General features: G+C 41.9%; 1 long non-coding RNA gene across 3 annotated transcripts; it reads right to left on the bottom strand.

Annotated features, from left to right (window-relative positions):
- Positions 1–20,271: 20,271 nt before the first annotated feature.
- On the bottom strand, positions 20,272–61,221 carry LOC141056971 (uncharacterized). 3 transcript variants are annotated; one of them, XR_012221964.1, is made up of 5 exons: positions 58,782–61,221; positions 56,515–56,802; positions 56,198–56,327; positions 44,246–44,395; positions 20,272–20,586 (listed from the first exon to the last, which is right to left on the bottom strand). It is a non-coding gene; the product is annotated as an uncharacterized lncRNA (long non-coding RNA). The 3 variants fall into 3 exon arrangements; XR_012221965.1 differs by lacking the exon at positions 56,515–56,802; XR_012221966.1 differs by lacking the exons at positions 56,198–56,327; positions 56,515–56,802.
- Between the last annotated feature and the right edge of the window lie 10,868 nt (positions 61,222–72,089).

The following is a 72,089-nucleotide window of genomic DNA, read 5'->3' as shown; positions in this document are numbered from 1 at the left end:
GCTCTATAAAAGAGTGTCAGGTGTGGTAATCACTGTTGATGATAGTCCTCAGTTACAAGCAAGCCTGGGTGAAGGATGGAGCTGAAGGAAAGTCCCGGGCAGCTCAGTGAGAGTCCTGGAGTGGCAGCTATGGTGTCTGCGAGGAGGGCTGGCATGGCTTGGTGGAGTTGCAGCTATGGCATCAGCAAGGAGTTCTTGCATGGCTTGGTGGAGTGGCACCTATGGTGTACAGCTGCACTCATGATGCTGGACTGGGTTGCTGGAAAGCTGGACTCTAGATGCTGGACTCTTTTGCTGGAAAGCTGGACTCATATGATGGACTCTGTTTCTGGAAAGCTGCACGCAGGTGGTGGACTCTGTTTGCTGCAAGGCTGCACTATGGTGTTAGATCCGGTGAGAGGAAAAGATGCACGCAGGTGGTGGGCTCTGTTGCTGGGAGCGTAAGCAACAGAGCAACGCTAAGTGGTGTTCCCCTGTTTTGTCTCTTTTCCTTATGTGTGTTTTAGTGCAGTGGTGGGATTAATTTCTGCACCATCCACTTCACTAGTGAGGGTTTAGGTGCAGGGCGAGTCAGGGTTTTTAGGTTCCTGATCGGCATCCCGTGCGGAATCAGCCTAGGGAGCGTTAGGCGTGTAGAGACACTGACTCAGGGGAGTGCAGGAGGTCTCCACTTCCCCGTTCCCTATCGCAGGGCCACCATTGTTATTGTTACCCAAGTTTTCCCTTTTATTGTTTAAATTCGCCTTACTGGAGGCGGGGTTTCCAGAAATACGTGTATTTCTGAAAATCACCTGTTGGAGGCGGCATATCCAGCTGCACGTTTTATTATTTAAATTCACCCAACTGGAGGCGGTGTATCCAGGGTCACGCGTGTCATCTAAATCCGCCCTGCTGGAGGCGCTGTGTCCAGCCATGCGTGACCATGCCAAAAGGAAGTTGAGCAACATGAAAAATGCCACCTGCAAATATGTCGCCCAAGAGACACCTCTGTGCATGGGCTATATAAAGAAGCTTAATATAGTGTAATCACTATTTTAGGTAACTATGGAATTCCCCTTCTACAGTTTCCTTCTGCCCACAATGTAGAGCAAAGAAGAACCACAACTTTCTGTGAGACGTAGAACAAATCTGCACACATTGACTCCAAAACATTGTGAGAACTCGGCCACTCCTTCTTGTATGGGAGCACAGCCGGAATCCCATTGATAAGCTGGATGTCCTGCTGCTGGGACCCTAGTGATTAACCGTATCCTAGAGGGGAACCTGATGTTCAATTCCTCTCCAGCACCACCTTAGGAGTAATGTTGTCATTTACAATTGTGGCGGCAGATTTTACATCCTCTTTGTAGCTGCTAAACGCTGGCTAAGATGTGGTGGTCCCAAGTGTTGAGCCCCTTACTAATTCAGAAGGTCTTCATTTTAATAAAGCTTCTGTAAACTAGGTAAACTCTTTAATATGCGTGCCTTCTCCACTGCATGTCTTCTCTGAATTATCAGTAGGATCACCCATCTTTTTTGGCTTGTATTGAAAAATTATTTTATATTTAAAAATTACTTGCTCAACTAGTTCACATTATTTCATTTCTCGTTTCTAAACAAGTCTTGTGTATCTATGAGAGCAAGTAAAAAGAGTGGTTACAAAAAAGTCCCTCTCTGCAGAGGACCAGGCATATCTGTTCAATATACAGTCAACACTAGGCAATTCTTCAGTTCTCCTGTGTATGCGCTGCAGAGAAATAGAATACTTGATGCCGGTACGTCTGCAGATTACAGGTCACCATTGAGGATCATGGCCATGGGGTCCAATACGAGTTTCTTATTTTCTTGGGACTTTTAAATAAAAAGGGGCTGCACAATTTACAGAACAGCATATAATACTTAAAGTGTTCGTACAATGGTTGAGAACATAAAGAAGACAGCAATTTCACGTTGTTGTATATACCCTTGTTTTATTATGATTTGATTGATAATTACCATATTTTTTGGACTATAAGACGCACTTTTTTCCCAAAAAATTTGAGGAGAAAATGGAGTTTTACGGCAAGAATGAAGGCTTATTGGATGGGTTGCGGCAGTGGTGGAGCACGGTCCCCTCCTCAAGGAGTCAGCAGCAGCAGAATGCGGCAATGCTGTGGCCTGGTGTCGACAGTGTGCAGAATGGGGTGCATCACAGCCATTTTCCTGAAGCTGTGGGCCACCCCCAGCGGCATGTGTAGAGATTGTGATTTAGTCCCAATCCAGGCTGTGGGGTTCCGAAAAATGGCCACCAAAGACTGCGTGTGCGCAGATGGACATCTCGGCTGCCTGAGATCCAATTCTGTGCATGCACTGCTGGAGGCGGCCCAGGGATTCAGGAAAAGGACCACAGAGAAACCAATGATGATCTCCGCTCACCTCCGACACCGGGCCACAGCATAGCCACATTTTTGCCGCTGCCAGATCCCTGAGGAAGGGAGACACTGCTCCATGCAACACACTGTCTGCTCTGCCTCACCACAGACACTGGGCCTGCAGTATTCACCACAGATACTGAGCCTGCAGTATCACAGCACAGGAACACCCCCTCTTTACACGCATGGCCTGCAGAATTGCCCCAATTCTGCCACCACTGGCTTCCTGACAAAGGGACCATGCTTTCTTTCACCCCACTCCATTGCCACCGCCTCTCTGGTAAGATACCTTAAATTCGGACAATAAGACGGACCCCTGTCTTATAAAAATCTTTTTTTTAAACCTATTTTCCATGTCAAAATTTGGAGTGCATCTAATGGTCCGATGTGTATTATAGTCCGAAAAGGAAGGTAATCATCTTGGAAATAACTCCAAAACACAATCAACAGCAATCACTGGAGAAGGGCATCAATATCGTAAGGGCAAAAGGAACAAGGTGAAGAGCAAGACGAGAAACTCGATGGTTTGATACTATCAAGATAATGGCAGAGAAGACCCTGGTGGACCTATCTAAGCTTCCACAAGATCAATATTCCTACAGATCGTTCATCCATCAAGTCGCCATGGCTCGAGATTGAGTCGGAGGATGTTAAATATATAATAGAGTTTTAATTCCATTCCCATCTCCTGGTTCTTCTCATTCAGATTGGCATTTTAGCATTAAGTAGGGCAACATCCTAACAATATGAGAATTATCCATGGGAATGAAAGATCTGGAGTAGAATTTCCATTATGTGCATCTCTCTTGGATAGAGTTGAGCGACTTTGGTCGGATCGGGTTTCATGAAACAAAATTTGAGTCGGATGAAACTGGTCCGACTAGGGCAAAAAAAGTCGGAGTTTTGTCCGAAACCCGACCCTAATGCAAGTCAATGGGGAATAAAAGTCAGCATTGAGTGGATGAATGTCATCCGCTCAATGCCAACTTTTATTCCCCATTGACTTGCATTGGAGTCGGGTTTCGGACGAAACTCCGACTTTTTTTGCCCTAGTTGGACCAGTTTCATCCGACTCAAATTTTGTTTCATGAAACCCGATCCGACCAAAGTCGCTCAACTCTACTCTTGGATTAAACTGTCTTAAAACGTACTATGCACAGGATATTTGTTTAAGATACTACTCAGTATTTTTGTAACTGTAGAAATCACAGACAAACGTGCTGTAAAAATAGAGGAGAAACTGGATATTGTGCTAGTGTAGAAAAATCACAGAGTTGATGATCACCAATGGTGTAATATGGAGGACAGATAAGACAAGTGGATGATGGGTGATGGAAGATCTTTGTGAAATCAGGCAGCAACAGACACATAATAGATTCCTTGTTAAAGAGACTTAAGGACAATGAAAACAGTTATCACCAAGATCTATACACAATATCCAGACTTTAAATAATTGTAATCAATTTGTTTTTAAAGAAGAGAAAATTTATCTTGTAGAAAATTGATGAAAATATTTCTATAAAGGCAAAATTTGCACATTCAACATAGTACAATGCTATCCTACATATTGGCAAAAAATCAGCTTTTTATCTTAGCCCTAACCAATATTTCCTGGTTCAATATAAAATATGTGAGTGATGTCATAACTACAGAGCGTATCCCCACTTCATCCAAAGAAAAGCCACTGAAGTGATTGGCTGCAGAGATGCTGATTTGACTTCACTGCTGCAGCCGGTAAGCACTGAACAGATTAGCGTTGGAGGTGCATCGCTAGACCTGGGAAGGTGAGCGCCGACTAATTTTACTATTTTTTAAACAGGCATGCCGATAATATGCAAAATGCTGAAAAGGGAAACCCACTTAAATAAAGGATTGTCTATGATACATGTTTTTTCCAGGACGATGTGAGTTAACGATCAGAGGAGCGCCAGGAATAAGAGAAGAGAGCAGTAGTTTCTTTAGCCCACAGCGCATTTCAACGGGAAACCGTCTTCATCAGGTGCCACCATTCGAGGTCTACGGCTAGAGCTGCATTGGACTACTAATTCAAAAATATCTTGTCGTCACTTCCCTGTGCTCCCCAGTGACCACTATAATTCCGGACTTCTATCACATGTTTTTTCCAGGCACAGTCCCACTCATTCCTATTGTTGTGTCCAGTGTTACAGCTCAGCCATATTTGAGTGAATACCAGACACAAACTATGAACACTCCATCAGTTTCTTCAAATACAAAAGCAGTTTTCTGATTTGAGGCTTTCAAATGGACAAGGCTGAAGGACTGGAAGGAGCTTTTGGAGCATTATACTGTGTATAAGGGAGCTGTGTGGAGGGGAGCTGTGGGTTCATCATACTGTGTATAGGTGAGTTGTAGGCCCCTCATACTGTGTATAAACGAGCTGTGAGGACATCATAATGTGTTAGAGGGAAGCTGTGGGGACCTCATACTGTGTATAGGCATCTGTGGGAACATCAAACTGTATCGAGGGGACCGGGGGGAAATCATACTGTATATACGAGAGCTGTGGGGACATATTAGTCTGCATAAGAGAGCTATGGTGACATCATACTGTGTATAGGGGAACTTTAGAGGCATCATAATGTATATAGTGGACTGTAGACCTATTCTAATGTGTATAAGGTAGCTGTGGGAGCATCATACTATGTATAGGGGAGCTGAAAGCCCATTATTCTGTGTATAAGGGAGCTGTGGAGACATCATACTGTAGATGGAAGCTGCAGGGGCAACATACTGTGTATAGAGGAGCTGTAGGGGCATCAAACTCAGAATAGGTGAGCTGTGGGCCCATCATACTGTATAGAGCAGGGCTGTGACCCCATCCTACTGTGTATAAGGGAGCTGTGAGGACATTATACTATTTATATGGGAGCAGTGGGCCCATCATACTGTATATAGGGGAGCTGTAAAGGGGTAGCTCAGAGAACATTATTATACTGCGTGTTGTGGAGACATCATATTGAGTATAGGAGAACTGTGGGGAAGTCATGTGTATAGGGGAGCTGTAGGGCTATCTTACTGAATACAGGGGAGCTATGGGCCCATTATACTGTGTATAGGGGAGCTGTGGGGACAACATACTGTGTGAAGGAGAGATGTGGGGGCATCATACTGGGTATACAAGAGCTATGGGCCCATCATAATGTGTATAGAAGAGCTGTGGGCCCATCATACTGTGTATATTGAAGCTGTGGGCTTATCATACTGTGTATAGGGGTGCTGTGTGGACATCATGCTGTGAATAAGGGAACTGTGGACCCATCATACTGTGTATTGGGCAGCTGTAGAGGGGTAACCAGGGGAACACTATTGAATGTTAAGTGGGCACTTAAGAAGCATTATTATTAAAGGGGAACTCATAATATTGTGACTGTCAAAGGAGCACATAGGGCATAATTACTTTCTAGGGGGAAAATAGGCCCTATTTTCTAGGGCACTTGCACAGGGCATTAACATTTCCTAGAGGGCAATTTAACATCTAGATGGCAAAAAGGGGGGATTTCAGTTTCCATTATTAGGTGGGGAACTAAAAGAAACACTCTTTCTGTGCCAAAAAGAAGAAGCACCACCAAGAACACATATGGCAGCAGCAGCTCAGTGTTAGGATGACAGCAAGATGAGGAGTTTGGGCCAATTGGAAATAGATGGCAACAGTACTGGAAATGTGAGAAATCAAATGCATGTTTGTTATAAATTCTGCAGACAAGTCATGGCTGGAATAAGATGTCATGATGGAAAAGGTGGAAAAAGTGAACGATTCCTTCAGAAAGAAGTCACCATTAGTGATGGGCAAACCCAAACAGTAAGGTTCGGTGTTCGTACCAAACACTTACTGTTCGAGCACGGACTGCTCCGGGAAGTCTGTGTTACTGTTTGGGTTCGGCATTTGCATGACATCGCAAGAAAGACTGGCGGCTCTGAACAGCAATGAGATCATAAAATATTTTTTTTTTTTAAAATGGCATGGGAACCCCCTCTATTCTTGATAACCAGCCATGATAAAGCTGACAGCTGAAGGTTGCAGCCTGTAGCTATCAGTTTTGCCATGCTGGTTATCAAAAAAGAAAGACTCAAAGTAATTTTAAAAAAAATGTATTTATTTATACTGCAGACACCGGCTGATGACTACTCCTATCAGCCTCGCCTTCTCTCGCTGTTATTAGCAGCAGCATGTGTAGGCTTAAGGGAGTAGTACTTTCTAATCAGCCGAGCCTCTATGACCAGAGGTAAACTTTTTACCACCGGTCACAGCTACTGGCTCACTCTGTCATATGATAGCTTCTGAATTGCAGCTCTTTGCCCCACGGTAATAATCTTACCACTGATCAGAGGCAGTGTTTGCCGGGCTGTTATGCAGATGACAGAGTGGCAAACAATGGATTTTCAGGCCCCCAAATTCATCTGAATGGGGTCCAGATTTGTGTACTGTTCTGGTACAAGAACCAAACTTTTTTTTTAAAAAAGACCTGAATATCCAGGGACTCGCCCATCACTATTCACCATCTATAACTGCATTGTAATTTTCTTATACTGTATGTTCTGCAGGACTGATATTTACCCCTATATGGTCATCATTTAGCAGTAATATCAGTGTTGGTCCTTGTATAGAGATTTATCTTCACTAACAGCCCAGTTATCTGCTAAGGTTCCTCTAAACCCTCTATTATGGTGAGAAACCGCGGTAGTAAACATGGTTACCTGGTGAGCAGCCCACTCAGTTTTGCCACACACCCCCAATCTGAATACCTAGCTACACCTCTGCTTTAATCTTTGCTGCCTTTTAGCCTGAATCTATAGTGTGCCCAAACTTTTTACTATGAAAAAGATAGTTTTATTAGATAATTTCCAAGTGACCCCAGGATGGAGTCTTCAGGTTCTTCTTGTTTTCATCGTGTATTATTTTTATGTTCTATATAAAGTCCATGGCAGGTATTAATGACAGATTTCTATTGTGACTAAGAAGTAAGAAGTAATCGTAGACTATCGAGGTCTCCACCCAACAGGGGTCCTCATACGTCTAGACCACTGACACATTACTAGAATACTGGTGGACAGAAAGAATACAGTATAAAGCTATTGGATTATTGTAACTGGGCATTAACATATAAAAATAAATGCCCTAAGCCCGTTGCTTACCAGGAGCATCTGTCTTGTGTTTGATGTGCATGTCTCAGAAATATTCCAACACCTAGTGCTGCTATATATGAGTAACCTTGCATCTCTGGGAGAGATCACATGTCAGGAGTTTTACAGTGTTGATGCTGTTGCTAAGTCCTTGTAGTGACTGAGGAGTAAGTTCCAGTTTAGTAAGGTTAAACCATGTTTCTCATACAGCGCCCGGTGAGAAGTCTCTGTAATGTCACGTAATCACATATATAATTTATTCTTAAATTCTAAAGATTACATAGGTACAGAACAGCTCACTTTTAATATTGGAATTAAAAGATCAAATGGAAGTTTACAAAAATTAACTCAATTTTTTATTTAATTTGCTACTGGCTTCCTGTTTTATTTTGAGCTTTTATCAATGACCTTATGGATGGTATTCTACATTTACAGGGTACTAAAATCTCAGCTTGATTGTAAAATATTAAGCTGGTAGAACAGGCAAGAAAGTCAAAGAATAAATAGAATTCTATGAATACTGGTTACAAGGAAACTCAAGGTCAAGCAGCAGCTGCAAAAGCAAGTGAAGCAACAATAGCGTAAGTTCCTTAGAAGACGAATGTAAATAAAATGGTATAGCTGAAAACGTCATCTTGTCCTGCAAAAGAAGCCACAATACAGATCAATCAGCGAGAAAATTAAAATTCAATAGCTCTCAGAGTATAATGATGCAAAAAATTATTTTTTCTACAAAAGTTTTTATTGTGTAAAAGTGCCAAAACATACAAAAGTGACATAAATGAGGTATCTCTGTTATCGTACAGACTCAAAGCATAAAGCTGTCTTATCAATTTACCACATGCAGAACTGCATAAAAAAATTTGCTGAATTGCTGGTTGTCACAATAGTTACTGACCAGGTACGAAACGACCCAACAGTAGGTCGGCCACCAATCTGCATCAGCTGACCCGTCAGTGTTAGAGGTCATTCTGCATTCAAGCCATCGCCGAGCAGGATACCTTAGCCCTCGCTTGCCCTGCACCTATCCCTAAGTAGGGAATTGGCACGTGCGGACACTGGTCCCACCGCTGCACTAGTACAACACCAAGGGAAGATATGACAAACAAGGTAAAGACAAAACAACACTTAGCTTTCTGCTATAAAGCACCGCACAGCAGGATCACGACACCTGATACACCATGAACAGCTGAGGCACCACCACTCCCAGCAAGCTTCTTCTCCCAGTGTGGTCGCTGCAGAATGACCTCTAACACCGATGGTCAGCTGATGCCTCAGGTGACCCTTTGAAGGCCGGTGGGAGTGGTCACTACCTGCATAAGCAAATTCAACAGCAATATAGTTACACCAGAGGCCACCAGGGGAAAAAACTGACATTAACCCCCGATGGCCTGAAAGGAAAAAAGTTTATATGTGAGAATTCAGATCTGTCACGGATCCAAGGATGGATCATGACACTGGTGTCTGTTCATTCTGCCTCCCAAAAATTGGAATAGAAAGATATCAAAAAATGTTATATGCACAAAAATACCAATAAAAATGTCAGCTTGTTCCGCAAAAAATCAAGCCCTCACATGACTCTTTTGGCAGAAATATGGAAAAATTATAGCTCTTAAAATATAGTGATGCGTGTTTGCAATAAAAAAGGGTCTTTTAGTGTGTGACAGCAGCCAAACAGAAAAAAATTATATAAATCTGGTATCGCTGTAATCGCACCGACCCGAAGAATAAAGTTGTCTAATCACTTATACCACACAAGGAACAGCATAAAAATAAATAAAACCAATTGTTCACCTGCTGTTGATTTGTTCATTCTGCCTCCCAAAGATTGCAGTAAGAGTCGGCTCACATGTATCCTGTGCTCTACGCTGAGAGCTTACACTGGGGTTTTTGTGTAAATCTCTGAAATACACGATTCAGATGGAGCCCCAGGCAGAAGGTTCCCTAAAATGAGGCTGATAGAGGCACTGTCACGCTGTCTGGCCTATGATCTGGTGGTGATGGTCTTTTAAGGCATGCACAGCCACAGTTTTGTGCACTTCTAAAAAGAAGGACAGTGTGCACAACAGGCAGATAAGTTGCAATTACCTGCCTGTTAGTGCTTAGGTACAGTTTTTGTTTTTTTTATAAAGTCTTGTATATAACCTTTAATAATTAGAGATTTCAGACACCTGATGAAACTAATGTACTTTATGTTGAAAAATCCACATAAGAATAACTGTATAAAAGCTTATTCTTGAAAGGTTATCTGTTTAATATTAAAATAAGTATTGTATGAGTCCAGTCCTAGCTTCAGATTCAGGATTATATAACCATTTTGTCAATTTTTTAAAACTGCAAATGCAACAATCTCATCAAGTCTAAGGGATTTATTTAAAAATTTATACAATTTGTAATGTAAAATCTAGTGACAGGTTCACTTTAAGTAATGCATGAAAGGGCTCAAAGAAAGAGGATTAGGTTACCATGGGATTGGAGGTTATTTTTTTTTTTTTTACTTTGTAGGTTACGGTATATTATTAGCATTTGTTCATATATGTGTAGTCGATGCAAAGATCTGATGCATGAACTACATGGTATCAAGTGACATAATTGTGAATGGAGTGAGTGAGACATCAATTAAGCATCGATTAGACATCAATTAAGGAATGACTTCTTTACTGTTAAAGGGGTTGTCCACTACTCGGACAAACCCTTCTCAATCACTATGCTGCACCTCCTAAAATATCACCACTTATAGTCAGCTCCGGTGTGAGTGCTGTTCCAGCAGTGTCTGCACTAGCTCTCCCAGGGATTGCATAACATTATGTCACACAAGCCCTTCAGCCAAAAAGTGGCCATTCACTGTCCCTTACTTCAGACAAACCAGACATCAGGAGAAAGTCAGAGCCACTCTCTTGGTTCCTCAAGATCTCAGTTACTTCTGAAGGAGGGGAGAGTTAAGCCAGCACTGATTTTCACCCAGGGTTCCCATGACATAACAATGGGAGAGCCAGTGCCAGCACGGCTGGAACAGCACCAGCACCAGAGGTGAGTATAGCTGTTATTATTTTATAAAGGGGAACATAGTAATTGATAAGGGGTTGTCTGAGTAGAAGGCAAACCCTTTGAGGCACCTTCATTCCTTCATAACAGTTGAATAAACACTTGTTCATTCTTATCAAATTTTCCATATCTGTGCAAAAAGGAAATGAATCATTGGTAGATGCCTCTAGAGGCTGTTTATCTTCCTGAGAACAAAAAGATCGGACAATAAAATGCAACACGCCTGAACTTTCTTCCTCCAATAGCATCTGTCGGGAGTGAGTCAAGAGGGCACTAAAATGAAGCAAGAAAAATGTGGGTTAACTGTGCTGCTGATTAACCCAGTAAAAAAAAGCAAAACAGGAGACCGAAAAATTTGCAATGCTGCTTATTTGTCAACGCGTTTCAAAGTCATCCAACTTCTTCATTGGGAGAAAACACATGTAAGGCTGGTTTCACACTTGCGTTTTTTTGCGCTGCGTTTTTGCGCATAAATGCGCATGCGTTTTTTCCCTATACTTAACATGGGTGCGCATAGTCATGCGTTTGTACGCGTTTATATGCGCATGTGTTTTTTTGTAGTGTGCGCCTGACCTGTCACAAAAAAATGCATGCGCACGAAATTCACCCAAAAGCACATTATAGTATATGGGTGCGCTGACGTGCGCATGGTCATGCGCGCGTTAGTGCAAAAAAAGCATGCTTTTTTTGTAAAAACCATGCGCAAAAAACAAGAAAACGCATTAAAAATGCATGATGCGTTTTTTACGCGCTTTTGCACTGCGCACGCAGCGCAGCGCAAAAAAAAACACAAGTGTGAAAGTAGCCTTAGAGGGCACTAAACACAGAAGATAGTCAGCTGTCCCCACTGAAATTTGCAAATTTGATCCACTTTTATAATATACATAGACTTTTAGGAGAAATAAAACTAACACAAAAAAAAACTGAAAAATTATATCATTTGCATAGTAAATTATTAAAAAAAAAGCACTGAAAAATTAAAAAAAAAAATCCCACATGAAACCACGTCAGTGATAAAAATTAAGAAATATTATGGCTGCGGAAATATGGAGGAGCAAAAAAAAAGAATGGCTTGTCATTAACGCCTTTTTAGGTTGCGATCAAATCCAAAACGATGTCATTAAATTTTTTCGAAGAAACAAAAATGCCACATTCATATAAAGGAGCAGATGAAGATTGATGAATACTTCTGGTTCTATCCCCGACAGCCAGAGAAAAACTGCCTGGATTTTTTAGATCTTTTCAAACTATGAACTCAGTTGTAAGAAGCCCATTATGAACCTGAAGTCACAACTTGACTTGGATTGAATTGCTCTGAGTCCGGTCTTCTGGCAATCTGCTCTGATACAGTAGAAGATTTATGATGTGAATCTGGGCAGTATGTTTCGGCCTGTGTTTCCTGTGCCCCATCACTACAGTAATGTCTGTCATTCAGCGCTATACAAGTTTAGCAGATGATTAACATTCCGCACATTCCTGCTGTTGATTCATTGTCTCATCAGAACATTGTGCGTTGTGTTTGGTGCACATATGTCTGTGAATGGCCATTTGTAACTCTACCTACAAAAATCAGCAGAGTTATCAATTCTCCTCCACTGATAATTTATTGGAACTATTTTCTGTTTTTGAGCATGCATTATAGGTTACAATGGAGATTATAATTTTACATTTCAAAATTGTCATTTTTTGACGCCTGTAAATGAGGAATAACACTATTTATGGGCAATATAATGACTTACATCCTGCATTTTTCACCATTTTCCCCTGTGCTAGTAGTATCTAGAATTTTTCACTGTTCTAGTGGAAGCTAGCTGCTGTGATGTCTCCCAAAAAAAATTCACAGACATGAGGGACTCCTGCTCACCTGTCTCTATGTATCACATGTTGAGAAGCAACTAAAACAACCTATATATTATATCAGTACTGAGCAGCGTTGCTGTGAATACAGTTTCGGGGGCGATAAGCACTTTTTAGAAAGAAAAAGAAATGTAGCCAACACCTGCTTTAAAACATAGTATCAGGGTAAAGTTCAAATTTGACATGGATTGTATATCATATACTAGGAGATAGTCCCACGAGAATTTTTGGCTTTCTAGAAAGCAGCAGTGTGTCTGCATCTCTCTCTGTTTTTTCTCTACTTCTTACTACTTCTCCTCTCTTAATAAAGGTCAATGGGCAACTGTAATGTGATCCCTCAGTGCGCTGGCAATCCACATTTGTTAAACCAATAGGAAAATGATCTAATCTTTTTACCTTGCCAGGATGTGTAGTACCTGGGGCATACCTAAAAAGTGTTGGGACAGGGGGCATACCAGTAGGGCACAGCTAATAACATACAAATCCCTAGGGCATACCCATACGGGGCATACCTAAAAATTGCTATACAAAGTCTTAAATAATAAGGCAGAAAAACACATTTGAAGAAGGGTCCTTTGAGTAAAGCAAAGTAGTTCTAATAATGAGCGGATATTAAAAAATGAATGTGAGTTATGACTTTATTTAGATGTGATATGGCCAGTAAGAAGTTAAAATTGATTATTGCAGAGGGTAAACGTGTATCTTTAGATGACACAATACAGAAATTGGATATAGCAAAGAATTGAAGGAACTAGGCAGAATGCTGTTAGATCCTAATTTCTTGGACATCACCAAGTTACCAGGACTTGTAACAAAGGCTTCTACCACATCACTGGGTAGATCTATTTTCAGATGGATGTCACAATAGCCTTTTCAGCCATCAGCTGGGGATTGAACACATTCATTTTTTTCTTAAAGTTTCCCCTTTAGGAACATTAAAGTTTACATTTCTGAGAATCTACAGACATGCATCAAAATATATTACATGGTATTAAAAACTTAAAAAAAACCTCTACAGTATTTTTGAGATGTCCAACCTTGGTTCCTCCAAACTTTTCCTTTCCAGTGCATTAGCTTTGCTTCGAACAACCTAGTCAAGATTACCTGGGAGCATCTGCTGGACTTTACTTAAAGGATTGATCCAGAACTGATTTTTTTTACTATGGACCTAACAACTAACAGGCAGATAGCTGTTAACTACCTGCCTGTTCTTACTGACACAGAGTGGTCATTGACCGCAATTGCCAGTGATGCAACTGCTCAACATCAACAGAGCAACTCTTTCTCCTCAAGGTTGCTCTGTCGATGTGACGTTACTCCCGAAGCCATGCTGAATGACAGACGGCTACCCACAGGTAGGATGCAGGGAGCCATCTATCAATCATCAGGACAACCTCAATCGCTGTGTCAACAGAGGAGAACAGAAGAGAAGCTGCTAGAAGCCACCGAATCACTGGCAGGAGCAGTCTTTAACCGCTCTGTGCTGGCAGAGATCTGCGTTGGGCACAACACACAAGTAAGTAGAATGTGAAAAAGAAAAACAGTCCAGAATAAACTCTTTAACCCTCTTTGCCATAGACGAAGTATCAATTATGAGAAGAAACCAACAGAGTATCTTCTGTCTTCCATCTATTATCTTCTGTCTACTAACATAACCATTTGCTAATGCTGCAATGTTCTGAAGTTGTAGGTCAATTGATTGATGTCGAGAAGGTTCCTCATACATAACTCTTAGTTGCACTGGGTGAAATTTTCAGATCATTTTGTCATTTCCTTTTACGATGTTGCCAAGACTTGTTTTGGTTGTGATTTCTTTTCGCTCGAACAGTAGCCTGGCCTCTACAATCATTAAAGATGCATACCTTACTCAAACCATCTCATGTCATTCACAGAACTGCCCTTGAGATGCAACCACCATCTACAAAGCATTGCTTCTCCTCCTTCATGCCAACCGCATTGTCTCGGTAAGGCTGCGGTGCCCGGATTACCAATTCCTTCCTTGACATGACCTAAATAAACCATTGAAATACACAATCTAACCAAATCAATCTTCACTTTAATGATTCTCTAACGTTTTATGATTCCTCAAAAGAATCTATTAGCAAGAATGAATGGTTCTCACCAACGGCGCCTTGTAGGGGAAGGGACAAACGAATAAAATGCCGCAGTTATCACCTCAATCGCTTACGAAGGGAAAGAAAAAAAAAAGTTATTCTTTGTGACATTTGCATTGTGAATTGCCAGATTCATCAAAGTCTCCATGGTTATTGAGTAGATCACAAGAGGACTGATTAAAATCTGATTAGTATTCAAGCCAGGAGCTATCTGCTTGTCTTTGCTTGTGGCAACTTCTTTCTGTGCCAGCAAAGCTATTATTAAAGGAAATTATTTCGAGTAAAGTGAAATGTCTTGTCGCTCTTCGCCTTGAATTAAAATTGCCTATTTTGTGCACATCAACGTACAGATCTTTGCGACGTATAGCGCATCATTGAACGTACCGTGACCCAGGGCCACATTTTACAAAAGGAGGAAGTGACTGTTTTCCTCCAATAATAGGATGAATCGAGTAGTCGGCCTCTTAGCCTTTAATAAGGAGGATTATATTTACAGTCAGATAGTGAAACAATCTGGACAGGTGTACTAAAAGGACAGTGCAAAACTCATTCGAGAACCATTGATGTTCTTCTGATTAATGGCTGAGCCAAAACTGATTTATAACCCTTTCTCCTTTTTTTTTGCCAATTAGCGCTTTAATTAAATGCCAAACTTCAGTTGTCTTGCTTTTCTAACTTTAAATGCTCGCTTATCATTCATCAGCAGCTGCGCCCGTACACAATGTGACATGAATCTGCACTCTCCGTTCATTCGTGAAACATATCGCTTTAAGTTAATACTGACTCTTATATATCAGATCAATTACATTCCCGGAGAAACTATTTAATTGCCGCTGGTTATTATGGCCGCCACTGAAACTTCTGGCTATGGTTCAAAAGGTTTAAAGCAACTACTTTGGCGTCCAAAATATTAATTTTTTTTTTGCATTTTTAAGATATTGTAACTTTATTTTTTTTTTAGCAATCCCCATGATAATATTTGTTGAAAACCTGTAATATGAAAAGCTAGATTTTGTTTTTCATTAAAGAAGTAGTCTTTTAATTTCTGTTTGAAGGGTTTTTCGATGATTATCTGCTGTCAGGATGTCCCAACCGATTCTGTACTGAAAAAAAGCAAAAGAACCAGCTGACTACAGATGGGCTTCTTTTCCTTTAAGAGCAGGTTCAGATTTTGCTTATATCTTTAAAGGGGTGTTCCCATCTCCAAAATCCTATCCGAATCTGTAGTAGGTGTAATTCTTCCTATTAGCTATGATGCTTACCCCATGTGTAAGGCATTGAAGTAGCTTGCCTCCATCTCAAAAATATTTCCAGAATCCGTCCCTTCCTCAACCTTCACTCTACTAAAATGCTTGTGCATGCCCTCATCATCTCTCGTCCCGACTATTGCAACATCCTATTCTGTGGCCTCCCTGCTAACACCCTTGCACCTCTCCAGTCCATCCTTAATTCTGCTGCCCGACTAATTCATCTCTCTCCTCGGTACTCCTCCGCTTCTCCCCTCTGCAGATCTCTTCACTGGCTCCCACTCCCTCAGCGTATCCAATTCAAATTACTAATACTGACCTACAAGGCCATCTATAACCTGTCTCCTCCATATATCTCTGAACTAATCTCCCGATACCTTCCCTCACGTAATCTCCAATCCTCCCAAGACCTCCTTCTCTTCTCCACACTTATTCGCTTCTCACCTAACCGCCTCCAAGACTTCTCCCGAATAGCCCCTATTCTCTGGAATTCTTTGCCCCAACATGTCCGACTATCAACCACACTTGGATCCTTCAGACGGAACCTGAAAACCCACCTCTTCAGGAAAGCCTACAGCCTGCAACGACCCCACTACCTCCTCACCACTACCGGAGATATTGCCTCAACCAACACCGGAACTGCTGCAACCCCCAAACCTACTGTCTCCTTCCCCACCATCCTGTAGCATGTAAGCCCGAAAGGGCAGGGTCCTCTCCCCTCTGTACCAGTCTGTCATTGTAAGTTTGTTTACTGTAAGTGATATCTGTAATGTGTATGTAACCCCTTCTCATGTACAACACCATGGAATCAATGGTGCTATATAAATAAATATTAATAATAATAAATAATAATAATATTCTGATACCTGTAACATTTTCATTTTTCAGGATATGTAGCTGGGTGAAGGCTTATTTTTTGCGCCAAAACTGACGTTTCTACTGATACCATTTTGGGGTAGATATGATGTTTTGTTCACCTCTTATTGCATTTTATTGCAATGTTGTTGGGGACAAAACATAATTCTGGTGTTTTGATTTTGTTTTCATTACACCATTTACTGATTGGTCAAATTTATTTTATATTTTGATAGATCAGACTTTTGCAAACGCAGCGATACCAAATGTGTGCATTTTTTATTTATTTTTTATTGTTTTATTTATATTGGGGCACTAAGTGGGGTGATTTGAGCTTTTGTGTTATTTTATTTTTTCATATTTTTATAATATCAAAGGCAGAGACGATACATATAACATAAGTTTGTGTCATGTGTAGTAAAGGGGTTGGCTATTTCACTTAATTAAAATCTGATCTACGCGTAAGTTGAAGGTCTCCACTTTCCTGACGCTTTGGTGGAATTTAATCTTTTAGGACTTAAGATGATCCATAATATAATTTTTGGGATCTGATTAGATCAAAATTATCTTGCTGGAAATTCTAATAAATTTCCTGATTTTTTTTAATTTTCAAAATAAGTAGCACAAAAAGGAAAAATAGAGACCCCCTTGTTAGTCGATAATGACAATTAAAGTGGGTTGCCCGGTTTAACTTCCCTTTCCGTAACCATTCTAATCAATTTCAATCAACAACAATGGCAACCGTCTAGCAATTGGGCAGTCTATCATTCATTTTGTAGACTATGTAATAGTAAATTTTTGCCGGTCTGATCTATATTTGTCATTGGCAAGCTGTATCTCATCATGATGAGAACAAGAAGGTCATTATACAGAGGGTCCACAAGCCAGAACAGCCGAACTACAACAGAGCAGCCATTCAAACTCTTGGCTAATTGTTAGAGATAATTAGTAAGCTTGGATAAAGTGAAACATCTGATCAGATCGTCATTTTCAAAGCAGCAATTAACAGTGCTATCCAGGATCGAATTTCCCATTAGATACCAGCAGGATGAACACGTAGTTAGTGCTGTGGGAAAATGTACCTGATCTCCGGTACAAGACAAGTCCTGTAGTATCACTGATCACTGGGGGTCTGATTGATAGGGAGTGGGGGGCTCTGAAACCTGGGAGCTGTGCTCTACAGAGCCCCTTCCTTAATAGAGAGGAGGTGCGCATGGTGGACCTCCACTAATTATCTATGGGACGGCTAGAAATAGCAAAGCACCCTACTTGACTTTTTCTAGCAATATGAGAAAGGAGAAAAAATGGCAACAACCACAAAAATAAGTAAATCAAAACATCACATTTATTATAGTACGTAAAAATCCAAAAGGGAGATTAAAAACACAATCAAAAGATAAGACACCGGGTCTACGCGTTTTGAGATGTCTATCTTGTTCAAGACTGAAGGCTTCAATGTCCCAGCGATCCCACCATGGATGGGATCACTGGGACATAGATAGCTGATCGCTGGTGAGCTGTCTCATAGGCAGACTCACCAGCGATCAGGACCAGCGAGCACGATGGTATCCAGGGTAAACAGCGGGTATCTAAGTGCCGCGCGCCTCTTAGTTACCCGCTGTCTACCCTGGATACCAGCTCCTAGCATCTGCTGTGTGGAGCTGTGAGCTTGCTGATCATTGGTCTCTCGCTGTCACACGCAGCGATGTGTGCTGCCCAGAGGGAGACCAACGATAGATTTATGGCCCAGACCAGCAGCCAACTGATCGTTGATCATTGCTACGTGTCACACACAATGACGTCATTCCGACATCGCTGCAACGTCACCAAACTTGTGACGTTGCAACGATATCGTTCACAATATCGTTGCGTGTAACAGGGCCTTAAGAGATAGTCATCTCAAAACGCGTAGATCCGGTGTCTTATCTGTTAAATGTATTTTTTATTTCCCCTTTGGATTTTTACGTACTATAATAAATGTGATGTTTTAATTTACTTATTTTTGCGGTTGCTAGCATTTTTTTCTTTTCTCATGCTTCATGCACTCAGGAACCGATCTGAGCTTGCCATGCACCGTACCTTACTTTGAGATATTATTGTACCGGATGAGCTGATGTTTCTGCTTTTCTTTCGTTTTTTTTCTAGCAGTCCCTATAGACAATGAATGGAGTGAATATAGTGCACGAACATCTCCTCTTCATTCCAGATGGGGTTCTGCAGATGCCGATTCCCAGGTTTCAGAGCCCCATTCCCAGGATTGCTGGAGAGAGGGGGTGGATGGGTGGACCCCAGCAGTCAGTAAGTTATACGATATACTAAAGAGTAGATTTCGAGCTTGGGAATAACCCTTCAAGTCCTGTAAGTGGCGTGATGCTGCCTCCATGGACTGGATTTGTTTTTCCTGCAAGTTCCGCACATGTTAGATCAGATTGAGATATGGGGAATTTGAACACAATTATCAACTTGCACTCAAGACATTTTTGTAATGTGAAGGGTCATTATCCCGATGAAGCAATGCCATCATTGTTAGTAAAAATCACAGCCATAAAGGGGGGGGTACTTGCTCTGTACAATATATAGGTAGCTGATGTCAAAGTAACATCCACATGAATGCCACAACTGAATGTTTTCCGCCACAAAACTGCAACCAATTTGCCATTTTCCCATAGTGCATCCTGGTGCTGTATCTTCAAGGTTTAGGAACATACACACACCCAACCATCCAGATGAAAAACATGATTCATCAGACAAGACCACCTTCATCTATTACTCCATGGTCCAGTTGTGCATTTGTGCTGCAGATTGTAGGCACGTTCAGTGGTAAACAAAGGCCGGCGTGGATCATCTGACCAGGGCGGTTTTAGACAAAGTGGGGTCCTGGGCCAAAGTTTAAAGAGGGGTCCCAAATTCTAACATATCTCACCATCACACAGAAACATTTCTGTTGTATTTACAAGCGCTAACTTCAGGCCGCTAAACGAACAAGCGAATGAAGTCGATAAGTTGAATGAGCGATGCAGGGAGGGGGCGGCACCAGGACCCTCTTACTCAGGAGCCCCATAGCGGCCACTGGCTGGGGGCCCCTGGAGGAGTGGGGACCCTAGGCGGCTGCCTGGTCTGCCTGCCCCTAACACCGGCCCTGCATCTGACCAGTCTCTGGCTACACAGCTCTATACACATCAAGCTGCAATGCTCTACGCTCTCTGATAGCTCTCTATGGTAGCCGACAGTTACATGTTCTGCTATATGAGATGGGGTAGCTTTCCTGGTGTTTCTAGCCAGACAAAGTAGCCTGAATTAGGGAAAAAGTAACTCAATGTACTATTAAACTAAGTAAGGACAGGGATACCCCAAAACTGAACACTAACTAGGTTGTTTATACTTCTGATCATTCATTGCTTCTTGTCTGCCCTGAACATAAAGCCCACCTCTGTGTTATGCTTGCAAACAGTTTGACAGACAGGAAAGCAGAGAAGAGAGACAAAGACCTGCTCTTAATTCCTGTAATCCATTTTAGGCTTTTTTTTTCCAGATACGGATTACACTTGACAATAGGCAGTGGACTGTAAGTTATATAGAAGAGAAATACCCAAGACAACATTATTTTTTAACAAAGCGATTTACAATTTTATTTTGTTTTGACATTGACATTTATATGAAACATATTTTACATTTAATTTTATGCTATTTGACATCAAGAATCCTTTTTAGTGGACTATATAGCATTGTTGCTTGAGACTCCAGAACCAAGACTCCATAGAACTCAAATTAAATTTAATGTATTTCCAAGAGGTATGTTATGTTGCCGTTGATGTTAATAGATTGCTGAGATTTTCAGGGGGCATCAGCCTGCCATGAACTTCTTATGTGAGGTTTGCGCTTCCTAAGGCACCAGGATCCTGTAGAGACTTCTCCGCACCCTCTATATCTTCAAACCTTGAAATACAGTGATAATATTTGGTATATACAGATTATTCTCAGGATGGCTGTAATTAAGAAAGGTGTGCTAATAATTTCTGCCCACATTGGCTCCAATTCATCAAGGAGCTTTCAACAGTTTTCTGGTGTAAAACTCATTGAAACATCGCAAAACTTTTGAACAACTTAAGGTTGCGCTAACAGTGTGAAAGTTTTGATGTTTTTACACAAATCCTGGCCAGCTCCATCACAGTGAGCAAAGCCGGAGCAGGATGGGACATGCTAAAACTCGGCAATCAAATTCAGCATACACTCTTCAACATTGCGACGCAAAGAAAGAAAAGTTGTGGAGTTATGGAAATCACAGGATGGATTGTCTTGTTAGTAACATGCAAATTATGAGAAAAAGGAAACAACATTTTGAAAACATTTCAATTTATTAAGTATGCAGTACGAGTGACACATGCAAAAATACTGGCACTTAAAGCCTCGGCTGCTATTAGTAAGGATATTAATGGTCATCTGAGGAATGTTCTGCCATGCTCAATGCCTTTAGGCAAATCATCAAGATCAGTTGATGGCAGCTCATTTTGCAATTGCTGACCAATTACGTCTTAGATGTGTTCGATGAGATATACTGCAGGCTAAGGTAGCATGGCTAGGCTAGGTCGCATGTTACTTGTGCTATGACTCTGCAAAAACTCTTACTTTTTCTCTTATTCATACTCGTCTGGACTATTGTAACTCTCTTCTAATCGGTCTCCCTCTTACCAAACTCTTCCCTCTCCAATCCGTCCTGAATGCTGCAGCCAGGATCATATTCCTCACCAATCTCTATACCGATGCCTCTACCTTGTGTCAGTCCTTACACTGGCTACCCATCCACTCCAGAATCCAGTACAAACTTATAACCCTCACCCACAAAGCCCCCCATGACTCAGAACCACCCTACATCTCTTCCCTAGTCTCAGCCTACCACCCTACACGCGCCCTCCGTTCTGCTCATGACCTGAGGTTAACATCCTCATTAATCAGAACCTCCCACTCCCGTCTCCAAGACTTTTCATGTACCACGCCGATTCTTTGGAATGCACTACCAAGGCTAATACAATTAATCCCCAATCCCCACAGTTTTAAGAATGCCTTAAAAATGCAATTGTTCAGACTGGCCTACCACCTCAACGCAGTAACCTAAATATTCCTGTGTGGCTCATTTCAAATTTTTTTTACCATAAGCATGTTCCTCGCATCATATTCTCACTTGCTTTTTGCATTTAATAGCCCTCTGTGTCTGTACTGTTACATACTTAGACTGTTAACTGGTTCATGCAGCAACAGGAACACCCGATTCTTACACTAGCGATGGTCCAAACAATAAAAACAATAAAAGCAATTGTTACCACCCACCTTTCGTGTCTCACCTTGTCCCTTATAGATTGTAAACTTGCGAGCAGGGCCCTCATTCCTCTTGGTATCTGTTTTAATCTATGTGTTTATTGCTAAGCTATACTGTAATGTCTATTGTCTGTAGAAGTCCCCTCTATAATGTAAAGTGCTGCGGAATATGTTGGCGCTAATAGAAATAAAATTACTATTATTATTATTATTATTATTCAATGATGAGGAATGTAATGTGCAACAAAAGAGTGGCGTAATTTATGCCAGGTATGCACGCCAGCCACTGGTTGCAGTAACATTTCTGGGGGAGGTGCACACCAATTGTAAGATATGCCAAATTGATTGACAAGCATGCATCTCAATTTGCCGCATCTTACGTTACAGGCAAAAGGAGAATTCAGTCATAAGGTCAAATAGCAGAATAAGAACAATTTTATTGATATAAGTAAAAAATTGTGCAGACAAACAGGCATACAATAGGGCTGTGAGATGTAACATAGCTATTACAACCACATATAGGAGGCCCAGGATGGGTCTGACAAAGGCAGGTATGTGTAAACAATATAATAGTAAAGGTACATCACATCGCTCCTCAAAGCATGCACAATGGCAGCTAAACCATATTCACACAGTAGGCTCATAATGCAAATAGCGCACCATAGTGATGAAATAGTATATAAGTACCTGATAAGGAGCAGAGCAACCTTGCCGGACAGTCCCACCCGCCCCGACGCGCGTTTCGGCATACCTTTATCAAGGGGCATAAGGTCCAAGTTGGTCTTTAAGTAGTCTATACCACAGAAATCCTCATTGCAGCAGCGAGGCCCCCCGATGACGTCATGTCCGCCGGATCGCACTCGCGCGGGCGGCTGAGAGTCAGAGCCACGTGGGGCCCCACGTAACCCGGAAGTTAGCGCACTGCTGAGCTGCGAGCCGGCCGGCGCAGCGGGAGCAGAGCGCAGGCACGCTGCAGTGGAAACAACGCATCATAGCAAGTGCTGGCAAGAAGATGGGCAATCATTCAGAGGCACCATAAGTGTACCATAAAGAGCATAGCACAATACATAGCTGCAAACCTATGTGCAGCTATGTATTGGGCTATGCTCTTTATGGTAACGTATCCTACAAAAAATTGATGTATAATCCCTTGAGTGCTTACTCTAATCAATTGGAAAACATCATAAAAAGGGCCACACAGGACAACATTATCACCAAGGAGCTGGCTTCGGCACTACTAGTTGGTGAGCCTACTGTGGCCACTTTCTATTTACTACCAAAAATCCATAAGGATCTGAGGGCACCACCTGGTCGTCCTATTGTGTCAGGAAGGGGTAACTTTTTGGAGCACGTCAATCGTTGGATTGACTTCCACCTACAGCCCCTTGTTACAGCTCTTCCTTCGCATTTGAAAGATACGGGGGAACTTTTGTGCAAGGTCGATGGCCTATGCCTTGAGGGTGAATCTCTGCTATTTTCGGCAGATGTGGAGTCCCTGTATACGAACATCAAACATAAAGATGGCATTGCTGCAGTTAAATTTTTTCTGCAAACCTCTAATCTATCTATTGGTTTGAGGGGACTCCTGTTGGAACTACTGGAGTTCACCCACACACACAATTTTTTTGTGTTTAAGGGGTCCTTCTTCCTGCAGCTTCAGGGGACAGCCATGGGCGTGGCCTTCACGCCGGGATATGCTAATCTGTTCCTGGGGCTGTGGGAGAGGGACCTCTTCCTTTCGGGCCGGGTGTTATAGAAAGACCGCGTCCCCTTTTGGACGCGGTATATCGATGACATCCTGTTCGTCTGGCAGGGCACGACCATCGACCTTGTACAATTCATTGAGTGCCTCAACAACAGTGATTTGAACATCACTGTGACCTGTGAATGGGACACAACTAGAATTAATTTTCTGGATGTCTCAATTTTCAAAGATTGTAGTGGTAATGTGAATACGGATATTTTCCGAAAGCCTACTTCAACCAACACACTGCTACATGCTTCCTCATGCCATCCGCGCCATATGATTGCCTCTATACCGGTGGGGCATTTTCTCCGCTTGCGACGTTTATGTTCCTCTGATGTGGACTTCGAGAGACGGGCGGAGGAACTAAAACTACGTTTTTGGAACGTGGGTATAGTAGGCAGAGTGTTAAGAAGGCCTACCATAGGGCGAAGCACTCTACACGTAATCATTTGTTATATAGAAAACAGGCTAGGGAACCTGATACTGTGAATCAATGTAGACTAATTACTACATTTCATCCATACTCGGATTGTGTCAGATCCGCGTTAACAAAGGCATGGCCCATTTTACAGGTAGAACCCATAATCGGGAAATTCCTACCCAAATGCCCATTAATTACGTTCAGACATGCTAGGAACCTGCTTGATCTCCTTACCAAGAGTCATCACGTAGCCCTGCAACCCCAGACGTTTTTGAATACGGTTCCGCTTGGGGGTGGTTGTACTCCTTGTGGCTGTTGTGTGGCATGCCCCAACGTGGATAGGTGTAATGATTTTTTCAATTCAGGTGGTACAAGGAATTATAAAATCAAAAAATGGATTACATGTACCACAAGGTATGTCATCTATTTTGCTACCTGCCCTTGTGGGCTAATCTATGTTGGGATGACCACCAGACAATTGAAAGTCCGTATTAGAGAACATGTCCTGGGCATTCAGGCGGCCAACGGACACGACGAGACAACCACCCTCAAGACTATCCCCAAACACTTTAAGTTGTTCCACCAATGTAATAGTACTCTTCTAAGAGTTCGGGGTATTGATGTTTTGGACATCAATATCAGGGGTGGTAATTTATCCAAACGACTTGGTCAATTAGAAAGTAGATGGATTTGGACCCTTAATACTGTTCAGCCACTGGGATTGAATGAAAACCTCATCTTCTCGCCATTTCTCTAGTTATCGGCCCACTGTGTTCTGCTGTTTTTCCGCATCCAGGACTTTTATTTGGTTTTAATTGTTATTTGTTTGTTTGTTTTATAGATATCTATTCTACTCATCATGGCTATTTGTACCCGGATATCTTCATGGACGTGCACCAATTCTTTGGCCTATTCTGCAATCGCCGCTGCGTCTGTTGCTTTTGCCATCATTCTCTGTCCCCTCAGGGTTATATATGCTTGTATTTATTTAAAGTCTCTACTATGTTACTCAATGTCTGTGTTCGGACACGCATGCATGTATGTGTGCGTGTTTTGTGATTTACATTGTTATACATGTATTGTAACCTCTCTGTGTTATCATGGTATAATGTGATTCTTGAGTACTATTGACATGCTTTTGATATACATACTTACTGATTTGCATCCATATATGGTTTATTATATGTAACGAAGCGACGCGCACGCTTAGTTACCCGCTATTTACCCTGGATACCAGCTCCCAGCGTCTGCTTACAGCGCTGGGAGCTCGCTGATCGCTGGTCTCCCGTTGCCACACTCAGCGATGCGTGCTGGCCAGCGGGAGACCAACGATCAAAAAATGGCCCACGACATTCCTGCACGATCAGCGATACCCGGCGTGCCACACACAGCGAGATTGCTGGTGAGATTGTAGATGCATCACAAAATCGGTGACGCATCAACGATCTCGCTAGCGATTTCACTTAGGCTACTTTCACACATCCGGCTTTTGTAATCTCTCTCTCTCTTGCGTGCTTTTCGCCACACAGCGCCGGAGTACAAAAGCCGGATGTGTGAAAGTAGCCTTAGTGTGAAGTACCCCTAAGCTGATTTTTGGATGACAGTTAGTGATGAGCAAATATGCTGGGATAAGTTGTTATCCGAACATGCTTGGGTGCAAACCGAGTGTTTTCAGCGTGCTCGAATAATAGGTTTGAGTGCCCGCTCCTGCATGTCTACCGTTTGTTCAACAGCCGCAACCCATGCAGGGATTACTCAACAAAAAGGCAATCCCTGCATGTGTTGTGAGCATCAAACAGCCGTGAGACATGCAGCCGCGGGGAATCGAACATATTATTCGAGCACGCCGAAGACACTCGGTTAGCACTGGAGCATGGCGGATAACACCTTATCCCAGCACGTTCTCTTATCATTAATGACAACTATATATACATTTCCTAAGTCTTTTGTTTCAAAGAGATTTTCCATCTAGACAACCCCACCTTACTCTGTATAACCCGAATTAAGACTTAGACCATGAAACAATATACTTTCGTGATGCACTTGCGATTACCAAAAATTTGGTAAAAACACGAGGAACATTGAAGCACAAAAACACAATGAGAACACAATGCATGAGCACGGGTCTATGGACATCACAGAAAAGTAAGACGGAATTTTTTTTAGTTTTATGGCACCAACATATGGCAAACAGTACACTTATAAAGCAACTATTAAATAGTTTTTAATGCATAAAAAAATGGAATTAAAGGAAATAATAAATACCGCCAGTGCTTACACTGCAGAGAGTAGGTGGCTCCAATATATGAAAAATAAACTTCCACATATTATAAACTTCCATTTTATATACTAAAAATTGATTAAATTCTTTTAAAAAGCCATACAATGACATGAAAGAGTGAGGATTACAAATAGCTGAATAATAGCAAGAATACACCCCCCTTCAATAATGCAAAGAACTGCAGCAAATAGAGGCTGGCTTCTAGGAAATGAATGGTATAAGTAAGAAGGGATCAGGCAATTATTCCCGTTTTCCTTGAAGTTGCTTTCTGGTGCATCACGGACATTGCATTCAATTCACAGAAATGGGATTAAAATCACCTTCAGCTCATGGAGCAGTAACAGCAAAGTGAGGATGAGCCTTAATGCCCCCAAATAGGATTCACTCTCCCACCTCCAGTATTTTTCACACAAGTCGTGGGCTCTAGACATCAGTACATTTGCTTATATCCTATGAAGACTTAACAAACTATTCAGGTTATTAGGTAATTAAAAAAGTCAAATTGTTGAGATGAGTTAAATATCGCCGGCATTTCGATTCTAACCATATGTCAAAGTACACATATTAAATATGGAGTTTAGGAGGTTTTTTTTATCTGTTAAAGATTTAAAAACTTGAATTTTGACATCATGTCATTTTTGGGTGCAAAATCTTGTGTTGATTAATTTCTCAATATAAGGCCTCTTTCACATATCTGTGTCTCCGGTACATGTGGTGACAGTTTTCACACATACCAGAGACATTTAAACGCGTAGATCCATTCAAGTGAATGGGTCTGTGCACATGTCAGTGTGTCCGTGGGCAAAATGCACTGACTTGCCCATATTTTAACAGCAGCACAGGCTGCAAAACGTTACACACACAGGGATGTCATCACTGTGACACGTACTGGCGCGTGAGAAGCAGTGGTACAGTAAGGGTACAGTAAGCGCTGTTCCTCGGCGCTGGGTGCTGAAGACGGCTCTTATCATTCTCCCCTGCTCTGCTGGTGATCAGCGTGACCAGGGGATAATGTTGAGAGTTGTATTCAACTGATAACAGCGAGAGCAGGCAGCGGATGATTGGACTATTACTCCCATCGGCCTACACCTGCTGCCGCTAATAACAGTATTCGTCAGCTGACGCCTGCGCTATAAATAAATACAGGTTCCCCTGTATTTTTGATAACCAGCCAGGTGAAACTGACCACTGCAGACTGCAAACCTCAGCTGTCAGCTTCAGCAAGGCTGGTTATCAAAAATAGAAGGGTCTCCACACTGTTTTTTTAAATGATTTAAATAAATATTTTTTAAAAAAATGACATTGAGTCTCTCCCATTTTTGACAACCAGCCTTGCTAAAGCAGACAGCTTAGGAACTGGTGTTCTCAGGCTTGTAAAGGGCCATGGATATTGACCCCCCCAACCTGTTCCCACTATGTCGGCACTCGCTCTCCCCAGGGCTGTGATGCAGTGTTGTGACACGAGACTCTGTTGCCCAATCAGTGCTGGCATCACTGTCTCCACTTTCATACAAACTGAACATGAAGAGGAAGCTAAGGCTGCAGCTGATTCCGGACTTCCTCTTTATGTTCAGTTTGTCAGAAGGTGGAGACAGTGATGCCAGTGTTGACTGGGCGCCGGGCAGCACGTGACATTTCACCACATCAGAGCCCTGGGACTACGAGTGCTGACACATCAGGAACGGCGCTGGCACAGGAGGTGAGTATAGGCTTCATTATTTTTCGGGGGCCGAAGATTTAGTTTAAGGAAGGGTTGTCCTAGTAGTGGACAATCACTTTAAGTTACAGTATGTGTAATAATGAGAAATTTGAACAGCACGGTGGCTCAGTGGTTACCACTGCAGCCTTTGCAGCGCTGGAGTCTTGGGTTCAAATCCTATCAAGGACAACATCTGCAAGGAGTTTGTATGTTCTCCTCATGTTTGCGTGAGTTTCCTCCAGGTTCTCTGGTTTCCTCCCATATTCCAAAGTCATACTAATAGAGAAATTAGATTTTGAGCCCCAGTGGGGACAGTGATGATAATGTACAGTATGTCAAGCGCTATGGAATATGATAGCGCTATATAAGCAAAGCATAATAAATAAATAATGACACAGGAAAAATAGTATTGAACATGAGTGCTGAAATGTAATACTTCGCACAAAAGCCTTTGTTTGTGATGACAGCCTCAAGACACCTCGTGTATGGAGATACTAGTCCCTTGCATTGCTCAAATGTGATTTTTGTCCCATTCTTCCACACAAACACTCTTCATATCCTGAAGGTTCCATGGGCTCCTTCTATGAACTCTGAGATTTAGTTCCTTCCATAAATTTTATATTGGGTTCAGGTCAGAAAATCGGCTGGACCATTCTAGAAGTTTTATTTTCTTTCTCTGAAACCAATTGAGAGTTTCCTTGGTTGTGTGTTTAGGATCATTGTCTTGCTGAAATGTACACCCTTGCTTCATCTTCATCATCTTGGTAGCTGGCAGCAGATTTTTCTCAAGAATGTCTTCATATATTTGTCCATTCATCCTTCCTTCTATTACATGAAGTTTGCCATTGTCCTATAAAGAAGAACAGCCTCACACCATAATGTTTCCAACTCAAGACTTCACTGTTGGTATGGTGTTTTAACATGGTTTGCATTATGGTATCCCAAGAATTTAACTTTGGTCTTACCTGAGCAGACTATATTCTCTCAGAATTTCACAGACTTGTTTGAATCTTGGTGAGCAAACTTTAAACACACTTGTGAGCATGCATACAGGCCATGGATATTGAGTACGTTACTTATTGCTTTCTTTGAAACAATTGTACCTGCTGATTCCAGGTCTTTCTGTAACTCTCCACAGGTGGTCCGTAGCTCTTGGAAACTCTTTTCATAATTCTTTTCACTCCTCTGTCTGAAATCTTTTCGAGAGCACCTGGTGTTGGCCGGTTTATGGTGAATTGATGTTCTTTCCACTTCTGGGTTATTGCCCCAATAGTGCTCACTGGAACCTTCAGTAGTTTAGAAATTCTTCTGTCAATGCTATCAGTATGTTTTGCAACAATAAGGTTGGAAAAGTCTTGAGACAGCTGACTGGTTTTACCCATCATGAGATGTTTCTTGTGTGGCACCTTAGTAATGAGACAAATTTTAATCGGCCATTAGTTGAACCAGTTGATATTATTTTTCCCTAAGTGGCAGGATTGCTTTCTAAATACTGATAGATTTCAGCTGGTGTCTTGACTTTCCATGGCTGTTTTAACTCTCCTTCTTCATGTGTTCAATACATTTTCCCCGTTTCCATTCTCATTATTACACATAACTTAGTTTATGAATAGCTATGATTTGACTTCTTTACCTGCGTGGATTGGATAGGATGTTACTGACAACTTGTGAAAAATTCATGTCAATAGCACCTTTAGAAATATAATTACTTAGGAAATTTGTGACACATGCAATGCTTATTTCACCCGAAATGATTAGTAGGGGGTGGGGATCTGTCACTCTAGTTCCCTCACAAATCGATGGGTTCTCTTGGCACTAAGGGGCTGTTAGGTGTCGGGTTCCTGTTGCTGCACAGCGGGAATCCTGAGCCTTGCTTCCGGCGGTCCCCCATTCCTCTCCAGCTGCAGAGGAGGCTGCTCAGCAGACTCGTCGGTCCCGGCGCTCTGCCAAGACTAGCTCCGTGGGTTTGGTTGCTGCTGCCACCTCTGGTCCAGCTATAGCAACGCATGCTGGTCAGCAGCAAGCTACTCTAGGGAATAAGTCCTCCTTTTGGTCCACTGAGCATGCCAGTGGGACGATCTCTCATTGGAGATCGGAGGTCACATGCTCAGGTCCTTCTCCAGCTCTGATTGGACCATCAGAAAGGTCAGGAAGGTCCCGGAAAGATATAAAAGGTTTGCATGCGCTAGTAAAGACTGCATTACCAAACTATGAGGAGTGAGTGCCGTATGCATGTATGAATGTTTCTGTTGACTGACTCATTTGAAACCCCTACCCTTGGTACGCATGTGTTGTGCAGCCTAGCCTGTTAAGCGCCCAGGCTTAGGTGTAGGTAGAGGCAGAGTCTAAAACTCACATCAGTGTCCATCAGTGGCTCTGCATGCCACGGTGCACGTGCTCGACACTCCACCATAGTCATAGTCCGCAGGTGCGACGCCGCACGCTCAGTAGGTCTAGAGGGACTCAGACCTCGTGTCCTTGGGGCTGAGTTCTGTGACCGCATACTGTGCGCTCTCTTGCTGAGTGCTGTGATTTTAACAGGCTCTGGCATTTATGTTCAGCGGTGGCGCGGCTCTGTGCCATAACAGAGTTCGCTTCTGTTCACACCGGGTGACGTTAACACACGTGTGACCTCTTGTACAGTATACGGCTTTATACTTCCACCATTAGTAAGCAGCAGTTTACCACCCCTGCACGGTGGACCCCAGGCTGCGAACACACCTTACTATAATTTTATTATTTAGTGCGTTCCACCAGCCCTAACAGGGGCTTAATGCAGGTCCTGCTATGTAGGTCTGCTACAGGGCTTATTGACAAATTTTCAGGTCCCTTATGTAAGAAAATGTAAAAAAAAAGGAATACAAAATAAATGTAACATTCAAATCACCCTATGAAAAATATGAAAATATTTAGTATCACCAAATTCTTAAAAGTTTAAATGTTGAAAATATAATGTACAGTAGAAAATATATAATATAGTACAATACTTTTTAATCTACAAAAAAAAGACAGAATTGCTGATTTTGGGTCACCCGAAAAAATGTTCAGAGTAAAAGTTGCATATACGATAAAATGTAAACAACAAAATTAAAAGTATCATTTTTTGCGTCTTTACACGCTTTTTTTTTGCAGTGGCGCTTTTTTTTGTTTATGCATACAATATTGAGCAGCTACCACGTGCAAACCACATGAAATAGAGTGAGGATAATTCTTTTAACCAATTTGCGTCTTTACAAACGTGAAGATGTTAGAAGGAGTTCAAAACACTAATTATATGAATAGCAAGTTTACATTGCAGGGCATAAGTTCATTCTTTTTACCCCTTTTTTAAAATCAAATGTGCTGTCTTTGCCTTTATGAGCCCGCAACTTTCCCGGCAGATGATGGCTTATTTAATCAGCCATCATGTGCCTTTAACAGTTATGGGTGGAGTTCAATCTCTGATATCAGCATTTTACATACACCATCTTGGGGGTACGTCATTCCACGCACCCTTTGATGGGTTTCCATGACAGCCGGAGGTCTGCTGAAGACCTCCGTGCTTGTCATGATGAGTCTCCTGTGAAAGCCAGCCTGATTGGAGATTGTGATTTTCTCTATATATGGTAGTGAAACGGCACCAAATGGATGAGGTACCCAGGATAAACTAAAAAATCCATAGAAAGGTTTCAACAGAGAACCTGGAAGTCTGCAGTTCTATTGATCTAAACTTTCTGTTAAATTTGGATAAATAGAGACATAAGTTTTTGGCTGATATATCTGGCATATGGACAATTACCTTAGGAAATGAGGCCTTTTACCATACTTTGTGACCGGATGCTTTAAAGGGAATCGGTCACCAGGTTTTTGCCACCTAATTGGAGAACAGCATAATGTAGGAAAAGAGACCTTGATTCCAGTGATGCATCACTTACTGGTCTTCTAAGTGTAATTTTCATAAATCATTGATTTATCAGAAGACAATTATCGCTAGAGAACTAGTAAACCTGCTGCCAGTTGGTCAAACCACACCCTCACCCTCTGATTGGAACTTTGCACACTGTACACAGAAAGCTGCCAATCACTGGTGAGGGCGGGGTTACACAGGGAACTGCTAGATTTGTAGCAGCTAGCAGCCCAGTAAGTGACACATCACTGTAATCAGTGTCTCCGCCCCTACATCATGCTTCTTTCATATGTAGACAGATTCCCTCTAAGTGGGTTGGTTTTGTGGTATTTTATTTAAATAGATTTAAAAAAAATGAACATGAAAAAACAGGCAAATATTTTGTACGCACGTCAGTAGAAGTATTTCGCGTAACTGTTGTTTTGGTATAAATAAATGCCCCCTGTGTGAACAAGACCTAAAGGATATTAAAATCCCTTGACCCATAAAAAAAAAATTTAAAAAAATCTTTAACCATCAATTTTTCACAGCGGTTGCAGCACAAACCATTCAGCTGATATATAAGTGAAAAATAAGGCTGGGTATTAACCCCGTTCCATTTCCGATTGTTCCTCTTAATGTTTTCCAGATCTGCATTTCGGACAGCTGAATGGAAGCTGGGAGACTGTTTACAATATTTTTCACATGATCATTGTGGCAGGGTTTTTTTTTTTTGTGCTGTGTGAAAGGCCTTCTGTTTTCAGATGGCATTGAAAAGTTTACCGTCTTCCCCAGACAAAAGGAAGAGAGCTTCTTGCCAGGGGATGAGTAATGGACATGGCTGATGCACAATAAGTTTAGTCCAGCCTTAAATCTACTCGGTGTTCCAAGTCTTTCGGGTCTTTCTGCAAAAGCGACCATTGTCTACACCCTCTGCTCCGAGAGCGCATCAGATGAGCCATGAAGAATGCCAAGTGGGGAGGCTCAGTCCCAAACAGTTGCTCAGAGCGCCCAACTCTGGCATTTGCCCGTCTTAGGTTGGTAATAATACTTTGGAAGAGCATCAATAATTGGTTTATGCCTCAACTCCGACATACTGCAGGCCATCTGTACCGCATTCAGTTCCAGAAGAATCTCGCGAAGATTTAATATATTCCTCTGCATTCAATTAGCCTGATGAGTGTTATTATATGAGTAATTGATGGGAAATCAAGATAATGTTTATTGCTGCAAGTTGTATTTATTTTGCCACACACAGAAAGCCGAGACTCTCTTTAAAGTTTGGATCCTCCTTCCCCTTTTTGGAACAAAAAAAAAAAAAAAGCTGAAAAACATCTGCATCTGTTTTATGGCTTCGAGACTTTTTTCTTTTTTTTTTTTTTGCTCTTCGTAAACTCAAAAGAAAAAACCTTTGTTCCTTTTCTTAAAATACTGACTGTGATTCTAGATGGTCCTTAATCAGATCTTTTTAAACTCAAAATGAGATTGTTTTCATTAGGGCTCAACGTGAAGAAATATGTTTATTTTCTTAAAAACAGGATACAAAAATAAAAAGTGTCTATTTTTTTTCTTCTCTCCCTCTTAGGTTTGTTTTCCACTAGGGTATTGTTCGGTCTGTGTAAATTAGCTCATTACCATGATAATGATCTTTGAGTACTCAGTATATGTCCCTGCATAATTAATGGTAATTAATGAATGAAGCTTCCTAGATTGTATATTTCTTTTCTCTATTCGGATCCTTAAAGTTAATGCCCCCCCATTTCAGCAATGATTTTGTTCTTTCACTATAAAGAGTTACAATTTTTTTTTTAAATGGAATAATCTATATTTAAAGTTAGTAAAGTGCCTGCTTTTTGATTTAGCATTTAAAGTCCTTAGTAAAGTCTTAGGGTACCGTTACACTAAGCGATGCACCAGCGATCCCGACAACGATATGTCCCGGTCAGGATCGCTGGTGCATCGCTAAGTGGTCGCTAATGAGCTGCCACACAGGCAGATCTCACCAGCGACATAGCAGCGGTCGGGGGTCGCTACTTACCTGTCAGACGCAGCGATCCTGACGTCCTCCCACCCGCGTCCACGCGTCACTCATCTCCACAGCAGGAAGCCCAGCAGGAAGCTGACGACGAGAAATGGTCCAGGACGTTCTGGCACGATCAGTGATAATCAGCGGGGAAGCCGGTCGGAGGTGAGACTCAGACATAGCGATATCGCTAGCAATATCGCTGCTGCGTCACAAAACAAGTGACGTTTCAGCGATATTGCTAGCGATCTCGCTGTGTGTAATGGGGGCTTTAGTTAAAGGGAACCTGTCACCCCCCAGGGCGTTTTTAAATAAAAGAGCCACCTTCATCAGCACTACGGCTGCACTCTGTGAAGGTGGCTCTTACGTTTCTGACCCCCAGTAACGCTGAAATATTAGCTTTTATAAATAGGTCCTCATACCTGTAATGTGTCCCATAGGCATGGTGTGTCCCCCTGAAGCAGCCGCCTCCCCGCCGTCAATCATGTCTCTGCAGCATCTGGGCCCCGCCTCCCATAGTCGTCCATCATGCCCCTGTGCTGCCGTCTGAGCCCCGCCTCCCATAGACGTCCATCATGCCCCTGCTCTGCCATCTGTGCCCCGCCTCCTTCTGTCTCCTATGGCGGCGCCTGCTCTGTGAAAACAGTTCTCGGGCATGCGCAGTGTGCGCTGCCCATCAACTGACATCAGGCGATTATGCCTGTGTGTTGTGGAGGCCCCAGATCCTGCCCTGCAGTGTGTGTTATGATGTATTCACACTGCAGGGCAGGATCTGGGGCTTCCACAACACGCAGGCGTGATCGCCTGATGTCAGTTCACGGGCAGCGCGCACTGCGCATGCCCGAGAACTGTTTTCACACAGCAGGTGCTGGCATAGGAGATAGAAGGAGGCAGGGCACAGACGGCAGAGCAGGGGCATGATGGACGTCTATGGGAGGAGGTGCCCAGACGGCAGCACAGGGGCATGATGGACGTCTATGGGAGGCGGGGCCCAGACAGCAGCACAGGGGCATGATGGACAGCTATGGGAGGTGGGGCCCAGATGCTGCAGAGACATGATTGAGGCGGCTGCTTCAGGGGGACACACCATACCTATGGGACGCATAACAGGTATGAGGACCTATTCATAAAAGTTACTATTTTGGCATTACTGGGGGTCAGAAACGGAAGAGCCACCTTCACAGAGTGCAGCCTTAGTGCTGCTGAAGGTGGCTTTTTTGCTTAAAAATGCCCAGGGGGGGGTGACAGGTTCCTTTTAAGGGGGTTAGCAAAACTGAAATGATGACATGAGGGGGGATTACAAAAAAGTAAAAGCTTCTTTATTTTCTCCATTTGCGTGTACAGATAGCCACCTTGTGGCCTTTATCAAGCTGAAAAGATCATAAGGTCAAAACGTTGCTATCCGTACACAACTACGACTTCTGTGGACTGGGCGATGATGTGATTATGGCTTAATTTAGAATTATTAAAGGACTCTGTGCCATTCTTTCAATTAAATGACTTTATTCTGGGTGTGTGTTTATTTACAATATTACTATAGGATTAGTAATGGATAGGTGACTTATAGATATGAACTCCACTTGCCACCGCCACAGGGCAAGTGGGAAGAGACAGGCAACGCGCCTTTTCTGGGGTGGCTGCAGGCTGCTATTTGTAGGCTGGGGGAGACAATATCTATGACCCCTAACCAGCCTGAGACTACCAGTCCACCAGGTGTCTCCTTTACCTTGGCTGGCTGTCAAAAATGGGGAAAACTCATGCCGTTTTTTAAAATTATTTATTAAATTAATTTCAAAATATGGCGCGGGAACCCCTCTATTCTTGATAACCAGCCTTGCTGAAGCTCACAGCTGAGGGTTGCAGCCCGCAGCTGTCAGTTTTTCCTGGCTGGTTATCAAAAATACAGGGGAACCCACATCATTTTTTTATTTAATTATTTATTTATAGCACAGGCAACGGCTGATGAATACACCCATCATCCGCCGCCTGATCTCACTGATAACAGTTGAATACAACTCCAAACATTGTTGTCTGCTAGGGCTGATCGCAGCGCAAGCGGGGCACAGTAATGTGAGCTGTCTTCTCTCTCCTAACAGCACTGCTGATTTCCAGGCGCCGATACATGTCACTGATGACACACGGATGTCATCTGTGTGTTCATCAGTGTGCACGTGTCCGGGATGTTTTGTGGCCCGCACAGCTACCGGAAACACTGACGTCTGAAAGAGGCTATAGAGAACTCAATAATTTACCGAACTTTTACCTATTTTTAGAGAAAAAGCTCGGGAATCTGAACACGAGCCCGAATGTGCAATGTTCGTGCCGAATTTGAGATTGACGAACGTTTTCCAAACAAGTTCACTCATCTCTAATGTTGACATTTAGTTTCTTTCTACTTTTAGTTAAAGAGGTTGTCCAGCCATAAACATTAAAAAAGAAAAAACAGCTAGACATGATATAAAATAAAAAAAAGAAGTTGTAACCCTCCTGCTCTGGTTTCTATGTGAACGGTCTCTGTAATTGCTACCTACTTATCACTTGACGTCTAACCACTCCTATAATCATTCATGTAGTTGGAACATGTGTTACTTCCCTTCTGTATCGCCTTGCAGATGAATACCTGCTGTCTAATCACGTATCCACTGTAGCCAAGCAGCAATAGATGGTACATTATCTACTTGGGAAAATGAATTACCAGAAACAGGGCAGTGGGCCGGCAGAGAGATCGGAAAGATGAGTATTGAGTAGGATTTCCTTTACATATCAATAAAGAGGAAACACTTCTCTCTGTCTTCAGTGAAGGTGGGTTCACTATATGATGTTCATATGTTGAACTTAAATGGGTTATCTGGGACTTTTTTCCTTTAATGGCTAATCACTTATTGGTAGGTAGCAGCTAACTACCTTCATGTTCTGCTGTGCAACAATCTCTGCCTGCTCAGAATGGTTACTGACTGCTCTGGGCGGCATTTCTCCTGCTTCTTGTGACATCACATCTACTGAGAAATGCCTTCTCCTAGGGTGCCGTTACACATAGCGACGCTCCAGCGATCCCGACAACGATACAACCTGGTAAGCTACCGCGGCGGTCGTTGGGAACTTGTCACACAGCAGCTATTCTGACGATTCACGCCAGTGTAGGGTCGGTGTGCTGGGCTGGGGGGTGTCCCTCTGGATACCGCGCAGTAACGTACAGACACAAGCAGGAGGCAAGTTTCGGGTGCAGCAGGTCCAAGTTTATTCTTTCCCTCGCCATCCTCCAGACGGCCTCACAGCACACCGCACTTTCCTTCACAGTTCTCCGGTTACAGAACACAGGGTGACACACTTTCTCCAGGGACGTATATTTACGTACCGTCCCCTTTTACACTCAGTGACGCTCTGACAGCTCCGTCACTGTGGCTGCCTTAGGCCTATACACCAACAGTAATGTTACTGGTCAAGCGTCGTTCCAATACGGTGTCCCACACCCGGAGCCTCGTCTATACTGCGGTACTTCGTGTCAGGACCACCCCCCTGACTTCCTTTCTCCTCAGTCCCCCTGGTTGGGTTTTCCTCACAGGGCAGCAACTGTCACAGTCTCCTCATCACTTGAGCTCCCCATGGGGACTGGAACTTTCTGGAACCCTCCTGTCAAATTTATAGCTTTCCCGGTTCCCTTTAACTCTGCCCCATGACCAACGGTTTCTTAGCCCTAAGCTGATGTCAAGTCCTATGCTCACACTCCTCCCTGCCCTCTAATGTCAGTTCAAGGTACTGCACGTCACCTACACTTTCCTAGCTGTTTTCCCTTTTGAAATCTGACCAGTCAATCCGTCCGTCAGGTCACCTTCCCTACACCTGCGTCCCTGAGTTCTGCATCACCAACGAGGTCGCTCATCAGCGTCAAACACAGTGATGCATGCTGGCCAGTGGGGCGCCAACAATCAGCACGATCAGCGATATCCAGCGGGGGGGTGGTCACCGCTATGTGTCACACGTAGCGAGATCGCTGGTGAGGTCGCTGTTACGTCACAAAACCTGTGATGTTTCAGCGATCTCGCTAACAATCTCGTTATGTGAGATGGTGCCTTAACTCTCCACTCTATGACAATCTCTCCCGACTCAGAGTGGTCATGGACCGCTAATAGTGACAATTCTAATGCTTCCTGAGACGTCACATTGAAAGAGCAGTTCCTACTCTTTTGCTCTTCTATGTTAGGCAGTGGAAAACTGTCTATCAACGTCAATCAACACGACGATGACACAGATGCCCCATTGACAGGGCACAGTGAAAGAGATGGAATTGTGCTGTCAATTTGATTTTACGGGAAGCAGGAGAATTGCAGTCTGGAGTGATCTTTGAGCATTCTGAGTCAGGAGAGATTGTTGCAAAGCAGAATAGGCATGTAGTTAGAAAATGCTTACCAGTAAGTGCTAGTGTTTACCACCTTTAAAAAAAATGTCAAGGATAACCCCTTAAAATATAAAACAGTAGGAAACAAGGTGTTAAATTCCCTTTAGTGGATTTGAAGCTCAGGCCACTATACTATAAACACACAGATCTAGCTTTGGTTACCTTGACTGAGATAGCACATCTAATTTAACATCGGTCAATGACTTGAGCTGATCACAGCTATTCAACGACAGCCAATAAGATATGCATAGGGCTGACCTGAATTCTAGACACACAGAACAACTGCTATTGCAATCGTTTTTAAAGGAGTTGTCTGGGATGTTAACATTGATGGCCTATCCTTAGGAGAGGTCATCAATGTCTGTTTGGAGAGGGTGCGACACCTAGCACCCCTGCCAATCAGCTGCTTCCTGTGTCAGCTGCGGACGAAACTGCTCATTCAGAGACCTGCACAGCTCCATCAACTGTATAGTGGCTACGGCCCGGTACTGCACATCCGCCATCTATTCAAATCAACAGGGGTGGATGTGCAGTACCTGGCCATGGCCACTATTCCATCGACAGAGCTGTGTAGCTCCGTAAGTGAGCAGTTACGGTTGACGCCAACATGACTGATCAGCGGGGGTGCAAAGTATCACACCCCATCAATGTTAAAGTCTCAGACAACCACTTTAATGAAGGGTTTTGCTAGTTCATCAGGTAATTGCTGGCCTGTTTAGATGAGCTGATAGTCAGGACTTAGCATTTCTTCACTCCCCACTGAAATGGGCCTTAAGTTATCTTAATCCTTTAAGATGGTGCATTTTGACTCATGATACCTTTACTTCATCTGTATATTAAGAAATTAATTAGAATAAGATGTTGGACCTAAAAACAACATCGCGTTACAAAAAAAATGTATATTCATTGCAAGATGGCCATGGACATTTAATAAAGTAGATCCTGTAGATTTTATTAAGCTGCCATTGTTTGAACATTTATGGGGCTAATCCCACTAAACACATCAAGGAACCAGGTAGTGGATGGGTTATATTTTAATTTGACCAATACTATTACCTTGTGGCATCCTCATTGTGCTACTTACTTAACTTTATTTTGAAGTACGATGTTATAAATGCCATGATAGAATTAGATGCTGTGTCATATAAACATTAATTGAATGATACTTGTGGTCAGTAAGGTGCCTTAGAGGCCAAAGAGAGCAAATATGTGTTTTCCCAAATGTTTCACATTTTTTAAAATAAGGCATCAAAGTTATTGGATTTATAAATCAGAACATGTAATTACAATACAAATATTTCTGCTCACTCTGAACTGTACTTTTTTATTATTTTGTGTTTATTGCCCATTTTTACTTTGAAAAGAAGATCACATATGATCATTTGTTTTGCTTATTTAATTCTTTCAAATGTAGGAAATAAGTCGAGAGAGAAAGAGAACGATGGCGTCAAGACACCAACCTTTATCTCTGTAAAGTAGAGACCCTTTAGTAAAATGATGACAATTAATGAGGGTAGTTTTAGATCTCTGGTTTACTATTATGTTAGGGAAACATCATTTTCTTATGATGGCAATATGTAATAATTTGGAGCAAACTCTTAGATTAGAAAATAATACATTCTATTTAATAATTTATCTGTGAGATGAGTAAGTCTTTTGAAACTCCAATTCACAAACTTTGACAACATTTTCCCCAAAAGTATGTTTTGCAGTGAATCACAATTACTCCAATTACCCTGAAAAGACATGCCTAAAACTCTGATGTCTCATAGAACTGTATCCAACCCCTTTCAAACTCTTTAACGCAACCACAGCCTCTGTAATATCTAAAGCTGACCATAAACATTAGATAGCTCTCGGTCAAACGATGCTTTGGCCGAATGCCATCTCAACCGACATTCCCATACACAGGAGCACTCACTGGGATGAGAAAGCTGACACGTCGGCGGGTGGCTTATCTTAGGGAGAAAAATGCGATGGTAATCTGAAATTCTACATACACCTTCGACATCTCCCCTGGCTATCAGTTGGCTGAATCCATTTATATTGGCAGGTTCAGGCGACATTAATCTACTGTGTATGAGGGCCATAAGTGGCCTCTTCACATATTGCTATGGGAAACAAAAAGCCCAGTCACATGTTGTATGCAGAAACGAGTGTACAACTGTACACCTAAAGTGCAACCACTCTTATAAAAAAAAAGCCAACTCCAAGGAAAACTAAGACATAGGAGGAAATGGAGTATAGAGGTTTAAAATGGTAATTTTCATTATTAAACAAGGAGCGGGTGAGTCACTGTGACCTCCGGTGTGCGCGCAGATAAGATGCTTTCCCCACTTCCTCCTTGCACAGTCATCGCTAGGAACCATAACAATGACTATGCAGGGACGAAGTGGGGAGAGCATCTTATCGCCGTGCACACCAGAGGTCATTGGAGTGGAAGTCGCCAGCGTTTGCGCAGAAGATCCCTGAATGCAGTGCCTACAGAAGGGAGGATGATGTATGTATTTTTGAGCGAGTGCAGGGTGCAAGCGCAGGATTCTGGGGCCATAATTGATGCTGATGGGAGGGGGTAAATATTACAATGAGGGGATTTCTTCCATGCACCTCACGCCTGGAAGAAATCATTATCATAAAGAATATAACACTTCACAGAAACAAGATCATTAATATGATCCATACAGGTAGAGCAAGTGTAACATTTCTATTACCTGTATGCCCATATTAGTAGGTCATATATGTCCCAGGGGGTGCAGATTCCCTTTAACCTTCACCCTCTCATTATCTGCACTGACAACATATTTTCTATGGTTCCCACCTTGACTTCAAACATTATTCTTCTCATCTCATGAGGGGATGGCTTTTATGCTTTCTTGATCAAGGATTCTCCAGGAGTGGGCAGTCATGTGCCAGCTAGACATTTGTATGAGTTAGGCTGGACACGTCTAGTCAGAATGTGGTTGGAAGTATGCAAATCATATGCTTGCAGTCATATGGCTGCTCCTGGCACCGACACAAGATAATCCTGACGACCTGAACAACTCATTTAAAACTGGTAAAAAACAATATTGAGAGGTATCCCAGAACTTAAAAGGAACCTGTCACCAAGTATGACCGATATGAGATACGGCCACCACCTTTCAGGGCTGATATATAGCATTCTCTTTAAACTGCAATATATTTCTCTGCCCTCAACAGTGCACAGAAATACACCTTTGCTGGAGCGTGATGCCGAGGAGACTGCAAGAAGGAGGATGGCATTGCAAGAAGATGGGAAGCGGGGACCAAGACCAGAGTCAGACTGGACCGCCCTGCAGGGAGTATAAGAAAAGTTATTTTTCTTTTCTTACAGGTCCGGTTGGGGGCAAATATACAGCATTATAGAATGCTGTATAACAACCCTGAAAGTGTCTCATATCAGCGAAATCTGGTGACAGGTTGACTTTAAGGGAGAATTCAGCAAACAATTTTCACTAGAAGATTGGCATAGAAAAGTCACATTTTTTTTAGCATGGTTGTGCAAACATTTTGCTACTTTTGATGAAGTATGAAGAGGACCATAATGGGAAGGTGTGGCTTAGATTGGCCCAACAGATTCACTACATTTTATGCCACAAATGTGCCATAAATTATAGCAGAAATGGATTCCTGTAAGTGACATTTTCTGAATCTAGTCCACAGGCAGGCAAAAGAGGGGTCAAATTAATTTAGAGGTGCACAACTTGTAATGAACTTGGAACAATCATGAACTTCAGCAAACTCTTAATCAAGGCTAGCGCACAAAAAAGTGAGTCTTGATGAATTGTTCCTTAATCTTCTGCTTAAAAACTGACATGATTTTGTGCTTGAGTTAAGGGCCTGTCACACTAAGCGATATGGCTAGCAATATCGCTATGACGTCACTGGTTTTTGTGATGTAGCAGCGATATTGCTAGCGATATCACTATGTCTGATACTTACCTCCGACCGGCTCCCCTGCTGGTTATCGCTGATCGCACGAGAACGTCCTGGACCGTTTCTCGTCGTCAGCTTCCAGCTGGGCTTCCTGTGGCGCCGACGAGCTGCGCGTGTACGCAGGCGGGAGGACATCTTCATCGCCTCGTCTGACAGGTAAGTAGCGACCCCCGACCCCTGCGATGTCGCTGGTGAGATCTGCCTGTGTGGCAGCTCACTAGCGACCACTTAGCGATGAACCAGCGATCCTGACCGCGTCATATCGCTGGTCGGGATCGCTGGTGCATCACTAACTGTGACAGTACCTTTACACTTTTTTCCAAACTTTTATAAATTTATCTTCTCCAAATCCATTCACACTGTTTACATCTTGCCGCTGCCTGAACTGATAACAGCTTATCAGTGGGGGTGCCGGATGTCAGTTATCTATATTGGTGTAGTAACATAGTAACATAGTAACATAGTTATTAAGGTTGAAGGGAGACTTTAAGTCCATCTAGTTCAACCCATATCCTATCCTAACTTGCCCTAACATGTTGATCCAGAGGAAGGCAAAAAAAACCCATGTGGCAACAGTAAGCTTCACATTGGGGAAAAAAATTCCTTCCCGACTCCACATACGGCAATCAGACTAGCTCCCTGGATCAACGCAATATTAAGGAGACTAGTGTATATACCCTGTAATATTATACTTTTCAAGAAAGGCATCCAGTCCCTTCTTAAATTTTAGTAGTGAATCACTCATTACAACATCATATGGCAGAGAGTTCCATAGTCTCACTGCTCTTACAGTAAAGAATCCGCGTCTGTGAGTATGCTTAAACCTTCTTTCCTCCAGACGTAGAGGATGCCCCCTTGTCCCTGTCACAGGTCTAAGAGTAAAAAGATCATTAGAAAGGTCTTTGTATTGTCCCCACATATATTTATACATTGTAATAAAATCACCCCTAAGCCTTCGATTCTCCAAACTAAATAACCCCAAGTGTAATTCAAAGGGACCACTGATAGTGTAAACTATTTGTTTTTATAAAGATGAGTGAATTGACTTGATGTGAATTTAAAAAAAATAATCGTATTTACCTGAATCTGAATTTTTGATATTAGCTTCAAGGAAACCCAGCAAAATAGCAACCACCCACCATTTAGGTCTATCAGAGCAGGATAAAAATCAAAATCTAATACTCACCTCTCCTTTGCATTTCCCATACCCAGTGGTGTAACTAGAGTATGATGGGTCCCGGTGTAAAAATTGGACCTGGGCCCCCTCTGCATGTTGGTCAGGTGTATGGGCCCTTGGAGTGTTTTAAATCCTATAAAAACATACATATTCAGCCTCCATGTACGAATGTCCCCATCCTGCCACTTTCCTGTAATAATGTCTCCCATCCTAGCCCCTTTTTGTAATAAATTGCCCCCATCCTGGTCTCCATCGTGTAATGATGTCCCCATCCTGTGTCCCTACCTTTTATAATGTCTCCCATCCTGAGCCCCTTCTTCCCTTTCAGGCCCCAAAACTGGTATAATGTCCGCTCTGCTGCTCTTTTCTAACACATCACGAAAAAAAACAAAACAATTCTTCTTACCTTCCTCCACTTACACAAAGTGCTGAGTCCTATTCTATAGCTTCTGAGATTCTGTAGCTGAGTTCAGCGTGCCAGTCATAGGTGACACATGACATCAATACAATGTGTTCCCCCCTTGACATCAGCTTCCGGCCTCTAGTTGACCGGCGGCATGTATTGCAGTGCAGGGAGCTTATGAGTCTCTGCCCCAAAATACACTTCAGCTGAATGTGAATACTTGGATGCACATTAAGCTGAAGTAGGCGCCCTTCCTTCATTGGCCCGGTCACGGTCGCACAATCTATGACCACAATCGCCACACCCCTGCCCATACCTGTGATGCCACCGCTGATCCTCTGATCAGGGCCTCTGTATTCCGCTTGGTTTCTTCTATCTTCCTTCCAGTTGAGCATAATGCAAATTAAAGATATGCTGTACACCACACATGACCGCATGTGATTCACTCCACATGATGACGTGGGGCCTAGCGAATGAAGACCGAGATGGAAGAGAAATTAGACATAGTAGAAATAATATAGAAGAAAAACATGCAGGAGGAACAAGGAGAGGAGAGTATCTAAATCTAATTTCCTCCCTGACTTGAGCAAATCTGTCCATATTGGATTTAGGAAGATTCGCTCAACTCCATTTTTTATTGCTATTGAATATTGAATCTACTTAAAAATGGCTACCTTCACTACTTAAAGGGAATCTGTCATCATGTTTTTGCTATGTAATCTTAGAACAATATGATGTAAGAACAGAAACCCTAAATATTTAGCTCTGTATTACTATAACCCCAACCACACCACTGATTGACAGCTTTCTGTGTACATTGTCCATTCGCAGAAAGCTGCGAGGTTACACAAAGCAGTTGACTAGGAGGCACAAGACAACTAGTCCTGTAGTGATAATCGCCTGCTGATAAAACACTTATTTTATTGAAACTACAATAAGCAGCCCAGTAATTGACACATCGTTGGAATCAGGGTCTCTGTCCATACATCATGCTGCTCTAAAGAGCAAAAAAAAAAAAACTGCAGACAGGTTCCCTTTAAAAATAATATTATAATTATTATAATAAAAGTAACTGTGAAAAGAAGCAAAAATTCTCATTATGTTTCATTTACATGGAGGAGAAATTGTTGGATTTGTTATAGTTAGATTTTTATTATTTTTTTGTCTATTTTGAATTTGCATTTTTTTTGTGTTTTTGTAATGTATATCAGACATTTCTAGCTCAGACTGGACCCATTTGCTAAATGCACAATACTTGGTTGTTATTTTTACAGTTCTTTTCAATTAAGGAGTATTTGTGGTTCCCTAAGGAAACATATGGAATTGGCTGATATACCTTTCAACCTACTAAACCCCTTTCAGACGCTGTGGGAATAGAATCAGATTTCACAGTGTCAAGCAATGCATTATTTTTCAACAACACTGCCAAATGGGCTAGATAGAGCCACTTAGAGAGCCATTTTCCAACAAAACTGCGTTCATATATTTGCACACATTTAAATCTATCTTTGACCTCTGCGCGAAGCAGTTACTGGGATATTTTAATGAAAGCTACGAGAAAAATAATAAAATCACTGTTTACGTGATATACGATTTATAAAGACACGATTAAACTAAGAATGCCTTCTTTATGTTCCTCTTTTTTTTCAGTGCATGAATAGATGCCCTCGGGGTTAAAAAGTATCATTTACATTTAAATACGCCCATTGGAAACATGTCAACACTCGCATAAAACAATGGCATCCATTACAGAGTTAATTTCCAAACTAGACTAGCTTACTTTATTATTCAAGACAAACAATAAATCCAGGATTAGGAAAAAAAAAAGAACTCGCTCTTGTTAATATTAGAGTATTTTTTTTCGAAATGTTTTCCATTTTTCTGATTAAGCATCAGAACATTGGTTTACTGGAAGTTAGAATTTTAAATGAACAACGTGGTATAACAACCACTTAAGAAAATGCAAAAATTTATTTCTCATTTTTGTTGTACTTTGTTTTTATTGTAATCTTTTCCAATTGTTCCATTCATCTTGATTTTATTTTTTGCCCAGCTTAAAAAAAAGACTAAAAATAGAATTGAAAATTGTATTTACTGTATTGTAAATGGTTCGATCGCATCAGATAATTTGTTATGTTTCATTTTGGATGGAAAATAAGTTTAGAGACAATAACACTTGGGTCAAGTCATCGATCCTTGAACCCTATAAAATTGAGATACTTTAGTAAAAATTAACTGAGGTGTTCTGAGTTCCACAATGGGAGGCAATGCTGACTGTTATAGATTTCTAACTTACTTGTAAAAAGGGAAAGATGCTTTTTATTGATAGTGATGGTGTATATAATAATATTGCATGTAGCAAAATATTGGATGTGAAAATAAATCGTCCTTTTCTTTTGTGAACTGACATTTGATTGCTGACTATCTTAAAGTGGTTGTCCAAGACTTTAACATTGATAAGTTAGCAACGTTACAATACAGTAAATACAATTTTCAATTCTATTTTTAGTCTTTTTTTTAAGCTGGGCAAAAAAAAAATCAAGATGAATGGATGAGCGGGGTTAAGACACCCGGCACTTCCACCTATCAGCTGTTCCTGCTGTCGGTGGCGTAAGAAACTCACATGGACGCATCACGCATGCGAATTTCATACTTACATTCACGTGACAACAAACTCAATAATCTTTATTTTTATATAGCACTAACAAATTCCGCAGCGCTTTCCAGTTTGCACACATTATCATCGGTGTTTCCAATGGGGCTCACAATCTAAATTCCCTATCAGTATGTCGTTGGAATGTGGGAGGAAACCGGAGTGCCCTGAGGAAACCTAAGCAAACTCCTAGGATGTATTAACAGAAGCATACAGTCTAGATCACGTGAAGTCATTATTTCCCTCTACTCCTCTTTGGTCAGACCTCATCTGGAATACTGTGTCCAGTTTTGGGTGCCACATTTTAACCCCTTAATGACCAGGGGTATTTTTGGTTTTACATTTTCATTTTTCCCTCCCCTTCTTTCCAGAGCCATAACTTTTTTAATTTTCTGTTTATATGGCCATGTGAGGGCTTATTTTTTGCGGGACGAGTTGTACTTTTAAATGACATCATTGGTTTTACCATATCGTGTACTCGAAAATGGGAAAAAAATTCCAAGTGCGGTGAGATTGCAAAAAAAGTGCAATCCCACACTTGTTTTTTGCTTGGCTTTTTTGTTAGGTTCACTAGATGCTAAGTCTGACCTGCCATTATGATTCTCCAGGTCATTACGAGTTCATAGACACCAAACATGTCTGTGTCCTCTTTTATCTATGTGGTGAAAAAAAATTCCAAAGTTTTCTAAAAAACAAAAAAAAAAAATTTGCGCAATTTTCCGAGACCCGTAGCGTCTCCATTTTTCATGATCTGGGGTCGGGTGAGGGCTTATTTTTTCCGTGCCGGACTGACGTTTTTAATGACACCACATTTGTGCAGATACGTTCTTTTGATCGCCCGTTATTGCATTTTAATGCAATGTCTTGGTGACCAAAAAAACGTAATTCTGGCGTTTTGAATTTTTTTCTCGCTACGCCATTTAGCGATCGGGTTAATGCTTTTTTTTCATTGATAGATCTGGCGATTCTGAACGCGGCGATACCTAATATGTGTATGTGGGATTTTTTTTTTACTGTTTTATTTTGATTGGGGCGAAAGGGGGGTGATTTGAACTTTTAGGTTTTTTTAATTTTTTTTATTTTTAAACATTTTTTTTTTTTTACTTTTGGCATGCTTCAATAGCCTCCATAGGAGGCTAGAAGCATGCACAACCCGATTGGCTCTGCTACATATGGGCGATGAGCAGATCGCCCATATGTAGCAGATTTACTGCTGTGCTTTCAGCGCCGACCACCGGGTGGCGCTGAAAGCCTTATGCCTGGAACAACCATAGAGGTCTCATAGAGACCTCTGGTTGTCCAGGCAACGTGACACCGACCCCCGATCACGTGACGGGGGTCGGCGATGACGTCATTTCCGGCCCGGCGGCCGGAAATTCTATTTAAATGCCCGCTGTCAGCTTTGACAGCGGCATTTAACTAGTTAATAGGCACGGGCGGACGGCGATTCCGCTCGCGCCTATTGCGGGCACATGTCAGCTGTTCATAACAGCTGACATGTCCCGGCTTTGATGCGGGCTCAGCGCCGGAGCCCTCATCAAAGCAGGGGAAATGTCTGATGACGGACTGTGTCCGTCATTGGACATTAAGGGGTTAAAAAAGACATCAACAAACTGGAGCAAGTTCAGAAAAGAGCGACCAGAATGGTAACCGGTCTGCAAACCCTGTCTTATGAGGAAAGGTTGCAGGATTTGGGAATGTTTAGCCTGCAAAAGAGAAGCCTGAGAAGAGACTTAATAACTGTCTACAAATATCTCAAGGGCTGTCACATTGCAGAAGGATCATCTTTATTCTCATTTGCACAAGGAAAGACTAGAAGCAATGGGATGAAACTGAATGGGAGGAGACACAGATTAGATATCAGAAAAAACTTTTTGACAGTTAGAGTGATCAATGAGTGGAACCGGCTGCCACGAGAGGTGGTGAGTTCTCCTTCAATAGAAGTCTTCAAACAGAGGCTGGACAGATATCTGTCTGGGATGATTTAGCGAATCCTGCTTTGAGCAGGGGGTTGGACCAGATGGCCCAGGAGGTCCCTTCCAACTCTATGATTCTATGATTCCTTGCAGATATTGTCCTTGGTGGGATTTGAATCCAAGAACCACTGAGCCACCGTACCACCTATAACTTCTCTGTTTTCCCACTGAACATTGAATTAGGGAGAGTAGCTAGGCTGGCACGTGACTAAGTGCACACATCCCATCTGTGCTTGGGTGTTGGGGTGCGCCGAACTGAGTTCTTGCCCCCGGTACCAGAAAACCTAGATACACCTCTGATGTCATGCACCAGCATGTAGATGTCAGTTTCTGGCCTCTGGTTGACCATCGGTTTGCATTGGTATTACTGTTCAGAGTCTATGAGCAGCAATCCATTTCAATTGAACGTGAGTCGAAGGGCAGACATTCTACTAAAATAAAGTGCTGCAGGCGCAAAAATGTCACTTTGTCCTTCAAAAAATGCGGCCCCCCAAATGCAAAGTTTTTCTATATGCGGCCCATTTACCCAGTTGAGTTGGAGAACCCTGCCTTAGAGGATCTCCAATTCCAAAGAGCTAGGAATAAAAGGTGCTTTGCTCGAATAGGATAACATATTTTGGAGAAAAGACAAGTTTTGTTTTTTGTTTTTAAATCCAGTTTGGTTTCTGTGTACTGTCGCCCACTTTCACTAATAGAGTTATATAGTTGGACACCGCACACATGCACTTTCCACCCAGCCTTTCTCAAAAGCCTTTCTTGATCCCACATGCTCTGCCCTCTTTGGCTTAAGATTTTCGCAATACTCACTACAGATGTCTTTAGCTTAAATTTCCGTGGGAAATTTATTTGACCCACCGAGAACACCTGCTAAGACTTTAACCTGTTGAGTATTTTGCCTTGCAGTGTCTTCGAGATAACTTTCTCCTTTAATTTTTTAATGTGACGCCTAATAAAAATCCGAAAAAAGCAACGTTCGTTCATTTCATTCTACCAATTCAAAAATCATTTCAGTAAGAATTTCAGGATAGTTCAATGCACGTGTTATGTCACTTGTAAAATACCTTTCGAGCAACGTGTTACAATGCCCCCAAGCATGACAGCAATGCTCTGCTCCAGAAATGGCAACATATGTTGTTTGTAGCTACATCTGCAACCCAATTTACAACTGTTTCCATTACTATGAAAGTAAAGGGGGCAATTACCCAACAAAGAATTTATTTTACTTTTCACTGAATATACGTATAGGTATATAGCTATACCTACAGTCATTTTATCTACATGGAATTGTGTTTTCAAATCAATTTCATTCAGTTTAACCATAAAAATATTTATTCCTGTGTTGACATACCTAATTTACGGCATTTGTGCAGCTGTTTTGGCATGACACAACAGGATTTTGAGTAGTTATGGATATGCAAGAGTCAATACAATACAATATTAGAAAAAGACACTGCAGCACGTATAGCCAATTTTAATGGAGACAACCAAACACAATCAGTCTGCCATTTGGAAAATGTAAATGTTGAGGTCCAGCAATTAGAACGTCGATGCATCATGAGAACGAGAAGATCCGATACCTGATCCCTATGGAATCTTAAGACCTCATACACATTCCACTAATATCTGATTTTAGTCTAATGTGTATCTGGTTCATTAGCCAAGCTGTCATGGTCAAAAACATGAAAAAAAAAGTCATACAATTTGACTTTTAGTCATCTTAAAATTGACATTTCAGTCCCAATTTCATGCATTTCAGTGAAAAGATTTTCTAACATATATGTAACATATATGATCACTTTCCCTCAGATGTCTTAAGGGCCTGTCACACTAAGCGATATCGCTAGCAATATCGCTATAACGTCACTGGTTTTTGTGATGTAGCAGCTATATTGCTAGCGATATCGCTATGTCTGATACTTACCTCCGACCGCTCCCCCGCTGGACCGTTTCTCGTCATCAGCTTCCTGCTGGGCTTCCTGCTGTGACAACGAGCGACGCGTGGACGCGGGCGGGAGGGCGTCTTCATCGCCTCATCTGACATGTAAGTAGCGACCCCCGACCCCTGCCATGTCGCTGGTGAGATCTGCCTGTGTGGCAGCTCACTAGTGACCACTTAGCGATGTACCAGCGATCCTGACCGCGTCATAGCACTGGTCGGGATCGCTGGTACATCGCTAAGTGTGACAGTACCTTTAGGCAATGTGATTGGTTTAAGATCATAAGAAAAGAAAAGGTCAGCTCACCCATTAAACATCCAGGATCCAGAGCACGAGAAGTCTGCGGTGCAGCAGGATTAGTAATCGATCAAAAAAGAAGGCTCCTTTTGTCAGATAAAATCCACAGTTTATTGAAATAAATTCTTTAAAATAACAGCATAATAGCAAACAGCATATATGTCACTAGCCTCCAAGGGGTTAGCTTGTACGGGCAGACGCATTTTGAGCCTTGTGATTCTTAGTCATTGCAATCCACTCAGGTTTGTCATCTGTCAATGGAAATATAGTGGACTTCCACGTAACTGTTAGTACAAAAGCTCTGGAAAAGCAAAATGGCTCTTCATATCCCAAAAGAAATCCAGTGAATTCTGCGCCACCAAATCCAAATGCTCCCTCCCTTTGGAGCCCCTCAGTGTAACTAAACCACATTTAGCACCCACATGTTTGGCATTTCTATAGTGATGAGAGCCCACCTAATTTACAGTTGCATGCCCCCAGAGCCATGAGCTGGGTACACAATGTACTGGTTGCTATAATGAATCGGTCACTACAACGGTAGTTTGCAATTTTCACTCAGCAATATGCACTACTGCTTGCTTGAGGAAACACCAATGAAGTTAAAATCATCACTACACCTGTAGATAAATTCCCAAAGAGGTATAATTTAAAAAATGAGGTCACTTGAAGGGGAATTCTGTCTTCTAGCACTTAGGGGCTCTGAATATGGAGTCAACAAATTGTTCTAGGAAAATATGCTCTCTAGGTGGCAAATAGCGCTCTGTCTCTTCCATCTCTTGCTGTGTGGCTAAGCAGTACTGTACAGCCAGATATGGGGTATTTCCACATTCAGTAGAAATTGTGGGACAAATTTTAGTTCCATTATTACTCATTTCCCAGTTTGAAAATGTAAAATCTGGGGCTAAAGCAAAATTTTGGTGGTAAAAATGTAATTATTTTTTCTTCACAACTCAATGGTATAAAATTCTGTGACCCAGCTGTGGAGTCAATATGATCACTGCAGCCCTAGATAAATTCATTGAGAGGTGTAGTTTGCAAAATGGGGTCTCTTATGAGGGTGTTCTGCTGTTCTGGCACCTTAGGGGCTCTGACAATGTGACATGGCACCTTCAAACCAGTCCAGCAAAATCTGAACTCCAATATGGCGTTTCTTTCCTTCTGAGCTGTGCACTGTGCCTCAAAAGTAGTTTACAACCACATATGTGTTATTGACATACTCAGGAGAAATCGCAACAGATTTTGGGTCCATTTTTTCCTAATATCCTTGAGAAAATGAAAAAAATTGGGGGCTAAAACAACATTTTTGGGTGAAAAACATTTTTTATTCATTTCCACAGATCAACGTTGTAAAATTCTGTGACGCATCTGTGGATTCAAGATGCTCATCACACAATTGAATAGATTACTTGAGGGCTCTAGCTTGCAAAATGGGGTCACTTGTGGGGATTTTCCACTGTTTAGGCACATAAGGGGCTCTCCAAACACAACATGACACAATTCCATCAAAGTTTGCATTCCAAAATGTTACTCCTTCTTTTTGGAGCCCTGTTGGGCACCCAAACAGTAGTTTACGCCCACATATGGGGTATTTGCATACTGAGGAAAAATTGCACAATTGTGGGATCAATTTTCCCCTGTTACCTTGTGAAAATAACACATTTGGGACTAAAAGAAAATTCTTGTGGAAAAATGTAATTTTTTTTATTTTCATGGCTCTACGTTATAAACTTCTGTGGAGCATTTGTGGATTCAAGGTGCTCAGCACACATCTAGTAAACTTCCATGAGGGGTCTAGTTTCAAAAATTGTGTGACTTGTGGGGGTTTCCACTGTTTAGGCCCATCAGAGGCTCTCTACATGCGACATGGCATCGGCTAATTATTCCAGCATATTTTGCATTCAAAAAGTCATATGGCACTCCATTACTTCAAAGCTCTGACGTGCGCCAAAACAGTAGTTTTCCTCCACATATTGGGTGTCAGTATACTCAGGAAAAAATTGACAACAAACTGCATCATGCAATTTCTCCTGTTACCCTTGTGAAAATGAAAAATTTGGGGCTAAAAAAAGGTGCTCCTTCCATTCCGAGCTCTACTGGCTGTGTGCCAAACAGTGGCTTTCCCCTACATATGGGGTATCGGCATGCTTAGGAGAAATTTCACAATACATTTTGGGATCCATTTTTCCATGTTACCCTTGAGAAAATAAATACATTTGTGTCTAAATTAAAATCTTGGGACAAAAAGTTAAATGTTAATTTTTTCCTTCCACATTTCAAAAACTCCTGTGAAGCACCTGAAGGGTTAATAAACTTCTTGAATGTGGATTTGAGCACCTGAGGGGTGCTGTTTTTAGAGTGGTGTCACTTTTGGGTAATTTCTGTCATTTAGGCCCATCAAGTCACTTCAAATGTGACGTGGTCCTAAAAAAATGGTTTTGTTGTCAAAATGAAAAATTGCTGGTTAATTTTTAACTCTTATAATTTCCCAACAAAACAAAATTATGTTTAAAAAATTATGCTGATGTAAAGTCCTCATGTGGGAAATTTTATTTATTAACTATGTTGTGTGATATATCTCTTTGATTAAAGGTTATAAAAATACAAATTTTGAAGATTGCAAAATTTTCCACATTTAAGCCAAATTTCATTTTTTCACAAATAAATGCAAGTCATATCAAAGAAATTTTACCACTAACATAAAGTACAATATTTCATAAAAAATCTCATAATCAGTGGAATCGGTTTAAGTGTTCTAGAGTTATTACCTCATAAATTGACAATGGTCTGAATTGTAAAATTTGGCCTGGTCAGGAAGATGAAAACAGGCTTGGGGGCTGGAGGGGTTAGTAATGTTCTGAACTGGCCCATGAGGAACCAGTGAAGGATTAACAGAGAGAAGAGGCAAAAGAGTAACAATAGAGAAGTGGAATAATTGTGCAACAGAGTTTAGTGTAGATTGAAGTGAATGAGTATTTGTTACACCGCTCTGTCATACTGTTCCAGTCCTGCTGTCCTACTCCAGTCCTGCCTCCGGTGTTCCTGTTCCATCCTGTTCCAGTCCTGACGTCCTACTCCAGTCCTGTCTCCGGTGTTCCTGTTCCATCCTGTTCCAGTCCTGCCTCCGGTGTTCCAGTTCCATCCTTCTCCAGTCCTTCCGTCCTCCTTTATTCCTGTCTCCTGTGTTCCAACTCTGTCCTGTCATCTACACTTCAGCTCCTCCACGTTCCAGTGTGTAGCCTTACTCCATTCCTGTCTCCTGTGTTCAAGCCCTGTTCTGTCATCTACACTTCAGTCCCACTGTCCTACTCCAGTCCATCCTGAGCCGCCCCTCACAGTACCGGCTATCGTGGTACCCGAACCCCTGGGCCTGCTCCTAACAGTCCCTGTATAGGGGTCGGTTCCACCTGGCAGCTTGCCCGGGGCCCCTCGGTGCCACGGTCCAGAGGGTCCACTCCTGGAGATTCCGGCTCCTGACCACCCATGCTAATAGTATTAAAAGGGAAGCCACAGAGAAGAAAGTTGTATTAATCTAAGTGGGAGATGATAAGGCCATGTACTAATATTTTTGTTGACCACGGCTTAAAAACAATGTGGATTTGAGAAATATTTTTTAGTTGGAGATGTCAAGAGGTGGTAAGGGCTTAAAATCATGCTCCCTTGGATATTTTAAAAGACTTGTTTAGTATATGTTTTGTAAGAAACTGTAAAAGGTCTGTCATCTGCATCCATAAGACTTTTAGTATACCTTTGTATGCCTCAGACTTCATATAGAGGCAGATTGCCTCATGTGAGAAGATCAGGACTAGAACTTTATAGCGCCACCTCTTGGAAGCAGCAAATCCTACAAATCAATATCAACCCTTTAATAAGTCTTGTAATATTCCTTTTTGGTCAGACCTCATCTGGAATACTACGTCCAGTTTTGAGCGCCACATTTTAAAAAAGACATCAACAAACTGGAGCAAGTTCAGAAAAGAGCGATCAGAATGGTGACCGGTCTGCAAACCCTGTCTTATGAGGAAAGGTTGTAGGATTTGGGAATGTTTAGCTTGCAGAAGAGAAGACTGAGAGGAGACTTAATAGCTGTCTACAAATATCTCAAGGGCTGTCACATTGTAGAAGGATCATCTTTATTCTCATTTGCACAAGGAAGGACTGGAAGCAATGGGATGAAACTGAATGGGAGGAGACACAGATTAGATATCTTTTTGACAGTTAGAGTGATCAATGAGTGGAACAGGCTGCCACAGGAGGTGGTGAGTTCTCCTTCAATGGAAGTCTTCAAACAGAGGCTGGACAGACATCTGTCTGGGATGACTTAGTGAATCCTGCTTTGAGCAGGGGGTTGGACCAGATGACCCAGGAGGTCCCTTCCAACTCTACGATTCTATGATTCTATGACTTAGGGAAAAAGCAAAATTAGAATCTCAATTTGCAGACAAGGTGTTTCAGGACATTGCCCCTCATCAGTGCAAAGCATAAGATCTGATTTGGCTAGGTGAGAGGCTCTGGACTGAGGTCTAAGGGATAACATTTCATCTTGCGGAGAGTAGCATACTTGCCCTGGAATGCCAATGTAAGAAGGCTTATTCGCAGTGCAAGTGGTGCTATAGAGTTCTAGGCCTCTTCCTCTCTAAAGAGGCAGCAGTAGGCCAGAGGAGCAGTAGGCCGCTTTCACACTTCAGGCCTTCGGTATCCGGCATGGTGCGGTGTAAAACCGGACTGCCGGATCCGGCGCCTGTTACGACCCGTGCTGTTTCATTGCTGCTGCATTGCACCGGATGGAAATGCGGCGCGTCCGTTTTTTTCCGGATCCGGAGAAAATAGCCGGTCCAGCGTCTGGAAAAAATGTTGCATGCAACGTTTTTTCCCAACGCCGGACCGGTTTTTCGCACTGCGCATGCCCAGAAACCTTCTCTGCCAGGAATATATCCGACAGAAAGAAGGATCCGGTGTCTGCGTATGCGGCCGGATCCGGTAGTCCGTTTTTTTGACGCCCCATGCCGGATACCGAAAGACTGAAGTGTGAAAGCAGCCTTACACGGTGAATAAGCCTCTTTTCATTGGCATGCCAGAGTCGGTATATCACTCTCCGCAAGGAAAAATGTTACCCCTTAGACCTACAGAGGGAGAGGCGGTTCCTACAAATGCATTACAAATCTGACCTCTCCCAAAAATGAAGCATGCTACAGTGACCCATTGATTCTAATAGAGAATATCTTTGCAAAATTTCATGGTTCTTTTCAAAGGAGTTATACAGTACCCAGGGCTCTGACATATTGAACCCTGAGTTTCAGTGAAGTGGAAGTAAAACATGCATAATCATAGTTCATCATACAAAATTTGGTTGGTGGTCTCTGTATCTAGAGCCATTCTTAAAACTGAGAATGACAGGTCACACTCACCGATTTCGGTAGAAAGATGTCTAGGCATACATCAGGGCTATAAAAAAACTGCATCCACCGTTTTATAATATTTATGGTTAAAACTGATCATTAAAAATATTCACATTTTCTCTTAATATTGCACTTCGCCCTGTGAAAACATCAAAAAAGAGCATCTTACACCAATCTACGTGCTTGGCAATTGTATCTATGTAGCACATTATGCGTTGTCAGCGTCTTCTCTAACTCATCACTGACCCGATTGTCTCGGTTCATAAGGAAACCACTTGATACTGGTTTTGTCTGTATGACAAGTGGAAACGATGTATTACACGTACCCTGGTACAGGATGGTCAGGACTGCAAGTTGGTCCAGCTGTTCCAGCTGTTGCTAACCTTTACTTTTCCTGTTACAGACAGCCATCTAGTGACTAAGCAAGGTCTTGAAAACGTCAGGTTGCTAAACAGCTGAGACGCCTCAGGTTTTAGAGTTGAATTCTAGATATAGATCTTCTGGAATGTATTTATATACCTCCCACACATTTTTACCAAGAGGCAGGGTGGAGATACTGGCTGCCTTTAATCAAGTTCTTTGTCTTGATTCAGCCCTTAAAGCAAAATTCAAATCTGTACAGAAAAAAATAGAAATAAGAATCTGGGAAATAAAAAGTTGTTTTCTGTTCCTTAAATACTTGACATGTGCAGTCAATCGTAGGTCACAATCGACCTTTTAGAAAATGTGAAAATAAATATATCACGCTGAGCTATTAATATTGTTGTCTCAGATTGGAAAAAAATTGACATATGACATAATAGTACATTGTATGTCGGCTTCCTTAACTTTGATGTGGGCTCAGGAACTTAGTCCATATCTTTCCCCACAAATGATTGCTGTATTATTCAACCATCATCTGCCTCTAACAGCCACGAATGGAGAGCAGCTCCATCTGCTACTGTTAATCTGCTAAATGTCGTTCTCAGTTTGTAACAGTGGCATTTACAGCGCACTGCCCAGGGGGTGTTCAGTTCTAACCATCCATTGGTGCACTCGCAATCACAGGGTGCTGGTGGTTTGCTGTTATGCCCAGAGGTCTCCTAAAGACCACCGCGGCTGGCGTTCATAGAAAGCATGATTTTAGATATACACAGCAATGCTATGGTGCTAGGTTCCTAAGGTTCAAGTCCCCAAAAAGTACTAAAAAATGCAGCAAAAAGTTAAAAAATTCAAACATTTGAAAAAAACAAAACACAAAAGTACGAATTCTTAACCTTTTCCCACATTAAAAAGAGAAATCAAAAATAAACATATGTAGAGTTAAATTGAAGGGATGTTCTCTAAACTTCTATACATTTTAATTCTAAATGCCTATTTATTTAATATCATAATCTAATCTTTTTTCTAATACACTTAAAAATTCCCTATCCTCCCTTCACTACACTAAGTGATTTGTTATTTTTTTACTACATCCTCCTTGTTGACATTTTGTTTGAGAATCCCAGTGATTGTTGGGATGCTCAAACAAAGCGTCATCATTGGGCAGAGGCTGGGGTTACTGCCGCAACCTCTACCCTCTCCATGAACTGAAGCGTCATCAATGACCTCTGTTTTAAGGGCTGGGCTAGTCCCTGTTCTACTGAGCATGTGTCGATTGTCAATTCCGGCATATGTTTAGAAGACAGTGACAGTGCGCTCTCTCAACGGCTCAGATGAGAAGTAACGAGCCAGTAAGAATATGCAAAGACCAGTGCTGCACTGCAAATAACATCACTTACTGGATGGTGCTGGCCTCTGCTTTTCCTGATATTCTTACAGCCTGCACTGATAGAGCATTCTCTTGCCAACTCGGTACTTCTAATCTGAGTCAGTGAGAAAGCGCACTGTCACTGTGCATATTGACATCCAAATAGAAAATGAAGACAGCGTCTCAAAAGTTGGTGAAAAATTCTTTCAGTTTCTTTATTCTGCCCTCTGTGGCGACGTTTTCGATCTTACCTGATCTTTTTCAAGCATGCGAAGGACTCTCTGGAATTGACGTGTGCCTCTATTGTGGGTAAAGTTGACCCCCTATTGATATGAGGTGCTGTGGATATTTTATTCTTTGATTGTGCATATTGACAGTGACTAAAATCTACTGAGCATATGTTGACAGTAGAGCAGGGACTAACTCAGTCCATGAAACAGAGGCCACTGATAACACTTTGTTTCAGAGGGTTGGGGGAGACACTTCAGCAGTGACAGCAGTCTCTGCCCCCTGACAATGTTATACTTGAGTATCCCAGCAGGCACTGGGATTCTCAAATGAAGCGTCACCAAAGATGAAGTAGTAAAAAAAATAAATAAGTTAGTGCAGTGAGAGGAGGATGGAGAATTTTTTATTAAAGTGCTTAAAAAAAATTAGATTTTCACACAAAATAGATACCATTTAGGATTAAAATTAATTAATTTTTCAGACCATCCCTTTAATTAAAGGGAAACTGTCAGCAGTTTTGGCTGATGTAAGATATATGGCCACTGCTTTTCAGGGCTTAGCTACAGCATTCTATAATGCTACATAAGCCTCTGATCCGACCTATAAGATAAGAAAAATGAGTTTTATTATACTCACATGCAGGGCGGTCCGGTCCGATGGGTGTCGCAGGTCGGGTCCGGCACCTTCCATCTTTTTGCAATGCCACCCTCTTGCTTGCTTCATGGCTCCCCGACGGTGGGATGGCTTTTATGCTATTTTTGATCAAAAACAGTATTACTACGAACCCTGTGTTATTGCACTTTTGCATTTTACGTATTTAGTTAAAGCAGGGTTTAGTTTTATTTTCTTTTTGTAAGTTTTGTATGCTTTATGTGAACATGCGTTTATACCAGCCTAAACCCAAGCTCAATTTTTGTTTTTTTCCCTTAAAGCCTTTGTTCAAGGAGCAAATTTTTCAAACATTTAAAACAATGTATCTGTTACATAAGCTAACTAATAAAAGGTTAACTTTTTTACTGGAGGGTTCAACCATAACTCCCAAGCAGCATGCCCGCTGTCTTGGGGTCATATTCGACACCGAACTTTCCTTTACAACCTATATCTGATCACTCACTCGCTCTTGTCACCTGCATCTTAAAAACATCTCCAGAATCTGACCTTTTCTCACCTTTGAAACTGCTAAGACTCTTACTGTCGCTCTTATTCATTCTCGTCTGGACTACTGCAACTCTCTTCTGATCGGTCTCCCTTTTGCCAAACTTTCTCCTCTCCAATCCATCTTGAATGCGGCAGCCAGGGTCATATTTCTGTCCAGCCGCTTCACCGATGCCTCCATCTTGTGCCAGTCATTACACTGGCTACCTATTCGCTACAGGGTCAAGTATAAATTCATCTCTCTCACCCACAAACATCTCCACAGTTCTGCTCCGCCTTATATCTCCTCACTCATCTCTGTCTATCGCCCTACACGTGCCCTCCGTTCTACAAATGACCTAAGACTAACATCCCCCATAATCCGAACCTCGCACCTCCGTCTCCAAGACTTCTCTCGTGCTGCGCCAGCTCTCTAGAATGCACTTCCCCAGATGATCAGACTGATGCCTAGCCCTGACCTATTCAAGCGCGCTTTAAAAACCCATCTCTTCAAACAAGCCTACCACATCAACTACTCAGTAAACTAACTTTGCCCTGTTCCCTCCTTCCAAATATTATTCTGAATCTGCACCCTGTTATTCATCTGTCTCCACACCCTCCATGCACACGATAACTGCACTTGATACTTGACTATTGCACTTAAACACACGGGCTGATGACCGGATCATGCAGCTTTATATGAAAATCCCTATTTATTATAATTGCCAGACCTGAAATAGCAAGCACTTCTCACCTACTGTGTCCCCCCATTTCCTTGTAGATTGTAAGCTTGCGAGCAGGGACCTCACTCCTAATGTCGCTGTTTAAATTGTCTTAACTTGTATTGTACATGTTCCCGCTTAATTGTAAAGTGCTGCAGAATATGTTGGCGCTATATAAATAAAAATTATTATTATTACTATTATTAATCACACATACAGTGGATTAATTTTTCTATATGTTCAGTTTTTACTTTGGTGTCATGTCAACTTAGCTTGCTCCGTGTTGACTGTAGATGTAGAGATAAAGTCCTCCTTTCTCCTTAAGAGAGTACCACCAAGGGATATGATACGGTCTAGTTCTAAATCCAGCTAATTAAAATCCGCATGTGCTGTGTAACTGAGAATCAGCCATCACCCACCACTTTCCCACAGGCAGAAAGAAAAGGGCTTCAGTACAGCAAAGTCAAAAATGCTTCCATCAGTGAGAACAGAGACCACAATTCATCTCTGCTTCTCCTTATCAACAGCTCTCGCTTCTCTGTGTCTCCGAGGAATCATTTATAAGAATGAGATTGATCAACACAATGTCACCTTTGGAATGCCGGCGCTCTTAATAATGTGCCATGTCTTATTTAGAAAGTGCCAGGCACAGATTTATTCTTTTTTTCCGTGTTAAAAGGATAAATTACATGGTGGATAGGTTCCAGTAATAAAGTTAGGAGGGCTGTTTGTTTCCTGATGGGGTTGATTATGCCTCGTGTTATTTTACCAGCTGTTTAACTGCTATTAAATAAAAAAATAAAAATGGTTAAATGCGCAAAACTTTGCATGTCCTAGGTTGGAGGGTGATGTATGAGGCTGTAAAACAAATTAAGAGACAATGAAAGGAAAAAAAGATACAATAATATTAGATGAAGGGCAATTGGTGGCACATAATGTGAGTTATTTGTGATCCATTAGGGATACATATAAAGTCATGGTTATCCCACGCTTGACCTCATGATAGAGACAAGTGAAAAGTTATCATTAGGATCTTCTTTCCCATTTCTTCTGCTTCCCCAAGTGAACTATTACATTGATTGGCAATTTAATTGTCTGCCCCCCAAAATAAAAATCTTTACTTTTAGCACCAACGTATTTTGCAGAAATTAAAGGGAATCTGTCACCTCATTTTTGGCCTATGAGATGCGGTCACCGCCATCAGGGGCTTATCTACTTATCTACAGTATTCTGTAATGCTGCAGATAAGCCCCGATGTAACCTGAAAGGTAAGAAAAACGAGATATATTATACTCACCCCGGGGTCCGGTCCGGTCCAATGGGTGTTGTGGTCCGTTCCGGCGCCTCCCATCTTCTAGCGATGACGTCCTCCTTCTTACTTCTGCCGCAGCTCCTGCGCAGGCGTACTTTATCTGCCCTGATGAGGGCAGATTAAAGTACTGCAGTGCGCAGGCGCCAGACCTCTCTGACCTTTCCCGACCCCTGCGCACTGCAGTGCTCTGCTCTGCCCTTAATAGGGCAGATATAGTATGTCTGCACAGGAGCCGCGGCAGAAGTAAGGAGGAGGATGTCATTACTAGAAGATGGGAGGCGCCGGACCGGACCGCGACACCCATCGGACCGGACCGCGCCCCCCCGGTGAGTATAATCTAACTTGTTTTTCTTATCTTTCAGGTTACATCTGGGGCTTATCTACAGCATTACAGAATGCTGTAGATAAGCCCCTGATGGCGATGGCCGCACCTCAGGGCAAAAAATAGGTCGCTGATTCCCTTTAAGAGGGTTCTTGAACAGTCAAAATCAGACATTAAAATCTGTTTGCTTTTTTTTAAGACATGCTTCAAGGAGCTCTCCAGTCAGAAACTATTGATGATTTACATATATTGTAAGAATAGGAGCTAAATTACAGTACCCAGTAGCTCCATTCAAAGTATTTACATCCAGCAGTCAAAAGTTCAAATAAGAAATGATTGGCCGGGGTGATGGATTCCACTGATCTGATATTTAATTACCTATCCTATGACTAGCTCAGCAATATGCTGTGACAGGACAACCCCTTTAAAGGGGACTTCTAGGATTACGATATTGGTGACCTATGTTCAGGATATCAAATTAATGGAAACCGGAACCCCTATTTTTATGCTATTTTCAATTCTGGCACCAGGATGTAAACAATGAACAAATCCAATGAAGCACATCCCTTTAAGGCAGACAGCGTTCAGATAATTTGTATTAAGAACCATTGTTCACAGATGACTCTATTTTGTCAGGAGTGTGGCACTGCTTCACTTGGCTCAGCTTTAACTAGGTGTCATGGTCACGCGTGGCTGGACACAGCACCTCCAGCAGGGCGGATTTAGTTGACACGTGTGACCCTGGATACACCACCTGCAGTTGGGCGAATTTAAATAATAAAACGTGCAGCTGGATACGCCGCCACCAACAGGTGAATTTTGGAAATACAGGTATGTCTGGAAACCCTGCCTCCAGTAAGGCGAATTTAAACAATAAAAAGGAAAACCAGGGTAACAATAACAATGGTGGCCCTGCGATAGGGAACGGGGAAGTGGAGACCTCCTGCACTCCCCTGAGTCGGTGTCTCTACACTCCTAACGTTCCCTAGGCCGGTTATGCACCTGGCGACGACCAGGAACCTAAAAACCCTGACTCGCGCTGCACCTAAACCCTCACTAGTGAAGTGGTCGGTGCGGAAACTAATCCCACCACTGCACTAAAACACACATAAGGAAAAGAGACAAAACAGGGAAAAACCACTTACCTTTGCTCTGCTGCTTACTCTCCCAGCAACAGAGCCCACCACCTGCGTGCATCTTTTCCTCTGACCAGATCCACACCATAGTGCAGCCTTGGAGCAAACAGAGTCCACCACCTGCATGCAGCTGTCCAGAAACAGAGTCCAGCATATGAGTCCAGCTTTCCAGCAAGAGTCCAGCATCTTGAGTCCAGCTTTCCAGCAACCGAGTCCAGCATCATGAGTGCAGCTCTACACCATAGCTGCCACTCCACCAAGCCATACAAGAACTCCTTGCTGACACCATAGCTGCAACTCCACCAAGCTATTCCAGCCCTCCTCGCAGACACCATAGCTGCCACTCCAGGACTCTCACTGAGCTGCTCGGGACTCTCCTTCAGCTCCATCCTTCACCCAGGCTTGCTTGTAACTGAGGACTATCACCAACAGTGATTACCACACCTGACACTCTTTTATAGAGCAATCACACCTGTTTTATAATTACGTGAACAAAACTAAAGTAACCAAGTGCAATGAAGCTCACCACCACCGGGGGGCAAATTTAGAACAAAAGACACCACAGTGTAATAATCCTAATGGCCACCGGGGGCAAAAACCAAACCTAAGCACAGAAAAAAAAGGTTACCTGTGCTTTATCTCTGTCATATCCAACCTGGATCATGACACTAGGTTTCTAAACATCTACTTCTGCTACTCGTGACTTCCATGCTACAACTAGCTTTATTTACAATGTTGGTCCACCTTATTAGGTGTAGTCCATACCTGGTTCTCAGCAAGCAAGTTACCTGCTTATTACAATAATTATCAATACTGTTCACGCTTGACCTCTGCAATCAAGGTAACGTATATCTTCAAATAAATTTCCAGCTTGTCTATACTTCACTGCTTTTCTGCAGTTAGTCATTTCCCTGCTACTTACTTGAATGCATTGCTGCTATTAACTATTGCCCTGATGGAAGATATCAGACTGTATTTACTTCTCGTTTATACTTATTTTTAACCATTGCCTTGCCGGAGGATACCAGACTGCAATCCTGTGATTAACTACATCCCTGCCAGAAGATACCAGTAAGCTATATACTGCATTTAGTGTTCCCAAGTTTATCCACACACCTGGGTTTGCTTCATCTGTGCTACCTGCTCCTCTTATCTGTTTGTTGGCCTGGACACCTTGCTTTCCTGGTACTCAATGATTCACGACTCTCACGAGTCATCCGTCAAGACTTGCACTGCTGCACCAACACCTTGGTTACATGCTGCTTACGCAGATCTAAGGCTTAAAGATTCCACCACACCAGGCGAGTCCACAATACCCACAACATTCAGAAGATCCATGGTTTTACTCATTTGAATAGTCTTTTCATGAATTCTTAGCATTATGGCCATAGTATAAACACATAAACAGGGTTATATTATGGCCGTGTGAAATTAATCTGATAGATTGGTGCTGTGTACTTAATTACTTTCTTCAGCGTTTTTTAGCTATATTTTGATGACTTCAATAATATTTTAGTTATTACCCTTGCTCCCTTGCCACATAGAAGGTCTTCAGTATGATCACGGGCACTTGGTAGGTTAGAGATTTTACATTGGAGCACACAAACTACAAGTTTTGTCTCCTCTACCTTCTTAATTGCATTTTCACTTCATTGGGCAAACACACATCCTCTGAAGACATGTGGACTAGTCATAAAGAGCTGTAAACCAATCCACTTGCACAGTGTCCTTAGCTTAATTAAGTCCCCCAATTAATTGCTTATAGTTGTAATTAAAGCATAGCTAGAAACCACTTCCATGTGTTTCCTAATTGTTAGCACATTTTGTTTTTTTGACAATTAAAGCGGGGGGGGGGGGAAGCAGATCTACCTAACACGTGAAAAATGCTCTCTCGGTTTTTATGGTGTAACTGCCTATCCGTTAATTGAATTGCATTGTGAAGATTTAACCAATGCTCTAACAATAAAGTTGATCTTGAACAGTAGGCGCTGGCTTCTTTCTCCTTTTTTTGTACAAATGTTGTTTATTTTGTGCACAACACATGTTCCAGCTGTTCGCCTCGTGACTCGCATTACACACTGAACACGGGGTTTGTAACTACTAATGTTCTTTTTTTTGGAGGGGGGATGAATTGTATTTTGTTTTTTTAGAATTAAAAAATGAAATTTAATATAAAAAAAAACCTGCAATAGACCTTTCCATTTTAAATCCTCCTTGTCATGAAAATATGAACCTGTACAAGAACGTTAAAGGGAACCTGTCATCAGATTTATCCCATATGAAATAAGAGCAGTACTTTCCAGCCCCATGTGACAGCATATTATAATGCTGTATATCTGCCTTCAATTTGACCTGCAAAACAAGAAAAACACCTTTTATTCTACTCACCTATGTGGCGGTCCGGCCTGAGGGGCGTCATAGTGTTGGCCCGGTCTCATTAGATGAAACTAAAAAATGTATTATACAAGATACAAAAAGCTGTAAATTTGTATTTGTATTTTGTATAGTGTATAATATAATATAATTGTTTTACCTAATGGGGGGGTCGAACCCTTTCTTCTGACTAGCTTCCGGGTAACCAAATATGTATAAATCCAAGCTTAATATCCATTTAATACATGAGTAAGGACATGATGTTGGATTTTTTTTTCCATTTTTCAAATGTCTTGCTGCCGGGGATACCGGTCCCGAAATATCCAAGCATAATTTATTTGATCTTCATCTAAATTTGGCTCAATTTTGTGGCGAGCTGATATTTTTTCCCTTTTTTCTACTTGTTCTTAAAAATAATTTCCGATTATCAGTCTGTTCAAATGCGGCTTAAAGGGAATCGGTCAGCCGGTTTTTGCTACCTCATCTGAGAGCAGAGTATTGTAGGCAAAGAGAAGCTGAATCCAACAATGTATGACTTAGTTTACAGGGTGCAGCCATTCTGACACAGTTTTTAGATTTAGAATGAAGCAGAGCTGAGAAAGCTAACCCTGCCCACACCGCAGCTATCCCCGCCCATACCAGGCTCTCCATGTACAAAGTCCATAGAAAGTGAGCTGCTTATCACAGGGTCTTGCCCGACAAGTGTAGTAAAGCAATGTTAATTTCTTAATGATACATCTTCACAGTTGATAAACAACAGCACGTACTCTGACAAGTGACACATCCCTGAATTCAGCGTTTCAGCCTCAATCTATTGCTGTCTCCAGATATCATAGCAAAATCCTGCTGACAGATTCCCTTTAAGTTATCTGGAGACAGATAAGAAAAGATATCTTGAACTCAAACTTTTCATCTTGCACTGTAAAAATATTTACATATGTTTTTCAGTCTTCATTCCACATTTAGATCATATATGGTTTCATCTAAGGCTGGGAACCGATGAAAAGGCATGGTCTAGATCTAGGTTCTTAATCACTTGATGAAATGATAAATTAGATTGTTACTCCAGGTGTTCAAATATATGATAAAATGTTTCTAAGGTGTCAGAGCCTAATGAGATCAGATGGCGTACTGTACGGTAACCACAAAGCTTCAACGTTCCATCTGTGAGTTTGTGGCTCTTGATAGATCCCTTAATAAGATAATACAAAAAAAAGTCCCTCATGTCAATCTATGTCTACCAGCCGTGACTGGAACACATTTCAGGTGTCTGACCGGAGAAGCGTTTAGATAAAATAGTAGATACTAAAATAGAGACATGATGTTATCAATTTTATTAAATTACATAATTGAAAGTAATCTAAGAGATGATATCTTTTGCCTAACCATAGACATTATAGTCTACCTTTAATTAAAGTGAGTAGACCTACTTCCAAGCAATGTTTGTACCCTGCGCTGCACCTTTTTGGGGGAAAGTTGTACCTTTCATGTTAACATCCATTTGCTAATTTTCATAAATCATCCTTTATTCCTATGTGCTAATTACGTGCATGGTCTACCTTGGAGGTGGTTGAGTGGACCGGCGTACCTTACCAAGTACGTCTTCAGGCTGTCTCGTGCTTGATTGACAGTGTTGGCTTCACAGGTGCCATAGATATCTCCACTGCAATCTCACACATTCACCATTCGTAAGAGTATCGGCGCAGAACAAATAAAAGCCGTTCTGCACATGCACCATACTCCTCGGAGTGGAGCATGCACATGATTTTAGTGGAGCCAGTGCTGTCAATCTACCAAGACAGTAGATATGTAGCATGGAAGGTGCATAGAACTTCTCAGCTATGCCCTAGGTGCACTGGGTACGTAATTAGCATAAAGGAATAAAGGAGGAGTTATTAAAGATGATCCAACAGATTTTAACACGATAGGTAAGATTTTTCTCAAGAAACTGTACAATATGAGGTGCTGTGCTTGGTCTAAACATTGATTGGAAGCTGAAAGACTCTGTTTAAAGAAGGGTCTGATATCTCCCCCCAAAAATTGAAAAGGCAGTACAAGTGATAAAACTAGAAAATAAATTAGCTGTACCTGCTGGCGGTAATGCCCATCCCTTTAGTGCAGATGTCATCACTTCCTGTCCTGGTAGAGACGAAGGGAGCGGCCTTGTGAGACAGGGGTTACAGATGGTGAATGCAAATGTATAAATTATTTAATCTCATATTCTACCTTTTCAATATTTTCTGGGGAACTCAGGTAACCAAAGTAAAGCCTTGCTGTGTTTTGAACAGATTTATAGTTTTATGAATGATTTCCCTGCTAGGAATATGTATGAAGTTCAACAGGGCTAACGGTAGACTCTGGACCTATGGCAGAATGGGGTACTGTCAAAAAAGAACAACTCTGATGGCCAGAGCACTTGACAAAAACCATGGGATAAGTGCTTCTAGTGTCTGGCTGTAAGCTTGGACTGGCGCACAGGAGAAAAGGAGAATCCTCTGGTGGGCCACCACCCTCTTATATAAGCAGCTCATGGTACAAAATATTTGAATCACTATGTACAGACAAAGGTGGCATCTTATTCATTTAACAATCTACCCAGATCATTGTTATATAAGTTTGAGATTGAGGATAATGTCACATTTGCATGTAGCTGAAAAGTGGGACACTGGAGTTGGTTACTGGTGGGCCATTGGCACCCCAGTCTGACAGTCTCTGGGTGCTACACAGGCCACTAACATCAAATTAAATAAATAATGTTCTTTTTTTCTAATCCGTGTGTACTGAACTAAAAGTGCTATACGGGCAGAGAGACATTGCATTATCACAAAATATTATGGAAGCAAAGAACAAATTTAAATTTTATTTAATGCGCCCAACAATGGCTGGTCATCTGTTATATGGCATAACTGCATCAAATCCGAAATATTGGACTTTACAGGGATTTTCTGGGATTATGTTTTCTTATAAGAATTTCAGTTCAATATACCCAAACAAAACCGGTTAAAGGGTTTTTCCCAAAATAACATGATATCCTCTATGTCGATTTACTATCTCATTTGTGCACTTGGCACCTCTATGATTATACCGTATATCTCAATATATTTACTTGTTGCGTTTGGCCTGCATTTTATATATATATATATATATATATATACACTCACTGGCCACTTTATTAGGTACACCATGCTAGTAAGGGGTTGGACCCCCTTTTGCCTTCAGAACTGCCTCAATTCTTCGTGGCAGAGATTCAACAAGGTGCTGGAAGCATTCCTCAGAGATTTTGGACCATATTGACATGATGGCATCACACAGTTGGCGCAGATTTGTCGGCTGCACATCCCAGATGCGAATCTCCCGTTCCACCACATCCCAAAGATGCTCTATTGGATTGAGATCTGGTGACTGAGGAGGCCATTTGAGTACAGTGAACTCATTGTCATGTTCAAGAAACCAATCTGAGATGATTCGAGCTTTATGACATGGCGCATTATCCTGCTGAAAGTAGCCATCAGATGTTGGGTACATTGTGGTCATAAAGGGATGGACATGGTCAGCAACAATACTCAGGTAGGCTGTGGCATTGCAACGATGCTCAATTGGTACCAAGGGGCCCAAAGAGTGCCCAGAAAAAATTCCCCACACCATGACACCACCACCACCAGCCTGAACCGTTGATACAAGGCAGGATGGATCCATGCTTTCATGTTGTTTACGCCAAATTCTGACCCTACCATCCAAATGTCGCAGCAGAAATCGAGACTCATCAGACCAGGCAACGTTTTTCCAATCTTCTACTGTCCAATTTCGATGAGCTTGTGCAAATTGTAGCCTCAGTTTCCTGTTCTTAGCTGAGAGGAGTGGTACCCAGTGTGGTCTTCTGCTGCTGTAGCCCATCTGCCTCAAAGTTCGACGCACTGTGCGTTCAGAGATGCTCTTCTGCCTACCTTGGTTGTAACGGGTGGCAATTTGAGTCACTGTTGCCTTTCTATCAGCTCGAACCAGTCTGCCCATTCTCCTCTGACCTCTGGCATCAACATGGCATTTCCGGCCACAGAACTGCCGCTCACTTGATTTTTTTTCTTTTTCGGACCATTCTCTGTAAACCCTAGAGATGGTTGTGCGTGAAAATCCCAGTAGATCAGCAGTTTCTGAAATTCTCAGACCAGCCCTTCTGGCACCAACAATCATGCCACGTTCAAAGGCACTCAAATCACCTTTCTTCCCCATACTGATGCTCGGTTTGAACTGCAGGAGATTGTCTTGACCTTGTCTACATGCCTAAATGCACTGAGTTGCCGCCATGTGATTGGCTGATTAGAAATTAAGTCTTAACACACAGTTGGACAGGTGTACCTAATAAAGTGGCCAGTGAGTGTATATATATATATATTTGCAATAAAAAGAGAGAAGAGCCAGCACTGCCAGTGGTCAGAACGCATAACATGAGGTGCATATGCACATATCTTACTGCATTCAAAATGAGACATTTAGCAAAATATTGATCAATATATTGAGCCACACCGCCACGCCAAGGCAATCTCATATGGGGGGTCCTACTCTACATTTTTATTATTCACTGTGCCATTGCGGCCTCCTAAATGTTTTAAAAGCAAGACCATATCAAATGCAATCCATGCCTGAAGCATATCTGCATCACTCCCGTGCAGCCAGATGGAGCAGGTGCAGATGAAGGCCAACCAGGTCTGAACACAGACATCTCAGGTTTGACCTCCACACACTGCCTGACCAGCAAACACAGATGAAGGGCAATGCAGGCTCAGACCTGGTTGGCCTTCATCTGCACCTGCTCCATCTGGCTGCACAGGAGTGATGCAGATATGCTTCAGGTATGGATTGCATTTGATATGGTCTTGCTTTTAAAACATTTAGGAGGCCGCAATGGCACAGTGAATAATAAAAATGTAGAGTAGGACCCCCCATATGAGATTGCCTTGGCGTGGCGGGGTGGCTCAATATATTGATCAATATTTTGCTAAATGTCTCATTTTGAATGCAGTAAGATATGTGCATATGCACCTCATGTTATGCGTTCTGACCACTGGCAGTGCTGGCTCTTCTCTTTTTTTATAATATATATATATATATATATATATATTATATTTATCTATACATATGAACTTATATGTACCAGCCATTTGTTTGTGTGCACCGATGTTTTATTTGTGTGTTTACTTTACTGCATTTTCAGATTGACACACATTCTTGGTGGTATTATAACACATTAATGTCCCATTTCACATATGGATTTCATACTGTTCAGCAGCATCCTCCCTATATCCTTCTGTTATACAATAATATATTTTTTAGACTGCTTGCATTATTGTTTTCATCTGGATGTACATCTCCTTTTCACCTTGTTGCATGATTACTGCGCACCAACTTTAATTAATAAAGTTTATACCTTTTTTTATTACATTATCTATTGACCATTTTTTCCAGTTATTCTACTTTTGGGTTTGGCGGCAGTGAAAACTCGAGAACTATGGCCCAAACAGTAGCGTATACAATATCTCTTACGCCACGGCACTGAGCATGATCTCTTCTCTAACCATGGAAATCATGCTGCCCAGAGGAGATAAATCACTACTGTGCTGCGGAGTGGCGGAGTGGCGGAAACAGGTGGCGACTTTTCAGAAAGTCAGCATTTTGCATACCATGCGCGCTCGTTACATGGTATGCAAATGATTTTTTAATTATATATTTTAAGATTGCGAGCAGGGCGCTCACTCCTATCAGTAGGTGATGAACTTTGTGCTACTCTGTAATTTCTGATATCGTCTGTATGTGTCCCCTCTGAAAAGTAAAGTGGTGCGTAATTTGTTGGCGCTAAATAATTATTATTTTTATTAAATATGTATTAGAATTTTTTTTTTTACATTTTTAGCATATTAATAATAAAAAAGGTTTGTTTTTTGAAGATAGGAGCTCTTTAAGATTAACTTGCTGATAGCTAGAGGTCCAACCACTGTGACCCCCGGCAATCCTGAGAGCAGGAACCCGGAGAGCGGCCTCAAAATAGCCTTGTCCTGAATGGTGAGGTGGTACGCATGCTTGACGTCTGCTAAGCGCATTGTCTACGGGGTCAATGGAAAAACCTGAGTGCAATACTCAGCTATTTCAAGCAGTTCACTAGACAATGACTGGAGTGGGGCATGTGTACCCCAGCGTTATTGTGGATGGTGCCTTGTGGAGCCCAATGGCCAACAATCTCATGTATGGAGCCAATCAACTGTTGCTCTATGACAGATGTCAAAGGATAAAGGGATCAAGTGGGTTGAATTTCAACATGCCTGATATGCTACTAGTAAACAAGCCTGGAGTTGGTTTAAACCCCTCTTGCATTTGAAAATAGTCAGTCCCATAAGTAGGGCGAGCTTTATTCCATGCGTGCACGACCCCATACTTATACAGAAGGCCCTACATATATAGAACTTTCCTAAAGGGGTCACGCTATTCCAGCAATCGATAAAACAGTCACTATAAAGCCTCCCCCTGTATGTATGAAGGGAGGCTGTGCACAGAAGTAGTCACCGTTCATTTATGGCTGAATGGATCTATACTTTTAGAATTAATCAAAGGGATTACAGTTGAGTTGGATTTTCATGTTTGTACAACTTGATTTTGACCTTGTGGATTTCTTCCTTATGGCTATGCAAAAACATATTGGGGGAAAATTAGAAGAACTGTCTAAAACTAATAATAATAATAATAATAAATTTTATTTCTATAGCGCCGACATATTCCGCAGCACTTTACATTTCAGAGGGGATTTGTACAGACAATAGACATTACAGCATAACAATAATCACATACAGTAGATTATAACAAAATACCAAGAGGAATGAGGGCCCTGCTCGCAAGCTTACAGTCTATGAGGGAAAAAGGGAGACACGAAAGGTGGGTGGTAACAGTTGCCCTGATTGT

Source organism: Dendrobates tinctorius, unplaced genomic scaffold (assembly GCF_039654945.1).
Source record: "Dendrobates tinctorius isolate UK_male_01 unplaced genomic scaffold, ASM3965494v1 ptg000201l, whole genome shotgun sequence".
NCBI lineage: Eukaryota > Metazoa > Chordata > Amphibia > Anura > Dendrobatidae > Dendrobates > Dendrobates tinctorius.
The sequence above is the reverse complement of the archived record's forward strand: the minus strand, read 5'-3'. Positions and strand labels throughout refer to the sequence as shown.